The 72,089-nt window shown below is 31.8% G+C and overlaps 3 protein-coding genes and 1 pseudogene across 3 annotated transcripts; 2 read left to right on the top strand and 2 right to left on the bottom strand.

Moving 5' to 3' along the window:
- Positions 1-15,433: 15,433 nt before the first annotated feature.
- LOC126841596 (uncharacterized) lies at positions 15,434-18,668 on the bottom strand (annotated as a pseudogene).
- A 12,054-nt stretch (positions 18,669-30,722) lies between these two features.
- Positions 30,723-31,941, top strand: LOC126841595 (transcription factor Adf-1-like). Its single transcript, XM_050578178.1, is given in 2 exon segments — positions 30,723-30,852; positions 31,814-31,941. Coding segments are annotated over 2 exon segments (258 nt in total).
- A 6,851-nt stretch (positions 31,942-38,792) lies between these two features.
- Positions 38,793-42,641, top strand: LOC126841594 (rootletin-like). Its single transcript, XM_050578177.1, has 2 exons — positions 38,793-38,945; positions 42,246-42,641. Exons 1-2 carry the CDS (start codon positions 38,793-38,795, stop codon positions 42,639-42,641), a joined length of 549 nt encoding a protein of 182 aa, XP_050434134.1.
- Positions 42,642-46,617: 3,976 nt separating this feature from the next.
- Positions 46,618-58,579, bottom strand: LOC126841592 (dynein regulatory complex subunit 7-like). The gene is made up of 16 exons (XM_050578176.1): positions 58,351-58,579; positions 56,819-56,948; positions 54,502-54,897; positions 53,222-53,369; positions 53,022-53,147; positions 52,740-52,931; positions 51,704-51,850; positions 50,904-51,134; positions 50,229-50,394; positions 49,040-49,303; positions 48,794-48,926; positions 48,644-48,731; positions 48,137-48,565; positions 47,442-47,630; positions 47,100-47,329; positions 46,618-46,633 (listed from the first exon to the last, which is right to left on the bottom strand). The coding sequence occupies exons 1-16, from the start codon at positions 58,577-58,579 to the stop codon at positions 46,618-46,620; spliced, it is 3,114 nt and encodes a 1,037-aa protein (XP_050434133.1).
- Positions 58,580-72,089: the final 13,510 nt, after the last annotated feature.

Raw genomic sequence — 72,089 nt, 5'->3', positions numbered from 1 at the left:
GTTTTAAACTAATAATATTAAGTAATAAAAGTTTTAACAACTAAAATCTAAAAAATTAGTTTTAATTTTATATTTTTGTTTTTCTTAATTATTTAACAAATTATTATAACTAGATAATATTATCTTTGTATTACCGTTATTTGAAAAGTTCTTCAGAAATCGCTGTAGGTTCAGCAATAGTTTTTTAGCCGGCGTCCGTTTCAATGGAAGCCATAAAACTTTTATTGTCTTAACTTAGATTTTCATCCTTTCCCCAGTTGGACGTTTTAGATACCACGTTTTCAATTTTAAGCGTTAACTAGTGTTTTGTGTTATAGTTGACTGCCTAAAATAATAAATACAACGTCAAATAACTTGTAGCCATTTCATTTGCTTTGGCATACATAGTGAAGACGTCGAGTAAAAAATAATATAATATAGGTTTGCTCAGAATCATTGTAAGTAAAAACAAAAACATATCTTACTCAAGTGACTTGGCAGCAGTCCTGCTGCCTGGATGGTTTAAAACTAATAATATTAAGTAATAAAAGTTTTAACAACTAAAATCTAAAAAATTAGTTTTAATTTTATATTTTTGTTTTTCTTAATTATTTAACAAATTATTATAACTAGATAATATTACCTCTATTTTATCAATATTTTAAATTTAAAAAAATACTTAACATTTTATTTTTAAAAATAAGACGTAGCAAATTTTAATAATTTATAATTATTAAAAGTTAAAATAATTTTGTGTGCGGTGTCTAGCCGTGGTCTTAGCCGCTTACTTATAGCCTTCTCTTCTCCCCGCTGGGATGTTCAGCTGACTACCTGTCCCTGCGGGGTTGTTCGCTAGTGATGAGTGAGTGGGAATGAGGGATGATGGGGAGATAGACAAGCCTACTCGTTCCCATCTTCCTTGAAGGAGGGCGGGTTTTCTGGAGCGTTGGGCGTCTCTGCGGGCCCAGTTTCGGGGGTTTGTTGGTCGGGTGTTTCGGGCGTTTGAGATGTCGTCGGGTTGGGTGAGGATGGCGCCGTGTGGAACATATCGTCGACCACCTCCGGGAGGCTTGTCGGTGGTGTCGTCAACACCTCATCCACATCCATCGGTGACGCCTCCCCTTCCTTCTTCTCCAGCCTCCACTGCTGACTGGTCTTTGCCTTCGCCTCCTTCTTCCTTTTCGAGAAGGCCTTCCATTTCAGCTTGTCCTTTTTGTGAAGGACGTTTCCGTTTTTGGGGTGTGCCCGATTGTCCGGACGTCCCAGCCGCTCCTCCGTCCTGCCGGTCTGAGTACCAAGACCTCCATGAGAGGGCGAGGTCCGGTGGTGGCGGGTGTCGTGTTGCGAACCGGTGTTATGGTGGTAGTTTGGCTGCGATGTGGTGCTGTCGCGGTTAGTTGGTTGCGGCTCAGGGTTTTGGTGGAGTTTGTTGTCTGGTTGCGGATTAGGGGAGTTGGATGGGCTCTGGGGTATGATCTCCCGGTTTCAGGACGCGCTCCTCTCGACGTTGGTTGTCGTTGAGGGGGTGGGGGGTTTACGCGATTCGCGACTGGGGCCATTTCCCTTCTACCCGCTCTGAGTCCCCGCTGGTAGGCAGCCCACAGCATGTTGTCTACCCTGAGAGCATCCAATTCTGCCATGTCTACCTCCCAGGGTTCGATCATGATCCCCAACGCCACCGGTACACTCCCAAACGACGCTCAAGCAAGCGTACCCGTTGCCCGAGTTCCGCCAGTTGAGCGTGCTGGGGGTTGGGTGGCGGACTTACGCGGGACGATGAGTGGCGCTAATCTGGACGTCGGGCGCTTGAGTGTATGGACCCCGGTTTATTGCTGTTGGCGTCTCAATGACGGACCGCGGCAGATGATCGGATACCAAAATGTGTACTCACTCGAATGTGATTGTCTCACTACAGTCACAATGTCAACGTGCTGTTGATTGAATTGAATCTCTGAGTAACTGTAATCGTTGGCTACTTGCAGAAGGAGATGAGTTTGAATTAACATTTGTTACGTAACACGACTTTTGTTCAGTCCATATGTCGAACGAAAGTTGATCCGGAGTGAGACTTCGAAGTGTAATAGAATTTTCGGGTGTGTTAATTACTGGAATTAGAATTTCATGATTTTTCACAATTGAAATTAGAGACTCAGAGCGCGGAGATATTTCACATGTTCTCTCTACATGTAAAACTATCTCATTCGTTTTGAAAATTGACAGACAACTGATTGGATTGCAAAAATGGCCTACCTAATATACCTTCAAACTTAATAGGGAAATTAGGATGTCGACATGGAATTCGGCGTTGATTGAGAACAGAGTACTTTCACCTGACCATCGTTTAGCTGGGCGGTGCATGTGTAGATTCTCCTAATTGGACGATGGCGGCTTGCAGCTGTCCGACCGGGCGTGCGCTTTGACCAGGTCGTTTCGTGTTTTCCGAATTTTTCCGATTATTTTTTGAATTTGCATACCTCCTCTTAATACAATCTTCAATTACGTGCCCCTCATTTTTACAGTACCTACAAACTGGAGCTGTAGAATTTGGATTTGGAATTGAGGTCTTCTGTGGTTTCCCTTTACCGGTTGATATAGAAGGATTTTGTGGGCAAAATTTAGAAAAATTACCTTTTTGTCCACATGAATGGCATGATTGGCTAGAGTTAGAAGGCACTGATGTAGAAGGTTTTAAAAATTGCCTAGCGCCTAGGTTCGAATTTCTTATTCGCTCCTCTTCTCGAGCGGCTTGGATTGCTTTTTCTAGCGATTTAGGATTTCGCGCCTTTATAAAATCTTTCAGACTACCCAATCCTTCCATAAAAACTTGAATGACTTGGTTTTGGATCGTTCGCTCTATCGCTTATGCAACCTCCACCGGTTGATCACAAGTTTCCTGCTCTACTATCTGATTTTGTAACTTTTCGACTTTCATTGAATAGGTCAAAATATCCTCTCCCGGTAGTTGCTTCGTCGCATAAAGTTCTAAATATAAGTGTGGAGTTATGCGCTGTGTTTCCAAATTAGTTTTCAGTGCATCTGTAAGGTCTTTCCAACTTTCAAAAGTTTAAAATTTTTTTATTTGACTGGCCTTTCCGGTAAGTTAAGTTTGGATGGCCTGCAGCAATCGTGATACCGCTGCTGGGACCACGCATTCCACCGCAAACTCGCATTTTTCTAAGAAGATTTCCAATTGCTCAACGTCTCTTCCGTCAAAAGAGTATGGGAGTAATCTAATTGCGTCTTGCAAACCAATTTGAGTACTCGGTGGCGGTGGATGATTTAGAATATTTGATGCATTTGGTTGTCGCTGAAAATATTGTTCAATATATTGCTCGACTAAACCTTGCAAATTTTCCATTGTCTCGTCTCTGTTTCGTCTATTATGGTCGTAGTTAGAATTTATATTGTCGTTACTGGGTGTCCTTTCGTTTTCGTTCATCAACAACTGGAAGTCCCTATGGTCGAACCAACTTGGATGTGGATAGACGTTCGCGACAATATGTTGTGGACCCCACTCAGAAGCAGGTATAGTTTCGTCCTGATATCGGGCTACTACTTTTTGAGTCTTTACAAGTGGTTTGCGATTAGCTGCTGAACTAGAAGACGTAGTGGGAATAGTATAGATTTTATGGGAGTTAATGGACGATGTAGAATAAGTAGAACTGGTACCAGTAGATATTGTAATACTAGAATAAGAAATAGTACCTGTAGTTTGGACAGTAGAAATAGTATAGGAGGTAGTAGACGTTTTTTGAATAGAATGGGAACTAGTAGATGAACTTGCAGTAGGAGAAATAGTATTAGCGGTTGTAGATGTTATAGCTGTAATAGAAACGGTAGTGGAAAACATAGCAGTAGTAGATATGGGATTTGCACTTTGTGAAGATGTGCTCATTAGTTCATTCAACAAGGAGTTAGTGTGATCAATTAGATTATTCGTACTACCTAATGTACGAAACGAAATGGTCGATGAATATGCACTATGTGATCGAGTTATGTGTTGTTCCACTTTCCATTTCGTGTTAAAAGACTTCTTACATATATCACAGAAAAATTGCTGTATTTTTTTTTAATTTCCTTAAGTGATTTTTTTTATTGGGCCTAATCATTTATTCTGAGCTATATGTGAGTACACTGTATAAAGCAATTTTACATAAATGCAATTCGGTTAAATTCGAAAGGTGCAAGGCATTGCTTTCCCCAATTATCGTTTAAAATAGTGCATATACCCATGGATTTGTTTACTAATTTAATCTACCACTAATAAATCATCTATATTGAATTATTTTATTTGTTTTATTATGTTTAAATTAAAATGTCTATTTACCGTGAGGAAGGAGGGGGGGGGGTCTGGCCGATTTTCCTGCTGCTGTGGTTGCGGCGTTGGAACAACGTCGGCCGATTGGTTACTTACGCCCTGGAAAACATTTTTAAGCAAATATTTAAATATAATATATAGGTGTGCTTTAATGGCCGTATATACTATGTACTACGTAATGTTAGGTACTTACTGGTACACACACGAGCCACGTGCCCTATTTGGCGGCAAACCCAACACCCTTAAAAAAAAATTCGAATATTTTTTTTTAGTCAACATTCAGTGTTTTTTTTTTTTTTTTTTTTTTTTTAAAGTCTATTTCTTTCTGTTTATTATTACAAATAAGTTAAAAAGTTAATAAGTTTTATAGTAACTCTAAATGGTAATTAGAATAAGTAATAACCAACCCACACCTTTCGTATTCTTTTTAAAGGTGGCCGGTAACGTTAAGTTTTAAAATTTTTTTTTTCTTATTTCTTACTTATTTTTTTTTTAACTTATTGTCTGAACTTAGATTTTCATCCTTTCCCGAGCTGTACGTTTTAGATACCACGTTTTCTATTTTAAGCGCCAACTAGTGTTTTGTGTTATAGTTGGCTGCCTAAAATAATAAATACAACGTCGAGTAAAAAATAATATAAAATAGGTTTGCTTAGAATCATTGTAATAACAATTCATAAATTTCGTAAAACACAAATGAGATTGTCTTATAAAGTTAACCCTTCGTGGACAAGGTGGGGTGAATACGACCCCAGAAATTGATGGGGTCGCAGGGTTAAAAAATACTTTTTTTCTGAATGCCAAAATACATAATTTACTTTTAAGTAAAAACAAAAACATATCTTACTCAAGTGACTTGGCAGCAGTCCTTGTATTATTAATTAGTATTCAAAACTAGAATTTAAATTCTGTTAAAAAAAAAAACACAATATATGGTTTAAAACTAATAATATTAAGTAATAAAAGTTTTAACAACTAAAATCTAAAAAATTAGTTTTAATTTTATATTTTTGTTTTTCTTAATTATTTAACAAATTATTATAACTAGATAATATTATCTTTATATTATCGTTATTTTAAATTTAAAAAAATTCTTACCATTTTATTTTTAAGAATAAGACGTAGCAAATTTTAATTATTTATAATTTTTAAAAGTGAAAATATTTTCGTGTGCGGTGTGCAACCAGTGTTGTCAATGCTTAATTATCAATTTTCCCACAAGGTGTTGTGAAATTTCCCTTTTGTTATCAAAATCTCCTGGAGGTAGTATACCCGTCAATAATAATACAGAGTTTTCTTTTATTTACAACAATTTCTCATTTCTGATGTTATATGGTCAATTATATTACCACAGGCTTTATTTGTTTGAAGTACACGACCCATATGTAGTACATTTATTTGATGTAGATCTACAAGCTTAGGCATATGAGTGAAAGGTCTCTGATTTTTAGCTATGAAATATGCAGTTCTAAAAATGTTTGGTATTGTCTACGTCAATAAAATTAGACGGTTTCAAAATTTGGTTTGACATTACTTTTAATTTACTATCGTCTATTATGCGTTCTATTTTTAAGTGTATTTGTGAATCCTTATGTTTTGCTATTTTATTTCTTAGACTGATTTGTTGTTTACTAATATTATTGTCAACTGTAGCTACTTTTCCTTTACACCATTTCTTTGAAACGGGAAAACTTTGTTCTTTGATTAAATTTAAATTATATTTTTACAAATTCTACACGCTAACATTTTCTGTTGAATAAGGGTCAAGGATACCTCTTCGGTAAAATATCTGACCTGCTTTATATCCCTTTATAATTAATCAGGAGGTTCATTTGGCGGTTTTGATGGAGGTTCGTGTTGAGTTGAATCAGGTTCTTTTAGTCGAATGCAGTTCTCCATATTCTAAAAACTATAAAAATTTAAAGTTACAAAAATTTGTATAGGTACATTACAGTCGTGCTTCCCAAAATTTGTAAAATTAATGGTTGAAACACTATTATATCAATAAAACAATTCAAGAAATTTAATATTTTATATGTACTATCATTAAACATTTTCAATAAGCAAAAACATCTTTCGTTGAATATCTTAATCCAAACTTGACGCGACACTTGGGAGGGTCGGCTTCTCGCGAGAAGGTGGAAGAAGGTAGAAAAAAAAATAAATACACAAGTGGGTGCGAGTTCGAAATAAGGGGGCAGGGCCCGTTTATTTTGACACTAAAAAAAAAAACAAGTTATATTTTTAAAAAGGAAAAATAACAAAAAAACAGTAAACGTGTGACGCTCGGGTCGTGCAAAATAGGCGGTGGCAGCTAGGTGCGTTCGCGTTGACGACGGGAAGCGGAGAGAACGAACGACGGGGAAGCTTAGTAGCGGCCGGCCGCGGCCGTTTTCCCCGGTGTGGACTTTGCACTCTCCAACTGAACGGTGAGAGAGTAAGTTGACAACCGAGTGTCGCACAATGTGTCGACGGGTGACAGAAGAGGTACAGCGCGGGCCCAACCTGTGTGATAGGTTGAGGGGGCCGCGTCATACTCCCCCGCCAAGCCGTCGACACACCCTGTGCGACTGAGCCGTGGTCTAGCCGCTTACTTATAGCCTTCTCTTCTCCCCGCTGGGATGTTCAGGTGACTACCTGTCCCTGCGTGGTTGTTCGCTAGTGATGAGTGAGTGGGAATGAGGGATGATGGAGAGATAGATAGGCAAGCCTACTCGGTCCCATCTTCCTTGAAGGGGGCGGGTTTCCTGGAGGGTTGGGCGTCTCTGCGGGCCCAGGTGCGGGGGTTTGTTGGTCGGGTGTTTCGGGCGTTTGAGATGTCGGGTTGGGTGAGGATGGCGCCGTGTGGAACATATCGTCGTCCACCTCCGGGAGGCTTGTCGGTGGTGTGTGTGCTTCCCTTTTTAACTTCTAATTTATGTTGAGACTGCGAACTATTGGACGAAACCTCTTCATTTAATTTTTGGGGTTGAGGGTGGGTGGTGTGGGGCGTACGAGTGAGCATAGTGTGCTTTGTACCTATCTCGGGTGGTGTGACGTGCGTGCTCAGACTTGTGTTTGAGGCACATGTTCCCCCCTCCCAAGGTTAGGACGGTTGCATAGACATGACTAGTTCGGCCGGAGGGTTGGCCTAAGCGCCCCCGGCTCCTCCGCCGTTTCCCGAAACTGTAGATTTGTGAGGGCATTGGCTATGCCAATGGTACCTCCCACACATCGTAAATGGGAACGGGGGCTTTCGGTCGCTGTTATTACCCCTAGACGCGTTCTGATTGATGTAGGGTGGTGCTTGGGGGGCAGTTCGCCGTGTGTTTTGTGTTGGGGGAAGTATAGAGGGTGGGTCGAGATCTCTGGCTATTCTGCGTAGATCGGAGAAGGTAGACGGATATTGTAATCGTATAATGCCTTGATACTCCTAGTGCATTAACCCGATTATTCGGCGAACTAATTGTTGCTCTGAGAGCCCCGAGCGTACCCTACGCGATAGATAATGTTTCTGTAAAACAATGTCGGTCAGTGACTGTCTAGGGGACTGGTTAACGGATAATATTTCCCACTCCAAATGGGTTTGAATATCAGGGTTGTCGAAATGTTCGAGTAGTTCATCCCTAAATTCGCCCCATGACACGTTGAGCAGACGGATGGTGTCCCACCAACTCTTGGCTTCGCTTTTTAATTGGGGTGCTCTCGCCTTAACCCACCCCGATTGGTGTATGCCCGACTGCTGAAGAAGATCTTCAGCCTCAGCTAGGAAACTATTTGGGTCCTCCTCTCTCCCCCCCCCCCGTATTCCGAAAGGGATGCACGAACGGTCCGTAGATCGTCGAATAGTATTAAAACAGAGCGAGAGAGGGGTGGTGGAGATAAGTCCAACAGCGATCTGTTTTGATCGCCCCTATTATTAAAGTGGACTGAGCGTTGTTGGCGGTGGGGGTGGTTGGTGTTGTTGTCCCTATCGCTACCTGGGGGTCGGTTGTCCGCTATCCGACCGGTGCTAGACAGTAGCGGAGGGGGTTGTTGTTGACTAGCCCACAGATTATGGCGTTCATTTGTTTCTATGACGCTTAATCTATGGTGTAAATCATGTTGACTTAGGGGCGCGGCCTTTGGGGGTTGTGCCCCGTTGACCAAACTCGACTCCCCGTATTGACTAGGGGAGGATGAGTTACGGGGGTGTTAACTGGCGGGTTCTGGTTGTTACATAGGTCCAGTGGGTCTTCGCTGTTAAGTGAATTGTACGAGTGTGACAGAATAGAGTGGGGTACGGGGGGGTGTATGTGTGTGCTCCCCCCCCTCCCCCCTATGGGTAGTATGATTTGAGACGTGTGTAAGGTCCGTTCGTTATTGCTGGGGGGCATGAGGTTCTGGGCGATTTGATCCGACGGGTTACCGACTCCGTCCCCCTCCCCCGCGTTTCCGACCGGTATATTTGGGGTCGCTTCCGTTGTTTCGGATTGCAGGGGTGGTCGCGTCGGTAACTGGGCCGTCCACGGATTTACGCCCTCGCAGGGCTTAAAGTGGAAAAAAATTCCAGGGGGGACTAATGTCTCCATATAGTTTTAAGCGTTCCATATATCATTTTATGTATAATATCTAAAGCATAAAGTATATGTAATGCATAAACATGAATTCATAAAAATAAAAAATGTAACATACATAAAAAATATATTTTATAATTATATTATTATTATCTTAGTACTTAGTAACACTTATACTTATGAATTTTAAAGTAAAATAAGTTATAACTATTAATATATGATAAGTTAATGTAGGAACATAAATTTAATTTTCTTTTGCACTTGTTTGCTTCAGCATTAAATAACAAAAATAAAAATTTAACTAACATAATAATAACAAAGTTAGTTTGTCAATTAAACATTTAAACAATTCCATATTGAATTATAAGAATTAGATTCATTTTCATCTTTTTTGGTTCTTTTTAAACAATTTGTTTCTGTAGCAGAACGTTTTCCTCTCATAATCCATGACTACACAAATGATTTAGGATCGAATTTTTCAAGTGGTGGCCCAACACAATGAATGAAAATTAGTGAAGACAAATGACTAGATGTTAATGTACTCCTTATAAGACTTACAATTATATTCATTGAGCTAAAGGTACGTTCACACTCCGAAGAAGATATTGCAATAGAGTTAATTACAGTCATTAAAGGTTTAATATCAATGTTAACTTTTTTATTTTCTTTGTACTCACGAAAACCTCGAACAGATAAAACTTGATCAATTTGAAACACCTGTGATAAACGTCGAATCTTTCATCACCATACTGAATACCCATATTATCGGGCCAATTTTCTGGGGAAAGCACTTCTAAATCTTCAATTAAATTTTTGAAAATAACTTTATATTCATTATTAACTTTCCTTGATGACACATTACTAGCTTGTGTAGTCATAAGTCTTTGTTTCATATTATTACTTAGACTTGTAAAAAATTGTCTCATTTGTACTTTTATAACTGATGTTTTATAATAGATTTTAATGTTTTTTAATTCTTTGTTTTCACAAGCAGAAATTACTTCTTGGCTTTTTGGACCTGGTATACTAGCCATGGACTCTAAAACTCGAATCGTACGTTGAACAGATTTATGGGCAGCAGGTAATGTCATAACTTTTTTTTGTAGTTGTATTGATAAGTCTGATAGTTCCACTAATGCATTATATAACATACCAAGATTATGTACAAAATTAATTGAAGTGAGAATATTTTTTAACCCTGTTATGTTTTGCTCTTTCCCTTGAGTCTTTACATGTGTCAGTAAATGCATAAGAAAAATGTTTGAATAAAGATTCATAATTATTCCAAACAGCTTTCACCGTACGCTGACTTGAAGCAACCCATCGGATAATGAAAATCTTACCGATTGTAAATAGCTGTTTCTTCAATGAAGCAGCGCATTCTCGTAATTCACTTGTATTCTTTGGAGACATATGATTGATATGTTGCATAAAGTTTTTCAATAAAACTCTGAAAATGATTTAATCCACTTACTTCTTTTAAAGTATCGTTAACTGCCAACTCTGGGCGGTGGTTACAACAGTGCCAAGTTATTATATTTGGAAAATCATTTCAATAGAGTACCGACACCAAATTTGCATCCCGACATATTTGATGCTCCGTCACTAACAAAAGCAATCAAATTTCTTTTTAAAAAGTCAAAATGAATGCCATACTTTTCAAGTACTTGCAATATTGATCCTTTTACAGACAGAGCTGAAGTATTATTTAGTTTAACAATATCAATAAAGAATATATTTATTTCATCCAATTCACCAATAGCACAGCGCAAACAAACAACCAACATTGACTTCTTACTCAAAGTTGTCGATTCATCAACTAAAATACACAATTTTCTTCTGTTTTCTGTAATGCATTAAGCTAAATTTTTCTCATCTAAAAAGGTAATATGGTTGATTATTTTTGTACATGATACATTGGAGAATTCTCCCGAGATCAACTCCATTAATAACTTGTACCTAGGTCGACTAATTTTGGCATATCAGTATATGGACGTTGATTTTTAGAAATCAAATAGGCCGTTCTAAATATTTTTTGTGTTTGGTCTGATTCAGATAATTTTTCATCCATTATTTTTTTTTTACAATCGTTAACAATCTTTTGAGCATTTAAATGAGAAATCGAAAGCTTGTGTTTTGAAATTTTTTTTCTTAAGCTTGTTTATTTTTTAAATTTAAACCAGTTAGAGAGACTTCTGCATTTGACCATTCAGTTGCTATATGTGAACTTATTTGTTTAAGTTTAGACTTACATCTCTACAAAATCTACAACCAATTTTTTTTTTTCATTCAAATACATCCAAGGATAAGTTTCAGTAAAATAAAGAATTTGTTTGGAGTCCCAGCAATCAGGATAAGAATTATTATCTATATAATCAGTAGATTTGGTAACAGGAACTGTGGATGGCGTTGACAAGTCAATATTTGATTTAATTGTACTGGTAAGTTCTTTATGTGTAAGTAAATCATTCTTTGAATTTTTGGTAAATTTATGCTTCAAAAGACTCATAATGTCTAACCAAAATAATATATGGAAATTAAAAAATGAAAATTCATTAAAGATAATTTTACATAAATATGATTTAATTTACTTGTTGGCCGTAACTTCTTTTAAACAAATTATTTAAATAATTAAATAGTTAAGATTAAAAAAAAAAAATTACATTTGTAACATTTTTTTGTCGTTTTGAAAAGTGATACCAGTTGGCAATTAGGTAGAGTTGGGGGTAGTTCTTCGAAAAAATGATAACGCGTGATAAAAAATAAATGTTACATAACCTATAAAATGTGTAATGCTACAGATAGTACCAACATCGTTTTACCAAAAACCCGCCAAGAGAAATTTCGTATTTTAATATCAAAAACATAGCCTTTAGTCAGGTTCTTATCTTTATTGCAAATTGTAGTTAGATAATTATCAATTCTCTAATTAATCGTATTCGCTATACACGTAAAATTATATAATGTAAAATTCATAAAAAATTACATTATATAAGTGTATATACATAACTTATAAGTATATGTTATAATTTAATATTATTTGGTATTAAATAATAATAATTTTATTGAAATTTCCCACAAATTGTTTATATTACCAATAATAATTGTTGATATTTAAATAAAACATTATTTTACTTTTTACCTAAATTAGTTGACGATTTCAAAATTTGGCTGTCAAGTATAAATTAGTTTTACCACATCTTACATATGTATTCTGTAGTTAAAGAATACAGGTAGGAGCTTTTATGCGCTTTGTCTTCAATCTTGTCTTTTAGAAGATATATTATTAACAAAATTTGGTACCTAAAGGATAAATTAAAGCAATGAAAACGGAACATATGACACTTGTAGTTTAAATACCTCACATAAATAACTAGAATAAAACATATTTAATTTTCAAGTTTCTACACAAATCAATATATACATTATAAACTTATAGTCCAAAGTGAACCTATTGCCGGATAAAGACTTGTGATGAGAAAAAAAATTGATGTACGGCCCTTTTGCATGGGATAATAGGTAGATAATAAAAATATTGCATAATATAAAATTATTGTACACTAGATTAAACAATTCTGTTATAATAATAAAAATGATCAAACTAGGGTCATAATCGTATAAACGTCATACTTAATAAATATATAATGTAATTTAATGTAATCTTGCTTTTATGTTGGTGATATTATCAAATTAGACTGATTGTCTTAATTGTCTTAATTTAATAGTTTTAACATTCTTAATATATATTTATACATTATAAAACAATAAATGAAAAACCCCATTCTGTAGCAAAATCACAAATTTAAAATAGCCTGGTGGGAACTGTAAAATGACCTAATACAATTAAAAGTTTACCTTAATTATTGGAAAATCATATCTAATAAATTAAAAAAAAACTAATTTTATATTAAAACAAATTTTGAACTTTTTACATTTAAAATGTTGTAATAATATTTTTTTTTTATAAAACAGTTTTATTAAGATATTATCTTTAATTTATAAATAGGAACTTATGAGTGGTGAAATGTCAAAGAAGACAATAAGACAATGTAAACCCACTTTTATTTAATATAAATAACAAATCTTTGGGAAAAAATATTAGTAAAATATTGTTAGTTGTCTCCCCCGGTTAAGACTCTGGCCTTGCTACTAATACTTATGCATTGTTGGATGAGTAAATAGTGATGCTACAGTGCACTGGTGTTTTAAGTGTATTTTTTATAATTTTACGTGAACTGCTTTATAGTATTGTATCGTATGTGTTTAATTTACTTCACAATGGCTTCTAGCTGCAAAATTGTAATTTTTGAATTCGATATTTGTACACAACACGTAGAAGCTATTAGGTAGGTATCTATTGTCGTACATAATTCAATTTCTCCAAAAACTTCACTCAACATACCTGTGCACTATGCTATCGCTACTGTCTTTTTATTTTTATTCATAATGAAGCTGTGCGATACAAAAGAAATTATAATTTTTCTCAAAGGAAATGTTGAAAAATGTATGTGTGTGTGTATAATATGTTGAAGATTTGTTGTTGTCGATGTCTCTCTTTAGATATAATTTATTTATTCGTATGGCTTAATAGTACTCGTATGGCATTATTGAACGGGAAAGAGGCACTATAGCTAACTTGGTCCTCTCCGGTCGCCGCGTGCTGTGGTTTGCCGCTAAAAACCCGGGGTGTCATTATTTAGATATAATGACATTAATTATTATTATTTTGTTCCAGATTGATGTACCAGTGCCTGATTATGAAAGTCTTGATGAATGCATTAATTACCCGAAATTCTTAGATTTTGGCTGGGAAGTTTTGTATAAAAAGTATTCATACAATTTTTTAAGACTGCTTGAAGACTATCCCGATATATGTCGAATATTTTTGATTATCAAATTGGACTTATTTCAAAACAATTTGAATAATGTAAAAGCTGAATTGATTAAATTTTAACTCAATCAATCCGACACCGCTACTCAATTAACAAAGAATTTAGTAGGTATTATCCCGGACGCTGATCCTTTTTTTTGGATATTGTCGGAGAAATTTATGAATTTAATCATGAACATTTATATGAATACATCGAAGAAATAACATCCAAGAAAAAATGTTATCCAAAGTTAAAAGAGCATACTGGTCGCGTAAAAAATATGAAGATAATTAAAAGTTCAAAATTTGTTTTAATATAAAATTAGTTTTTTTTTAATTTATGAGATATGATTTTCCAATAATTAAGGGAAACTTTTAATTGTATTAGGTCATTTTACAGTTCCCACCAGACTATTTTAAATTTGTGATTTTGCTACAGAATGGGGTTTTTCATTTATTGTTTTATAATGTATAAATATATATTAAGAATGTTAAAACTATTAAAGTATTTCCTCTTTATCTATTTATATCTGCTACATCTACAGCTTAGGAATAATATATTATATTTGTAACGATATGACAAGTATGACGTAAAACAATTTATAAAACAAGACAACAATATACTTGAAATAAATTTTAAAAAAAACCTTAAACACTACTTAAATTTTGCTTTTTAATATTAAGTAGAATTATTTGTATATAATCGGAGAGTATTTTATTGTGAAAGGTCAAAGACAAGAAAAGATAACATCAAATCGAATTGACACAACATAAATACTATTAATTTCGTAATAATTATTTTTTACATACTAACAATATCGTTAAATGATTGTAATTGTTTTAACTAATTATTATACTCACGATGTCAGAGCTTTCGATTTCCATCTTAAGGGGGGTTTACACGTAACGACTTATTGTACCTCTTATCGGATATGTAAAAACGAACAATAAAACGTACATTTGATTGAGTGTCTACACGTTCCGTTTGTCAGTTTTCCATTTCAATTTCAGCTATATTTTACTTCAGTTCAGTTCCGTTTAGTTTAAATGTAGTTCAGTTTTTTTTGTAGTTTAGAGTTTTCAAAAGTATGGAAGAAGAACTATTGTTGATTTCTACTATAGTTTCTCTAGTGCGGGTGCATCACCTTTTAAGGAAAAAAAGGTGAACAAAAGAAAGTGGTCAAGGAAATGACTTTTAAAAAGAGGTCAGTACTCTCACATCAATTTACTGAAAGAATTAAGTACTGAATCTAATGACTGGCGCAATTATTTGCGTATGGACGCTACGACTTACAATCGATTGTTGGCACTTGTATCGCCATACATAAAGAAAGATGACACTTGTATGAGAAAAGCTATCTCACCGCATGAAAGGCTTTCAGCAACTTTAAGATTCCTTGCTACAGGGAGAAGCTATAAAGATTTGGAGTTCACAACCATTGTATCCAAACCAGCTTTGAGTAGAATAATTCCTGAAACATGTAACGCAATCTACCAGGTTTTAAAAAAGGATTACTTAAAGGTTAGTGAATACTAAATATTATATATTTTTAAAAGTATTAACTTTAATTTTTATAAAACAAACTGAAGACATACAAAATTAAGTACAAATATATTACTTTTTTGAACGAAATGTTACATTTTTTATCAACAAAATACAAATATTTAGATAATCGTACAATGGTAAGATAAACATTTTTTGATATTATCATAAGTAAAAAATGAAGACCCTTAGGCATTTTCACTTGAATACGTGTTAAGATATTCTACTAAGCTTGAAGCTACATCACGTGACATTAGTGGTGTTTCAGCTGATCCTGTTTCGACTTGGTTTGTAATTTGTTGAGATGTTCCAGTACAACTCCGAGGTACATTATACTGTGAAAACTGATATTGTTGTTCAAATCGAGGTGGATAAGTGCGTTTTACAGATGAATGGTGGTGATCTTCTTTCTCTCCCATATTAACTATTTTGCAGTTTCTGGTTAGGGATTCCATTTCACCTTCAAATAGAACGTCACCTATTAATTTTTGAACAAATTTGATTTGATTCGGACTGATCTGCCTAAGTCGATCTGCAATGTGTTTGCCATATCGGTCAAATGAATCATCGGCAGTGATAGATTCTAATCGTTTCTCAGCCTTTGTCAACACATCCTCCACTCTTTCAGTAGTCATTCGTGCTTGCCTCTTACGTGATGGTCCCCGTGAATGACATGCAATAGACGACGAAGTGCTCCAATTTGCTGGACTTTCTACTTGAGTAGACGGATTGTCAATATGTTCTTGATTCTCAATGTCATCACTCTAGGAAAATAAAAAAACACTATTCTGAGACACATTTTAGTTACTCATACTCAGATTCCAATTAAAACCTAATATGTTTCTCATAAGCTATTAAGCTCCCCCATAGTTTGCTATAAAGCGTCAAATCATTACGTACATAAATATTTTTGTTTTAAATGTTGATAAGAAACGTATGTTTCAAAATTTTAAATATGTTTTAAATAAAATGTGCACTGTGCACTGTGCATTTACTGTTTTGCTATGCATTTTTAATGTTAGAATATTTAATTAAAACACCATTAAGGTAATATTAAATGCCCATATCGTTTTATTATTTTTTTTAGTTTCCAAAAAATTCTAAGGATTGGCTGGATATCGCAGGCGATTTTGAAAATAAGTGACAGTTTCCTCATTGCCTAGGTGCGATTGACGGGAAACTTGTTCAGATTATTCCCCCCAAGGACAGTGGTTTTTACTATTTCAACTATAAAAAAACTCACAGTATAGTTCTGATGGCTATAGCAAATGCAAACTGTGAATTTATTTACTGCAGTGTAGGTACTAATGGCCGTGTTTCTGATGGTGGTGTACAAAATCATACAACATTTTATGAAAAACTCATCAACAACGACTTAAAAATACCAGAACCAACACAACTTCCACAATCAAATCGGGTACTTGAGTACGTTTTTGTAAGTGATGAAGCTTTTGCGATGCGATCTGATCTTATCAAACCTTATAACCGAGACTCTCTAAATAAGGAAAGAAGAATTTTCAACTACCGTTTGTCTAGGGCACGACGTGTAGTTGAGAACACTTTCGGGATTTTAGCTTCTAGATTTCGTATCTTCCACACATCAATTAATTTAAAGATAGAAAACATAGAAACAGCCGTTCTAGCATGTTGTGTATTACACAATTTCTTGCGTAAAATATCACCCCAAAGTTATACCCCTCCTGGAAGTATTGATAGTGAAAATATTATCGAACATTGTGTGGAATTAGGAGAAAGATGTGATCCTGAAAGGATGCATAACCTACAACGTAACATAAGAGGTCAGCAATTAGAAAGTGCCAAGATTGTTAGAGAGAACTTTGCCAAGTATTTTAATCAAGAAGGATCCGTATCATGGTAGGACAAAAGTATTTCTATTCAGTATCCATCTACAAATATTCATGGCATATGATAATGATTACTTCTATTTTTATTTTTATTGCTTACTTTTTGTCTAAGTTTTGTCAAAACTAAAAGAAAACATTAAAGAAAAATGTACAAAATTAAAAAACTAGATAATTTAAAAATGTGTATTTTTTTAGCATTGTTTTATGAATATTATATTTTTTCAAGGCATACAAATAGTAGCTTCTATTTTTTTTATTATCAACTATATTTAAAAATTCCTGAATAAAATACAATTTACATTTTACACATCTATTAGACATAAAAAAAATACTTTAGTAAAATATATTATAATTATTTATTTATTTATTCGTATGGCTTAAAAATCAACATTACAGCAAATCTAAATATTTATAATGAAAAAAAAAAAAAAATTAATTAATTAATTATATTAACTTGAAAAGGTTATAAGGATATAATATAACATATGTAAATATATAATATAGTATAACGTAGCGTGAATAGTTTACAGTTGTACGTCCAGCTCCCTTTATCCACTTTACTGCTTCCGGTGTTATTGCGTGGATTCCTTCGATATCCTGGTTGAATTTTCTTAATTGGCATTCCGTTATAATGTGGTTTATGGTTCGCCTGTCGTTGCCGCAGTCGCATGCTGGGCTGATTTGGAGTCGCCATTTAAACATCATATCAGCGCAACGGCCATGGCCTGTTCGAAGGCGATTTAGTACAGACCACTCATGTCTAGGCAGTTCCATACCCATAACTCCATGATTGGGATCAGGCACTAAGTTTTTGTTTTTGATTATTATAATTATAGTTCCTTAACAATTTGTTTTAGTTTAGTTTCCTTTGTTTCTAGGCGTTACAAAGAAAAAGGTATTTTTAGTTGGTTTAAGTTGACTATTGATACTATTAATATACCCTATAACAAAAACGACAAGTCACCGATTTTTCGAAAATGACTTTGTCAATAAATTTGTATTTTAAAAATGTATACCATTTTGTGCAATAATATTAATGACATTTCTGTGTTTAATTATTTTATATTTGACCTAATTTTTATATAATATATGTTTTGGGTATCACCTAAGTTTTGTCAATACATTGCTTATTCACTTAAATACTAATTCGTTCACTTACCTCTTGATCTATTCCAACAGACACAGCATCTTCGTCATCAAATGTTTCACGAGGTGTTCTTGGAATATCTTGATAATTTAAAAAATTAAATAGATCAAAATACCACAAGGCCGGTTTGTATATGTCATCCTCTCCAGTCCCAGAGGTAGCTGATTTTTTTACTTTAGCAAGTTCCTTCTTATAAACTGTTCTCATGGAATTAATCTTCTTACAAGCTGTCTCTTTATTTGCCAAAGGGTCAAGTTCCTGAAATTTCTTGACAAGTTCTTCATAAGCTAAATTTTTTTTGTGTTTATTACTATAAACCGTGCTTTAAATTAGCCATAAACAAGGAAAACTTTTGTAAAGTTCGATAAACTCCTCGAGAAATTCTCGTGAACATTGCCGTAGGTCGGACATGTTTTTAAATTAAGTATTATAGAATCATACAATTAAACAACATAAATTATTAACTTGAATTTTTAGACGATTTAAAAAAAACTAAATACTATCGTCTATACCTCAATGGAGATAACCGTATCAAAAACGGACGAAAATATGTACAATCATCCAACCTGTGTTCACACGTTACGACTTGTCGTACATTTTCACGGAAATTGAATCAGTGTCCATCAGTCTTTCGATCCAATCTTGGACTTCATTTCGATTCGATAAGACGTACGATTTGCAGTATACACGCTCCGTTTTACTTGATACGATTTGTCGTATCCAATAAAACGTACAATAAGTTGTTACGTGTAAACCCACCTGTTAGCCGTAGCCATAGCACTTTCTGTCAGTTCTGTATTGTTAGTTAAAAGTGTACGCGGGTATGTACCTCACTAGAACGGTTTTGGTGACATCACGACAGCGATATTATTTAATTATAAAATGATCGTAAGCATATTAAAATACTGTAAGGAAACACGGAAAGTTTTAAGTTAATAATAATAGCAATTGAATTGTCATGGATGATGATTTGATATGATATAGCCCACGTGTTCAGCTTCTGCTTATCATCATAACATATGATATCTGTGGAGGGGATCGGCAGCCAAGGTTATTAGATTACCTAACCTTGAATCGGCAGTAGCTGTCGTTGGTGGGTTCTTATGATAGTAATTTATATTATCAATTATTCATTAAAGGTTGAAATTAAAAGACCATTACATATAATGTATGGTATCAATAAGGATTTCTTTTTGTCATGACTCATGTTATGCAAGTCCTATGGAGTGAAGAGACAAAAGTGATTGTCACATAAAAGAAAAATAGAGAAAAACAATTATTTATTTAAAGATGCTACCAAGGTCCACCTTGGGTGCTACACAAAAAAATTGGGGAGTACATGTATGATGTCATACAATTGTAAAAAATAATAAATACCTGTTAACAAATTTATTTTTTTGAAAAACTGACTTCTTAAGATTTTTAGGTAGGTACTAGGAATTTATTTTCAAATGTATATTATTTGCTACGATATCGTGTCTCCACTAGATTTCATATTATCAGTAATTGTATAGTATATTATTAATAATTAATATTAATTGTTTTGTATTTATTTATGAATATAATATACCAGTACGCTTTTTCTATATAAAATAAATACTTAACAACTATCATCGAAATCGGAAAGTCTCATTTCAGAACTCAAACAAAACCGAAAACCCAAATCTGTAAAGAAATAGGCTGATGTCTGATAGTAGAGACTAGAGGGTCCGAGGGTCGATATCGTTAAAAAGAGATAAAGAGATGTGTTAGGTATCCCATGGAAAAAAAAGGAATATGATAAGACCCGATAAAGATTTTTTTATTTTCAAAATGTTTGATTACTTTTATTTAAATATCTTATTTTAATCGTTTTTCATAATAGTATAATAAAGCATAATTCGTTCTTGCAAAATAAAAATATGCAAAAATATTATATAGGCGACTCTGAAAAGGTCTAACGACTATTAACTGTTGTGGATGTGTTTGGGGCAGTTCTTCCAAAAAATGATAAGAGATAAGAGTTCTTCCAAAAGATAACACAATTTTTATTTTATCAGCGTGACCAACCCAGAAACACCAAAATATAAAATTCACATGCTATCAGTCTGCCAATTCTATCAGAATAAAAGTAACTAAAATATAACTAACGTTTATCAGAGTTAACTGTTATCTCTAGAACTAAACGGCAATAATTCAAATGATAAAAAAAATAACCGTGTTAAAATATATTATATTTTCTTAAATAGTACACATTTTTACGATACATTTATAATGACAAAAAACCAACTAGTTCATATGACGACAACGATAATTATTGGTAAATAAAATTTACTTTCGTTTCTTATTAATATTAAATGAATATTTTTATTAGAATTCTTTTTTAATTCATAATTCAAAACTCTTATTTTCACATAATATAAACTTGCAATATTTAATATGAATAACATAATATATTTATCAATTATAGTACCTAGCGACAAAGTTCATACATACACTATATTGTACTAATTTGTGTGACAATATTATTACATCCTATTTAAATAAAACTGTTAATACAAGTAAATTATGTTTTACAGTATGATGGTAGTTGTCTGAAGTCATAAAAAGCTTATCGGTATGCTTATTCATTAGAGCGGTTCGATTCCTGAAACTATCTCTAGTCTGATTAAGTGTGGTAACAGGTATGGAGTTATTTTTTGTAAAATTGTTTTAATTGATTTAATCTCTATTATTTTAATAATTAACATTTCAACTTTTAACTTATTTATATCTATCAGTTTTAAGTCAAAGATGATGGTTGAACAGTTCTCCATTGACACTAACTGGAAGAAATAATTGTTTTATCATTTGTCTAAATAGACAAGGTAAGGAAAACATTCTAGATTTGTAGTATTAATACAAATATTGATACAAAATTAGTTTAATATCAATCTAAAACACCCTAATATAGGGCATTTAAAAAAAAAGAAATCAAATGTAACTTATCTTTCTTTTTAATAATTTAATTTACTATTTTCTAACATTGTTAGTTTTTGAACAAGAAAAATTGCATTTACTTGTAGATCTTACACTTCATTGGTATGCGATAACAAACTAGGTCCACTTGATGTATACCGGTCACAAATATTGTCGATTCATGAAATCACTCTTCTAAGTGTTACTGATAGATAATTTAAGTTAAATGGTATAAAAAAATGTCATTATCAATTTTCATTATATTTAATTTTAACTTCACAATTAACAAACGATAACATTAGTAAATCATTTAAAATTGGTTTTATATTATAATTATTATTATTATTATTTAACCATTTGTTGTTTTTTCAGCTAGAATGTGACCAGAGGAAGATTAAATGGACATATCATATATTTCTCCATGGACACTGTAGTAATCCATAGACTGACTTTTGACACTATATTTGAATATTTGTTGTTGACGTTAATTGGATTTTGTGCAAAACCCCTGGAAGAATATTCTGTATCAGACTAACAGTATAAACGCCACCCAGTAATTCTGTTTACCTGCTGTTAGACATCGTAGTACCATCTCCAATCTCTTTATATATTGTTTAATTGTATTTAAAAAAGTCTTATTATAATTTATTATTAATCAAGTGTAATTCAGTTGATTATTTATTGAATAACTTATTATCCTGTCTTCAATGTCCATATAAACTGTACTGTATTTATGACCACTACACTGATATCTCATTTGGCTAAATATTTTTAATTTTCAACTACATTAAAACAAAATTAAGATTGTTTAATTTTTTTTTTTGAATACTTGTATTATGGTTTGAATATTTTTACACTTTGAGTGTCAATACAAGTATCTTATAATATTCTAGATTTAAAACTGTATTAGTTTAAAGATACTAACAGTATATTACTATTACAATTTTGACAAACATAATTATTAGCCTACCAAACTAATTATAAATGTAGTTTCTGTATTTACTTATTTATTAATATTTACTTACCTTAATAACATTCAAATATTAATTTATTGTAAAAATATCTTGACCTAGCTGAAAGATTGAAAATTTGTAAACTGTTGTGAAATTATGTCGATGTTGTTAGGAAAAAAATGTGGTCAAAATGTTGAATACCTAGATTAAAAAAAACGGTACAATTTTTTTTTGCTAAAACAAGTAATTATACATTTGTAAATTTTGATGTTTAGTTTATAAAATATACTTTTTTTAATTAAAAAATATCTTTACTTAAGTATCATAAAAAATTGTTTTATTTTAATCAATGTCAATTCACTGATTAATATATTATGTATTAAACAATTGAATATTTCTACATATTTTATACTATTTACCAGTTTATTTTATGTGTCTTAAACTATTACATTTATTATTTCTATTGTTACTATTTATTATTTATTTAAAATGACTTATCAAACTCTAAAAAATAAAACTTAGGAGATGTCTGGTTGTTGAACTGTAAAATTATTTACATTATTATAATTGATAATAATGTAATAAAACTGTATAAATTGTTCCTATTACATTGTTAATTTAATTATATATTTATAATATTTTTATGTACTAAAGTAATAAGAATTATTCTCAATAAATACCTAAGTCAATAAAAAAAACTTAATGTCAATATACTTTTATATAATATTATTCAACTTTATAATAATAATACATTTTTAAATAAAAATACACTTCTTTTTATAAATATTAAAATAAACATACTTGACCAAATCTTACCGTTGCATTTAGAGAATATTGAGGAATCTGAGACCAAACCAAACTCACATGCTTCCATTGTACCTATATTAATACAGATACTCTCAACATTTCTAGGCCCAAAAGAACGATTAAAATGCCTCTTAGATATGCTTAATTGTTATAACTACAAACTGTATCATGTACACATATTGTTGCAGACCATATTATTATTTTTTTATGTTACTAGCTGTTTTAGTACTAGTTTTATTACATTGTAAATATTTTGTTATTATGTTAATATTTTTTTTTTTACTAAGGGGAAGTTATGATATTACGATATGTTATTGTTAAATATGTTTATGTTGTCCACACTGAAGATGTATGTGTGTGATATCATTTTATCTTATTTTTTTTTTTTATATATACATTGTTCTCAGTAAGATATGTGTGTGTATTGTACGTTATGCAAAGTAAAAACCTTTTTAACTTACTTAGTATTAATAAATGTGTTTGTATGATCAAAGTATAAATCATCTTGTTATTATTCATGTATAACCCTAAAGATCCAGGTTATAACAAAGTCTATTTATTTGTAATTAATACTATGTATATTGTATATATATATATACTTAGGACAAGATGCCTATGGATATATATGTTGGAATCATATTGTATACACAACTAGAACTCCATCAAAAGCTTAAACTAAAAGGAGTAGTATGTTTTAATTCTATACATGTATTATATTGTAGCATTGCATATTTATAAAGTATATCCTCGAATAAAAAAAATAAAAAATTGTGTTAAATGTTTTGAACGTGACTATAAAAAAAACAACAATAATTATGTATTCATATTATTCAATTTTTGTCGATTTACTGTCAACGAAGTTTAACATCGTATACGGCGTATCCTTAAACTCGATATTATATTACAGTTGAAATCGACATTATATATTTTTTTTTGTCAGCCGTTCAAAATGCGCGCGCGATTCGTCCGTTGAGGTTAACCGTGTGGTCACAGAATTCGAGTGTTGTGGTAACGGTGTGGTCACATAACCAGACTGTGCGATGCGTCGTTCTTTATCGATTATCACCACTCCGTGGCAGATTTTATACCTAATACCTAGTACCGTCTCTTTTCTTTTTAGAGCTGCTATTAAGACGTGTCGAGCCTTTACAGTCATTTCTCTGGCCGTCGCCCGTCGGAGTAGCCGCGTTTGATTTTCGTTGCATATTCATTTTTTTTTTTGCATTGTCGTTTGCGTCTTACCGAATCGGTTTTTCCGGTTCGGCCGTTTACCGTTTGTTCGGATTTAATCGAATGTGTAGTTTAGATTATTGTTAATCGCAGCAACATTGCATTGTCGCTGTTATGAATATTTTATGTCGATGGCGGTAGCGCCTTCCGTTAATGTGGCTTGATAACCTACTTGAGCCGTTTGGTTTATAACTTAAATCGCCGTTGTACACAATTACTATTGTGCGGCTAATGGTTTATTGTAAAGCGCCGATTAACTGACTGTCACTGTCCAATTTGTTTATAGGTAGTACATTATAAATCGGCGTAACCTGCTTGTACACTCGACTAGATTTTTGGTAATTCAAGTTGTCGACCACGAACCAAGTCTGCAACGAGTATATTGTTACTTTTGTAATTGTACACAATTATTGTTGTGCGACAATTGGTATATTATAAAGTGCCGATTGACGGACCAATTTGCTTATATAATGTTATATAATGCTTATTATGAACCTACTTGTTAAACTCGACTATAATAAAATATTTGAATTTCTTGGTCTGTGTGATTGACGAGTATATTGTAAATACCTAATATAAATTATGTGTTATTTTAATAAACACGGAATTTTTTTTTTAACAAGGAAAAATGGTTTAATTGAAGATAATATCTTAATAAAACTGTTTAATAAAAAAAAAATATTATTACAACATTCTAAATGTAAAAAAGTTCAAAATTTGTTTTAATATAAAATTAGTTTTTTTTTAAATTTATGAGATATGATTTTCCAATAATTAAGGGAAACTTTTAATTGTATTAGGTCATTTAATAGTTCCCACCAGGCTATTTTAAATTTATGATTTTGCTACAAATTGGGGTTCTTCATTTATTGTTTTATAATGTATAAATATACAGGGTGATCCAACTAACGTAAGACACTCATTTTCTGGGAAAATATGAATATTTTGAAAAAACATTTTTTCCTATTCTTTTAGGTATAAGTTTTACTATATTTTTAAATGCTTAGAAAATTTTTATTTTCATCCCTTATACGATAAAAAGGGTCTAAGTTCACGTTTTCAAATGGCAACATATGTTTTTAATTCCATAAATTTGTAGGCAAAAATTTTTAAAATATGTTATCGTTTGAATTATTAATTTTTATCCATCTAGTCGTTAGCTATGACTTTGTAAAGATATTACATTTTCTCTTAAATATTGTTATATTTCTTTGGTATTCCAAAGACCGGGAGCCAATAAAATACTTATTTATGATCGCATTGTCCGATAGATGAGTACACAGATAACCAAACACAATACAATGTTTTGTGATATTTTGTTTGACCAGCGTTTCATATTTATAGATTACCGACTTTTCTAACACACCGTCATGACAGGTAGGTTGACAGACCTATATTGACAGCAGCTAACGAATGGCTATTTAACCACAACAATCAAAAACCGTGGTACAAGTAGGTTGATAACTGCTGCTATGATGATAATACAAAATATTATTATCATTAGTTATCATATTTTTCTACTATCTATGTTCTACATTCAACAAGTAACAGCACAGTACAACAGATCATTATTATGCTATTTGAAAATTATAATTTTTAGTTTTTACAGGTAGTAAACAATAGCTTTAAAATTTGGCTTACAATCTCATAAGTGCATACATTGATTGGACAAGCGTCGCGAAGCGTTACTATTATTTGTTTAGTTATGTTCAATTTATTCAATATATGTTCTGTGCTCAAATAATTGTTTTAAACAATTAACACTAAATAAGGAATTTTGGATTTAATTTGCTTACTATTTTAATTCTACAGTAAATATTTAAAATGTTGCTTATTTTACATTTATAACTAACTTTTTTTTATTATATAAACAACTTTATTAATAAAAAATAATACAATAAAGTGGACTGTGTTTAAATGATTAAGATGTCTAAAGACTAGATGTTTGTAAACAGTGTTTTAGGAACCTACAACAAAATCACAGTTAAGTTTGAAATTGTATTAATTATCAACTTAATTTAAGCCGGTAGTTCCAAACTGTGATTCAAAGTACTTTTACTTTTTTTTCCGTTTTCCCCATCCTGTTGGCAAAAAAGATTTGATTTTTCTGTAACGGTAAATTTTTCAACATCATTGATATTTCATTTTTTTTTAAGTCAAGTTTTTTCTTATTAAGATCCGTTAATAAAAATATGGATCAATAGTTTGTGACTCAATTACACAAAATCACACAGTGATACTCAAACTTCAGAAATAAAGTTAGGGTTTGTGTCACTCAAACATTAAATTATCAGAACTTGTTCTTTTTATTTTATTAATAACTATAACATTAAATAGTTTATATGTTTCTAATCTTTTTATTAGTACTTACTAATTATTATTATAACTTATAAGGTGTATAATGTTATAATAATAGTGATTCTAAAGCCTTTATAATAAAATATGTCTGTTTCAAAAATTTCAAATTGAAAAGTTAATTCTTTTACAGTTGAATCTGCTTATTTTGATTTTATGTATAATCAGTATTTTCTTATTTTTATTATTTTCTTCACTATTTAATATCTAGAAAATTAAAAGCTTAATAGATTTTAGTTGTTTAAAAAGAAAACCATTATTTGATATTTCCTTGTGTACTATACAAATAAAAGTATTGACATTATTAAACTATTATAACGGGTACGTTTTACTAAGATTATGTAAAAGTGGCAATATTAAATCAAAAATAGCCTTAGCTAAATTGTAGTATCTAAATTTAACAATTATTCTGTAATAAAACACATTTGTACGCGACAAGTTTGTCTGATTTTATACACATACATACATGTATACTATATTTATGTATAAATACAAATAATTATAAAATCAATTATACTAACTTATAATGCATAGTTGTTAAAAATAAAATTTGTTTACCTTTAATGATGCAAATAATGGTTAAAAGAATATTTGCTGTAATGCGTATGCGACAATTTTCCTACTTTAAAGAGTTAAAAAACAATTTTTAATTATTTTTACTGTGTACTTTACAAAATTTGAACATTGATAACACATAGTCAAACAATTGTGTTGATAAATTTCAACGACAAATATATAGTATAGTATAACATTTAAAGAACAATAATAATCTTTTGTCTGATAATATAAGTATTTAACTTATAAAATATTCATAAACTAATTATTAATACAACAATAAATTTAAAAATTACAAATGTTACTATTTTGAAAATATTCAATCAAAAATATTAAACAAAAACAATATCTATACATTTGAAATTGTTCAACTTCTATAATACTGATTTAAATTTTTTTCTTTTAACAATCGTTGGTAATTAAACAAATCTAACAAAATCAAAGTTCAATAAATAAAATTAACTATAAGAATTATCTTAGGCAAGTTCAAAAAAATAATTTACCTGATTTACTGAATTCATTAAATACATATTAATAGAATTACTACTTTTTTAAAGAGAGAATTATTGTACATTAATAAATTTGAATATAAAATTTAACATTGATAGCCAAATACCTGTGTCAGTTATAGCTAAAACTTTATGATAAAAAATCCGTAATGTATGTCAGACACACAATATATGGGTTATATCATTGTAAGAAATAACTAAACTGAAAGCAGACATTTGAACTACCTTAGATAAGTTTAATCAAATAAAAATAATATACTTACATATTATTATAAATATTGGTATAATCAAGAAGTGATTCCTTGTATGTAGTAGTATGAAATTCATACATTAATTACTGATATTTTTAAAAATAAATGAAACGGGTCTATGAGTATTATCAACCCACATACACAAATACATGCATAAATAATTATTTTAAGTTAACACAACACACTTTTCATTCAAATTGCTTAGTGTTGATATTATACATTCACATGAAAAAATGTCACATTAGAAATAAATGTTTTATACTTATAATTTACACCTTGATATATAATTGTAAGGTCTTGGATCCGATTGGAAAGACATTTCCATAGCAATTGATATGTCATACTCAAAACCAATTTTACATGATAACATTGGTTTTTAAAAAATGAAATATTTTCAGTAAAAAAGCATTCAACCTAAATTAAAAAAGCTAATTGAAATCGTACTGTATTAAATTACCCATTAAACTCTAATAAACTTACCTATTAAATTAATGCTTTATATTTATAATTTACACCTTGATATAAAATTGCAAGGTCTTCAGTTTTGGGTCCAATTGAAAAGACATTTCCATAGTAATTGGTATAGCCTATTCTCAACGCCATAGATATTTCTGTCATGATAACATTGATTTTTAAATGATAAAAGATTTTCGGAAAAAAGCATTCAACCTAAAATAAAAAAGCTAATTGAATTCGTATTGTATTAAATTATCTATTAAACTTTAATACACTTACCTATTAAATTAATGGTGTGTCCAAGAATGTAACGTCAAAAAAAAGTCGAGAGCAAATATTATCAATTGATATATTTAAAAAATTATAAAATAACGAGTTATGACATAACTACAATAAGCATGCTATCATATTTACTATAAAGTATAATGTAAATTTACTAACATTTTTTAATTAAGTTTGCAATTTCTCATTTCACTAATGGAAAACGTGTGAACTTCGAAGTCGAAATTTGTTAGCGATGAGGTTATGTACAAATAATAAATATAATGCGATTTTGTACAAATAATAAAATATATTATGGGTACTGGTCACTCGATTATTCCGTGGTAACTGATGCATAGTTTAGATACTAGATTGTTATCCGAGATAACCAGCTAATGACTAGCTCCAGCTAGATTAGGTTAAAGTGTAAAGTCCGTTATCCGTAACAGTCTACCTTTCGTCTAATAATGTATGGTTATTTATTATATCTGATTATGATACGGAATGCGTTAACATCAAATTATTATTATATTTGATGTGATGACCGTCGTAATAAAACTACTTGTCTTTGTCGAATCGAATAAAATTATTAAGAAATATAGACAAAAATTCAAATCTTTACAAAGTCACAATCAGCGAACAAATGGATGAAAATTAAAAATTCAAACGCTAACATTTTTTTAGATTTTTTGTCTTTATATTTATGGAATTTAAAACATATGATCCCATTTGAAAAAACGAGGTTCGTACTTATTTAACGTATAAGGGTTGAAGATAAAATTTTTCTAAATATTGAAAAATGTAGCTAAATATGTACCTAAAATTTTAGGAAAAAAAAAATTCGCAAAATATTCATACTTTCAGAGAAAATGAGTGTCTTACGTTAGTTGGATCACCCTGTATATTAAGAATGTTAAAACTATTAAATTAAGACAATCAGTCTGATTTGATAATCTCACCAACATAAAAGCAAGATTACATTAAATTACATTATATATTTATTAAGTATGACGTTTATACGATTATGACCCTAGTTTGATCATTTTTATTATTACAACAGAATTGTTTAATTCTGTTTAATCCTACCTGTATTCTTTAACTACAGAATACATATGTAAGATGTGGTAAAACTAATTTATACTTGACAGCCAAATTTTGAAATCGTCAACTAATTTAGGTAAAAAGTAAAAATAATGTTTAAATATCAACAATTATTATTGGTAATATAAACAATTTGTGGGAAATTTCAATAAAATTATTATTATTTTATACCAAATAATATTAAATTATAACATATACTTATAAGTTATGTTTATACACTTATATAATGTAATTTTTTATGAATTTTACATTATATTATTTTACGTGTATAGCGAATACGATTAATTAGAGAATTGATAATTATCTAACTACAATTTGCAATAAAGATAAGAACCTGACTAAAGGCTATGTTTTTGATATTAAAATACGAAATTTCTCTTGGCGGGTTTTTGGTAAAACGATGTTGGTACTATCTGTAGCATTACACATTTTATAGGTTATGTAACATTTATTTTTTATCACGCGTTATCATTTTTTCGAAGAACTACCCCAACTCTACCTAATTGCCAACTGGTATCACTTTTCAAAACGACAAAAAATTTAGAAGTGCTTTCCCCAGAAAATTGGCCCGATAATATGGATATTCAGTATGGTGATGAAAGATTCGACGTTTATCACAGGTGTTTCAAATTGATCAAGTTTTATCTGTTCGAGGTTTTCGTGAGTACAAATAAAATAAAAAAGTTAACATTGATATTAAACCTTTAATGACTTTAGCTCAATGAATATAATTGTAAGTCTTATAAGGAGTACATTAACATCTAGTCATCAACCTAACTAAAGGCAATGTTTTTGATATTAAAATACGAAATTTCTCTTGGCAGGTTTTTGGTAAAATCGATGTTGGTACTATCTGTAGTATTACACATTTTATAGGTTATGTAACATTTATTTCTTATCACGCGTTATCATTTTTTGGAAGAACTACCCCCAACTCGTCCGGGGGCCGGGGCTTGATTTGTGATTAGATACACACAATATTACGTTAATTTTTTTAACGTTATCGCGTTATTATTTTTATTTTTTTATCGGCCGCTGATCACTAATAAAATGCCGGAAATGTTGATCAACGCTGTTCAAAAACGTCCTGCATTGTGGGACAAAAGATGTAAAAACTACCATAGCCGCTTGATATCGAACCGTGAATGGGAGGAAGTTGGCAAAATAATTGGTACTACAAGTAAGTACAAAAAACATATTATTGTATTCAAACAATTGTAATTTACATTCTTTGTACATGATGTTCAAAATACAATTTAAATTTTTCCCTCACTTGCACGGCTGCTCGTGATGAAGCATTAAATGTCATTTGTAAATCGCCTCGTAGTGTTCTTGGTATATTTCGGTATGGTTCACGGAATAATACAACTTCAGTCTCACTTATTGATTCAAGATCACGTATGATTTTATGTATTAAAGTTATAGCTTTCACAATATGTACTGCGCTTTCTACACTGGTGGTTTCAATAGGTTTCTGCAGAATTCTGAATTTAGAGTTTATAGAACCAAAAGAACATTCTACCACCAGTTTTTTGCCCGAGATGACTGGTTGTTATAATTATCTTTTGCGTCTCCTTTAGTCTTGCTATTTCCGGAAAGGTCTCTTTACCATAAAACTCCACATACACCATTTCAAACTTATAATTTGCATCGGTTACAGCTAATAATCCGACGAAAAAAAAAAAATTTTTAGCAATAATAAATGAAACCAGGTTTACTGGGCTTTTTTATACGAACGTGTTTCCTGTCAATACTTTCCTAAGCAGTTAAGAAATCTATCCCAAAAACTTTGCGCTATTTTTAGTAAGTCATCTCCTGTAGGCTCGGGCATGTGCTTTGTTAATAATGTGTCCATATAACTTTGCACACTTCTGGAACGATTGGGGAAATAGCCTTTTATTAAATTCTGAAAGAGAAAGCCAGTTGCCGAAAACTATACCTGTGGCTAAGTATCGGAAATAAATTATTAAAATAAAATATAAAGTAATTATGTCAATGAAATGTTAGGTTAAATTTTGTTGAAATTTCGCAAAAACACGAAAAATGGTTAATTATTTTATTATTAAAAGTTCATACGACCCCTGGATATATCATTCACCAACTGTATCAGCATTTTTCTTATTTCAGCTGACGCAACCAAGAAAAATGGAAAAATTTAAGGGACACATACGCAAAAGAATGAAAACAAATTTCAAAGCCTCGTTCGGGAGTTGACGACGACAATAAACCGGTGTATACAGGCACCTGGTCATATTTTGAGTCCATGTAATTTTTAAAAGTTATTTTGAAACCCCGAAAACCAGAAGAAAACATTAAACTAAAACACTCCGCAGAAAGCTATTCCATGGGTTTTTTGGAGTCTCCATGTGCTAGTCGAGTAGACGATATGGACACAAATTTATAAAGGGGACTTTGGGTTTTACTAAAGTGTAGAAACGGGGTAGCTTCCCGTTCTCAAGCCGAGATCCACTTATTCGATCGCATCGGCGACCGTTCGGTCTAGAATTAGCCCCTAGGCGAGCAGGCTCGTTACAGTGCCAAGTCATATTACACATTTTTTTTTTTTTAGGAACATAGCTCACAATTGTACACTTCTCTTGGGAACCAAATAAGCTTGAATATATTGATCTCCCTTTGAAATTGGATACATTTATAGGAAGTTCTCTTTTGTTTTTTCTCTATGTTCCCTAAAACAGTTAATTTATAATCTTCAACATTGAGGTTGCCAATTTGTAACTACCAAACCAATTATCAATGGTAATATTTCTATTAGAATTGTAAATAGGTACACATAAACGTTTAACAACATCTTCAGGTTTGTTGCTGAGTTTATATGGTCCATCAGGCTGTTTACCTGCATAAATTTCTAAATTAGAAATATGTGCTGTCCTTAAATCACATAAATTGAAAACTACAACGCCCTCCAAATGCAATTAACATTTCATCTATAGTGACATATTCACCTAACGAATAATGAGTTTTACAGTTTAAATTTAATGAATCAAATATACTGCGAATTGGTACCAGTTTATCAAACTTTTGCCTGTCATTTCTGGTTCTTTTATCATCAAATCAGATACACTGAACAAGATATCTAAACCTATTTAATGACATTGTATTCCAAAATATATCTAATCCTGTACCGTCTCTTTGGCAAAATTAATCCAAATTTGTCCTTCCTGCTTTATAAATACCAGCTAAATAGAATAATTTTTTTCAGGGTATCCTCCCTTAGGCGATCGTCTTACCAGACTAACGGGCTCGCCTACCCAGAGTGCCTCTTGGTCTGATCCCTCTGCTTTGGTCTACTGACGTTGGGTGACCCGTTGCCAGCAGCCCTCCGGGTCGTCAGGATACACAAGTCCTTTTACCACGACAAGGTGGACACTCACGGAAGGGAATTCGCCAAACGTCACCATTTAGTTTAGACCGGAACACTAACGCGGTTACTACTGTGGGTCTAGTGGACCGAAAATTATTTTCAAGTATGGTTTATCAACAAACAACTACACATGATTACCGGTAAATGATAAAATCCTTATCTATATCCTAAACAACGAAGGCACTGAGAACGATAACATTTTACAGTGAAGCCAACATAAGAAAATTTTAAAACCGTATTTACATTTCGGTCTGTTAGACCCAAGGTAGCAACGCAGGGTTAAGAGGGTTTTCTAGTTTGCATTTTATTAGGTCTATAAATCCCTCCCTCTTCCTCAGTAATGGTATAAAATAATAAGTTATTTCATTTTGTACAGCAATAAATTACCATAGACGTATGGGAGTATGTGTGTTACCCTTAAGAATAAAACGGTATTGGCAGCACAATATACACCATCGCCATGACACTTTATGTTATCGAAATATTGCTGGCTCGTTTATGGCAAACTTCATACACGTTCAGTGTTAAACCATGGTTTTTAAGCTTTTGTTATGATTTGTAATCATTGATCATAGATCGATATTTTTTTAAATTGGTAGAAGTTTCAAAAGTAACTTTTGCTGAAAGAGGAACACTCAAGAGTTATGAGTTCTGAATTGATTAGGAATATTTTGTCATACCACAAATGATTCGCATAAATAATAAAAGAAACCAATTATTCGCCAGGTGTTGCTATTCACTTCAATTTGCGATTGGCATGTGGACAACCGTCTGGCTAGCATCTTGAAATCCGGTATATTGAAGAAAATGTTTCTGTCCGGCGTGACCACCGACAGCTTTGGCTTGCTGATTTTGTCTCCGTGGCTTTAAGTACGACTACGAGTACACCGACAAATGGGTCTGTCGCAATTGCAATCAGACTTTCGACTATATCAGAGAGCTGTGCAACCATACCACTAAACGTTTTAGATTAGATATCGATTTGACGGCTCTGCAGAAATTCAAAAGAATCAGAACTCTAAAATGCGTGTCTTTGATCTTCATTTAAATGCGTGTCTTTGACCCAACTTCGAGTAACTTGCATATTACCAGGCCACAATCATATTATTGTTTGTCTGTTGTTTATGCTTGATAAAACCAATGTTGTCAACGCATTTGTTAAGAAACTACAAACCTGCGCACTATTCACGTGCACCTGTAACTACAATATCTATTCGAATTTCCTATAATATTATATACTTGTTTTGAACGTCATGTACCACATTTCATTAAAACAAAATGCCATACTTAAATTTTCCAAATGAAATCTTATATATTTTTTTTTAGTTTGATACGCTGTAAACTCATTCCTTGTAAAAACGATTACAAATACAGATATACTTTTGAAAACTTTCACACGTAATAGTGTTTTTATCATGAATAAATCAATACTTGTGACCGAAGGTATTTTGCTATTTGTTTGCACTAAGCCATTTGATTCTTTGGTTAAAGCATTTACTGCATGTTTGCGCTTAGCAACGGTTATGGTTTTATATTTTTTTGTATGTTTATCACAATAACGATTAATACACTAGTTTTTCACTTTTTTTAATTTTTTTATGTCATTCATACGAAAATTAAATCATTTTTTTCTATACAATATTTTTAGAAGTACACTTTTGTATTATATTAAAATTAAATAAATCATTATGGACTATGATTTAGGACGTATTTATATGAAAGTTTGTTCTAAAAACGATAAACCAGTTAATGAGTTTATTTTGTCATGTATGTCTAACGCAAGGTAATTTTAGAGCAACATAAGTAACACCCGGTGTAGTTTATGGTTTGCATGTAAAAATAGGTATTTAAGAAGTACAATTTATGTGGGTTATTTACTGACAGTAATAGTTATTATTTATCCGAATTTGTTTGTACGACTTTTCTTTAATCATATGTTTATTTATTTTGTTTTCCAGTATATACGGCGAATTCAATTTAAGGTCTGCTACAGTTAGTGAAACCTCGTGTCTGTTAATAGCTCAAACGCTGAAACAGGCACCTGCTGTAGTTACTGCTTTAGATTTATCTGAATGTTTGCTACCTTCAGATGGATTAGAAGTTCTTATTAATATAATTAATTGTTTGGAAAATACGACGCGTTTGAATTTAAAAGGAAATCAAATTGGACGAAAAATAACTAGATGCATTTCTAAAATGATGATAAGCAACACTACACTAACTGAGTATGTTTATTTTACATGTAACGCGGTTGCGGGATATAACTACAATGACAGGCTTCATAAAAGTGTAAAAATAATAAGACGAATCTCCTTTGGACTGTCGCGGCACTATCGTTGTGCTTTAAGTTTGCGTCTAAAAATTACAATTTTATCATAAAATGTTTGTATTATTTTATTTTGAATGTCTAAAATAAATTTGAATTTGTTTTACTATGATTTTATTAAATCTGTAGGAATAAATGTTACATAATATAATTATAAAATGTTTATTAATAAGGTTTTATTATAAAAAAACACACAAACGATTTAAAAATTAAAAATACCTAGTTATTGCGATCAATATTGGGATAAGGTGCTACTACATGAATTCCTTTTTAAATAGTCTTGTTGAAACGATAAATACAATAGAGTTAATGATTCTCATAATTATATATATATATATATATATATTGCTAATAGCTAGTAATATTATTTATAAGAATAAAAGAAAATATGATGTTTGTTTTATGTAAGATTTTAAATAGCATTATTTGTTCTCCATCCCTTCTAAACAAAATGTAATTGGTACTTTTCTAAAACGAAGTCCGTTTTGAAACTCTGCTAGCTAATTTATTATATTGATTCTAACACAAACGGTCAAATGATTGCGGTAAAAACAATACTTTTTTTACGATTCATCCCTACTAAAATTACTAATTAATAGTTAACATTTAAGATTGCAATTGGAATGGAACAACATTGGCGATTCCGAAGATGCGTTTTCTGAATTATGCAACAGTTTAATGTGCAATACAGTTTTGATAACATTGAACTTGGCTTCGAATAATTTAGACTATTGTTGTGTTTTGCACTTGGCTAATATACTTTCTATTAACAAATCTTTGAGACATATTGGTGAACATAAATTACTTTTGTTAATTAAAAAAATGTCAATTTAGTTCATTGGAACAACATATACTTATTATGTATATTGATTTTAGATTTAAGTTGGAATTGTATATGCGAAGAGGGTGCTTTATGTTTATTAAAATCGTTGGAAAAAAACCAAACCCTAATATCTTTAAACATTCAAGGAAATGCTGTCACTGCGGAAACCTCTCACAAGATTGGTAAACTTAGCGCCGGAATTTATTTTATTTATACGATATTTAATTAATATAACATTTATGTTTAATACACTCTGTTTTTGAGAGAAGTCATTTTAATGACTTTAATCAAAAATGATAATATATAAATAACCCCTAATGTAAATTTAAATAATAAATAATGTAAGTAAAAAGGGTGCAACACTAATTATGAAATTTACGTTTAAAACATAAACATTTTCACCTTTTCGAGGAAAACATTTAACCCCATATTTTTGGCATTAAAAATGTCTGTACAAAATTAAGCATGCAGACTTTCAATCAAAATTTTGTCACGGAAATTTTTTAAAGAAAATTACCGATTGTAATTTAACCCTTCACTTGGCAAGTCTACATTATTAGTGTGAAAATTATAAAGTTTGGTTTTTCTTTATATTTTGAGGTCTCTGAATAAAAAAAAAAAAAATTTAGGACAAACTTTTTTAATTATAAGATGTATCCTGTGGGATACATTGCCGTGATCTCATAATATGTAATATGTATCTAGTGGAATACATTACCATAAACTCATATTATAAGAGTTGTATCTAGTGAGATACATTACCAAGAACTTGTAAATAATTTAAGTTGTGTCTAGTGCCACAAAAAAATACCAAAAAAGTAATTTATAATACTATATTTAATTACATTAAAAACAAAACAACAACTTTAACAAATTTAAATGTACTATTTTACAATAAAAAATAAGTTCATAGGATCTTCCTTTAACGTTATTATTTTATTTAATAAAGACATAGTTTAATAATTAATTAACTTAAATTGAAACGAAACAAGATTTAACATATTATGTAGGTACTTTTACATTAAAATTATAAAATTATCTAGTGTAATGAAAGTTTTGAAAGCAATTTCTCCCTTCCACAAAACAAAGACGGCTTTTACACTAAGCAGATGACTGATGTTTGGCCTGATTTGCAATATCTACATCTGCCCTTTGTGGTAAATGCTGGGCAATGGTCTATTTTATCTTGTATAACTTCTTGTGGAGCCCTCGGAATGACTGGTGCTTGAATTTGTTTTAATTGTTTTTCTTTAGCTATTGATGTAGAAGGACGACCAACTCTTGGCTTATTTTTGCAAGCCAGCGCAACGGCAATATCTTTTCTGAATTCTTTAAGTCGTGTAATGTGTTTTTCTCATTTTTACAATCCCTTCTATATAATAACCAGGCATTATTTACTGACAGATCTAACATCTGTAAAAATAATGCCATATACCATTTATGCGTCTTCATATTTGTGCGGTAAAGCGCTATAAACATGTCTGCTAAGTCAACGCCACCCATATGGGTATTATATTCTTGTAAATACGTATTTATACAATATTTTATAATAAAATAATATAAAATGTCTGTATAATATTGATTGAGACTTATAATATAGAATTTATATTAATGAATCTACTAAGATACATATATGTCATGGAGGCATTGTGGCAATGTGTCTCCTAAGATACATGTATAACCTAATAGGCGTCACGGCAATGTATCTTATAGGGTACATAAGATTCAAATGACATTTAAAACTATTTATACGATATTTTGATTTAATAATATTATGTAATCATTAGATAAATACTAATTTTAATTATTTTCACCCTTGTTTCGTGCACTTTTATACAAAATAACGGTTTTTTGAGGATTTCAAATATACGGTTTTTTGTATTTTTGATAACAGGGTAATACTCGATTTTCATTACTGAACAGAAAAAAATTGATAACATTTACGCGGGAAATACAAATATAATAGAAATCAAACAGTGTGGCACTATTCAAAACGTTAAAATATATATAATAAACTTCAATGACTATATTATTTAAAAATAATTTAAGTGTGTGTATCTCCTAGGATACATTACGAAGTTAAGGGTTAAGTTCATTTTGAATAACTTCATATTCTGAATCTTAAATTTTGTATTGATGTACTTTTACACTAAAGCTTCTCTGAAATAAGTAAATCTTAAGATATGCTGTTGCACAAAAATAACTAAATAAGACCGTTAAAATATCAATATGGACTTTTGCGTTAATACAAGAACCAAGTATCTCGTTATTTTTGTATGATGTTTTTTTTTTTGGGGCTTTTTTTTATATTTAAAATGTAAATTTGTAGTTAAATTTTAAAATATTCTATAACAAACACAATATTATTGTATCGTTAATTTTCTAAAAATTTATATTCATAATATTATTATTGTATTGTAGTAAATCAGCTAAACCAAAATAAGTCTATCGGGTTAAACAAGAAGAGTATTGAAATGAGAAATCTATGTTTAATAGAACATGTTGCGTCAGTGGATAAAAATCATCAATTACAGCTGAAACAATATCAAATTCGTATCGAGTAATATGTTAATTATTATCGCTTTTAAAATGTTCAACGACAATCTTAACTTGAACATTAGTGATTTAGAGACAAAACTAAATGTACTGCAAAAGGAACGTCAGGATCAACTAAACGAGATAGAAGATTTAAAAAAGAAAAACGTAAAAGAAAAAGAAATTATCTATGAAAAGGAAAATGAGGTACAAAAGATGAAATTCAAATTGTCAGACGATAAGCAAAATTTAAACTTAATTATTAAAAAAAACAGCACTGAATTATCGGACACTGACCTCGAACGGATAAACACATTTGAGGTCTGAAAGTTGTTATGCCATTTTATAGTTATTGCACATTAAACTCGGTAAATATAAATATAATAACAATTCTTAGGATATGGAAAAAATAAACTATATCATAAAAAAGATTAAAAAGAAATTGTTAAAAGAATCTAAATTGAGACATGACATATTGGAGGCCTTGCCTAAGTTTGTCGACGAATTAAATTCGATCAAAACAGAAATTAACGCAATAAAGATAACTATGAAAAACGAAGTGAATAAATTTGATGGTAAATTGTGATTGTATTAAATAAGTCATTAGTTGTATTATAATACATAAAAACTATAAATGTTGGTTTTAGATAAATTATCAGCAACTAGAAATATAAATCTAACTAATTTAACTCATCTTAGAGAGCTAGAACAAATGAACAAAGAACTGCATTCAAAATACATAATGGAACAACAAAATGAATTGAAAATTTCAGGAGATCAGGTTATTTAGTATAGGAATATTAATTACAAGAGCTAAATTGGGTTTTTGGTGTCTTCAAAAATGGTTTGATTTAAGAATTTGTTTGGCAATGAATATTTTAGTTGGTAATTTTAACTTTAACTCAACATAACAGTTTATTGATTCTGACTCGGCTTTATCAAACTAAGCATAATAATACCCTAAAAAATATTAATGCAAATGCCATGCATAAAAATAAACAGTGCAGTTGAGTCGGGGGCATTGTGGTAACGGAGCATTTTAGGGCGGGTGTGGTCACAGGTCACAACTATTTTTTTCCCTTCAAATCACATGAAAATATCATCCTTGTCTTCCGCATTTTGGAAATTGACATAATATTATTGTAAACAGGAACATTGCGTTTCATTTTTTTAGTCTCATCATTTTTGTACCGACTTTTGCAAACTCCACATTTCCAATCGTCATCTTCTTTTGCTTTGCTATTAATAGTTTAATTAACCTTCCCATTTTCTTTTACGTTGTTGTTAGTAGTTTTATTAGATTTCATATCTTCTTTTGACATTGTTTTTAGTAGTTTTAGTTGAATGTATTATTTTTGAGCATGATGGCACAGGTTCATTTAGAGATATTTCGCACTGGAATCACATTTGTGTTGTGTTGAAACTTTAGGTGTGTTAACTGGAATCATTAGTATGTCGGTAATATTTGTAGGAGTTGATGGTTGTTTATTGTTAAGCACAGGAAGATCTACTTATTTGTTTGTTAATTGAGATGGTTTGAGGCATTTGTTAGACAATCATGTTTTTAATTATAACTTTAACGTACTCTTTAAGTATTATTAAAAGTGAAATCCACGATCTATTAGCGCACACGCATCCTAAAAGAGTATGAAATTTACCTCTATCCGCAATTTGTTCTTTTGTAAACATTAATTTCGCCTAAAGCTGTGACTACTTTGTTTGGTTTTATGACATATGTAGTCCAGTTTTGTTACAGTTCCGCAATCAATTACGTAAGAAAACATGGAAATTCGTCAATAGGGAATTCAATGTCTTCGTTTTCACTACAGGCAACTTTCAATTTCTGAGATTTTTTCATCGCCTAACAAGTCTAAAATGTCTTCGTCGCGAAACATATTAAATATATTATAAAAATTAAAATATATATTAATTTAATTATATACTAATTATAGTACTGTTTATAAAAAAATCGGTGAAATATAACATTCGCGCCAAATAAACGCCGCACCGGTTAATAACAATACAACAGGTGTTCAAACAGCGCGCAACCCACGATGACTTGACGTACACTATAGTGTACCTTTATTCAAATATCTCCCAAAAGACAAGTCATGGTAACAAACAGCCGGCAACGGTTTTATATATAATGTTATCAAGTCTAAAAACAGGAAAAAATGTATAAAATCTTTTTTAGAACGCTATTGCATGGAGAAAATGTGAACTAAAAACTCAGCATGTTATCACACTTTTCGTTGGTTTTTTTAAGGAAAATTTATAAAAACCGTGTTAAAATCTTATCGTAACTGTTTTATAAATTCCTCGTGTACTTTTTATGTACAATGCGTTATTATCATATGTTTAATTTTAACCGCCAATCGATAACAATGACTCTAACTACCAATTTTTTTTTTGTCACATCTATAGCACTTGGTAAAAGGTCATTAGTGTATATTGGGAACTTATCTTTTAACCTTCTGGACATTAAAATTTATATTTGTGATAACCTTATACCTAATACTTTCGACTGAGGTATTTCTATAATTCAACTAGGACATATATGGCGTAGGCCCATCATGATCACACTTTTGAGGTATTTTTTACACAATCTTATATATTTATCTGCTAATTCACTAGATAGTTGGGGCTTGTTGTCACTACTTCAAGTCCATTTCACGGTAAACTCGATAAATTCATAACTATTAAAGGGTATGTGTTGTCTCCAACTAGTATATCAGGTGCTCCAAACCTAGATAATACCGGCTGTAAATTTTCTATTACCCACTTAGGACCGTTATTATTTAAATATTAAAAATACAAAAACCCACGGACTTCAGGTCCCTTTCTGTTAGCAGGTGTTCTCTCAAGGCAATATCAGTTAACCCTAGTTAATCTGTTCCGAAAAATATTACCTGCTTCCCAAAATTTGCACGCTGACAAGTATTTTTATCTCTTGTTATACATTTTTAAATATTTTGTTCGAGTTTTTCTTTAGTGTTGTAAAATGTGTACCTTTCATAGATAATGTTTTTTTCTTGGGTTGCAGAAGGTTTTTTAAATGCTTCCAATACCACGTATGTAATGATTTGCGTTAAGTTCAACTACATAACATTTTATATTTACATTAGCACTTTATTACGATGGCAAGTAAACCCTGCGCTTTACACAAACAAATAGTTTAAGCGCTAACCGTTTCTGATTCTTTCAAGTTCTGCGGGCATACATTAGGATAAAATATTTACCGTACATCGTTTTATGTTACACAAAAACTGCTTTTATTCAATAAGTATGCTAAAATTAACAAAATAACAATAAATTACATATTTTTATTTTTGAAAAAAAACTTCCGTAGTATCGTTATAAAAGCGTATTAGGTTGCCATCATTAAAATTAGCACAACTATTCTCGTATTAAAAAAACTGTTATTGATTTTCTTAAAATGATTTGTTCATAATTCAGCTAAATACTTAACTATCATTGATAATAATGTTGTTAACTTTTATGTAACAGACAAAAATGCTCGTTTCTCTAAGCAAAGAATTGGAAACATTAAACAATGAGAAAATGGCCTGTGAATTAAAGCTTGCCGAATCAAAACAACAAACTGCAGTGTCCGAACAAACTTTACGTAGTCTTGAAAACAGTTTAATACTGGCCAAAGATGCGTTAAAGAAATCCAACGAAATGCAGTTGTCGAGTTTGTCAGAAAATTCAATTACAAAGCAACAGGTTAGTTCGCTAACCGAAGAAGTAAACGTTTTAAAATCCCACCTGTTGGCGAAAGACCATCAATTAAACCTATATGAAGAAGATAAAAAAATGTACGTGTCTACTTATGAGGCCAAAACACTTGACCTACAAAAACAGCTACAAACAAGTAAACAACATTACGAAGAAAAAAAGTAAATATTGAAATTTTCGTTTCATCAGTATTTATTGGTTGAACATTTTGGTTGCACCACTCATATCTATTTTTATTTATGTTAAGGAAAGAAGATCTTAAAGAACTCAAAGAATTGTATACATCATTTTCAGAATTTTATCAAAAAATGAATGGAAGTAATTTACAATATTAGTAGAGAATGTTGGCACAGCCAACAATAATTTCAATTGGTACAATAATGTAGACATTTTAGCTCTTAAGTCTTAACTACATAATAATATTTCATTCTTTTTTGTTCTTTATTATCGTTGTTTTATGTTGAATATATATTATTAAAATATACAATATTAATATATTACACAGTGAATTCGTTGCAAATTTAAAAATATCGAACCAGGACATTTCGGAAATCCCGGTTCGCCGCCAATCCAAGCGACTTAATTATATACGGAGTGGGTCGGTTTAAAAAAATAAAGCCAAACCATATAATGTAATATTGTACTTAGTAGATAGAAATAATATGCAGGGAGTGGATGCTTCGATGCCTCCTCTCTTATAAAATACATACGCCCTCCAATGCTTGTTTTTTGGGGAAGGGGGGGGGGCTCATTATCTCAACTAATTTTATGGATATTCTAGCGTATCCCAATTATTTTTTAAAGGGGAACTCATGGGACAGGTTGTTATTTAAGCTTACCTATTTTTAAATCAAAATGGTTACATATTTTTTTTTTATCGAAATTAAAATTTATTGATATTTGATACGTGATATCCACCAGTGCCCTTAGGTGTAAAAAATATAGAACAATCATATATTTCCTAGTGACATGTTAATCTATAGACCTCCCTTAACCAGAGAATATATATATATATATATATATATATATATGTAAAAAATAAATATTTTAATAATACGTAATATTTATTACAAATAAATACAAATTTATAATATTAAATATGTATATATATATTTATATATGTAGTATATAAATATAAATTTAATACAAATTTGTAAATTTTTATAAAATCCGGAAAAAAAAATTCATAATATTAATCTAGAAAAAACTGTTAAACAAACTTATGGTTAAATATATATAATGATATTTCACTTTTTCTTTGGAATAAATAAGGCGTAATTGTGTTTCTCTATAAAGACAACAGTCTTATTAATAATATGTTACATTATTTGTACTTTAAGAAAGGAATGTGCACTGTGCGAACGAATCGCAAGACAAGCGCACAAGGAAAGAGAATAGACTACTAGGTGTAAATGAACGAACTCTCGAACTTAAACCTTGTAGACGGACAGCGACAACCGATTACTCTTGACTGATGACATATAGCTCTGGTAAAGTCGACTGACGAATTATTCTTGAATCTGATTGACTTTTATATAGTTTTACAATTTGCAATTCAGCGTTATTGTTAATTTAATCGTTTGGTCATCAGTCTCAAGTCGCCGGAAGCACTGCCCGCATTTATTTAAAAAACATGTAACCTATATTGATGACGTGGTCATCATAGAACATCCGACGATGTCTTTTTGACATTTTCATGTCTTAGCTCTGACACATAACCGAAAAAAGCGTTACCAAAAGAGCGTTGCCAAAAGATCGTAACGAAAAAAGGTGGGTATGGGAACGGGGTGGAATTAGCTATGGCAAATAACCGAAAAAAAGCGTTACCAAAAGAGTGTTACCACACGAAGATGGGTTGGAGGTGGAAATAGGGGTAGGAGATAAGGGGTTGAGGACAGGTGATAGGGGTGGGATATAGGGGATATAGGGATATGGGATATAGGGGATAGGGGTAAGATATAGGAGATAAGAGGTATGATGTACGTTCAACGTTCAAATTAGAACTAAATAATAAATTCAAAACAGTTTAATTCTCTATATATTAAACTATGTTAAGTTACTTTTGGCCAGATAATAAACACTACAATTTTAGCCAGAAACATGATTGTACATAATTTTTTAATCTCCTTGGCTTATGCTGTAACTGGAAGCTCCATGTAATTTTTTTTTTTTTAATTATAATTCCACAACTAATTATATTTATTCGGTACTTCAACGGGACATGAAAATGCTCTTTCGTGGTTGCAGACTCGGCTGAAAAACTTTTTGATGCCACGTCCTCATGGGATACATTTTTATGGGGTTATGAAATTATTTTTTACAATTATTAAAGGAGGGGAGAGAGAAATAAAAAAATAAAAAAAATACATGTTATTTATTGTTATTATTATTTAAAGAAAATACATATGAGAAAAATGAATGTAAGGTATGATATCTATTATGTATTTCCAAAAAAAAATTCTTACTCTAAGTGGTTTATTTATTTTTGTTTCTTGAATTTCGGTCTTCTGCACTTGGTTCTTTTGGTTTGAGGAGTTCGGGTCAGGATTTCCGCTTTGAGTTCATCCGATATCCGCCGTCTTATGGATTGGCACATTGCTTCCTTGAAGTTCAGAGGAAGGCCCTCAGCAAGTCGCCTCGCATTTTCGCAGACGAAAACACCGCAATCGTACCCGTTGTGTTGCTTCGGACTGACTCCTAGTAGTGTCGTCCATGGTTCTGGTATGGGGATGCCTTTTTTGTCCAAAAACTCATTTTCGATGTATCTATTCATTAAAGATAACACAGGCCTCATCATGCATATTGTAACTGTCCAACAAGGTGATCGTTTTGATTTTTGGTTGTAGTTGGATCAACTTCCAGTGATTCACTTGGTGTATAGGAATAAGTATCATTTCCTTGGTGAATATGTCGGTCTTCTTCGTCCACCTTCTTACACTTTGGTATCCTTTAGTGGAGAAAACCTCAAAGAAGAAGGTGTTGAAGGTGGCTACATGTTTGTGGTGTTTCTTTTGAATAAGCCTGAAGTAGTTGTTTATTTGTTCGTCCCCATACCATGATGTATCTAACTTTACCGGGTTCTGGAATAGGTACGGTGTTGAGCTTCTGAGGTCTTTCTCATACCGCTGCCAGTCAACTTCGCCGTTCACCAATATGTGGTCCAGCGCTGGAATGTGGACTGGTGTGTCTGTAAGCGGCTGAATAGGTGACTTTAGCAGGTCCTGGACCCACTCCTCAATTGATTGATATGTGGGATGTTGGCTCATGGTGTATGATATTGTTGTCCGAACGTCGAATTGTGACTGATGGTCCGTTTTTTATTATTCCCCATTACGTTCGATGTTATTATAGGGTTATAATTTTTTTTTTTTAATTTTTTTATAAGGTTTCATTTTACACTTTATAATGGGAATATTTTATGCTGTAATTGTGCGTCTCTTTCTATATACTGACCATCTCGTGGCGGGTTTAGGGAGGGGATTGTTTATTTTGCGTTTTTTGTAGCGAATCATTAAAATTACTACTACCATGATGATTGTGACAAGGGAAATGCTTATTACTAAAATTATTTGTTTATTATTATTATAATTATTTTCGATATTGATGTGTTCTAAAATGCTGTCTAGCCCTATTTTGTCATCTGAAAGTTCTTCAATAAACTCACTGATAGGAGAAAGACCATAGAGTATATTTTTAAAACTATAATATTATCATAACAAAAACACAAATCCGGACATTTCAGTCATTCAATTTTCTAAATTTATTATGTACTATAAAAATAATTGTAGTAAAGTATGTCTTTTCTAAGTCACTTGAATACTGATTTTAATTCTTTCCAAAATAACTGATTTAATTTTGATAAGATAATATGAGTTTTATTTTCTATTACACTCACCGAATACGTTCGAGTAAGTAATAGAATAACTTATGATGTTCGTGGCTGACACATAATTAAATATTTAAAATCATTAATTCAAATGTTAATTACTAGTTTAGTAAGAGTTCCGTTTGTCAATGAAGTTATTAACTTCTCTCATACGTATATATTACTATACATTTTTCATTACTAACGTTATTGAATTTCTCTAGGGAATTGGAGACGGCCATTGTTCGTCGACTCGAGAAACGCATTTTCATAGATTTACCAGACGAGCAAGCTAGGAACGATATGTTCGTTTACAATCTGTTAGAAATATTAAAGAATAACAAGTACATCCGCTGTAAAATCGACAGCGACATTCTGGCACAAGTGAGTGTTTAGAGCGCATAAACTAACCTAACCTGACTGTATTTTAAAAATAACAAATTAATTGTAGCGGACCAACGGCTACTCCGGTTCGGACATAAAACTCGTGTGTAAAGAAACAGCCATGCAAACGATGCGTTCGATATTTAAAGGGTTGGGACACAAACGGAGAACGTTGGCCAATTAAATATAACCACAGAAGATGTCTGCACTGCTATTGCGAAAACCAACCATTCGACGGCTAAATCCGACAACGTCAAGTATCGATCGTGGCAAACTCAATACGAATCCGCGTAGAGCCATTGTAAAGCACCATAATATATTGTAATATATATTATATTAGCTACGTCTAGTTTTCAAAAATGTCCCTAACATACAATTTTAACGGTGGTAACTTTTTGAATTCCGGTATATTGTTCAAGTACAGCGCCAAGTTGTTGTATCTTTCAATGCGTTTTTCTTTAAACCTTTCCATTTTCAGCAACAACATGTCCAGTTGGTTTTTAATAGACGAACACAGTAAAACCATTTTCTGTTTCTGCTCGACTTCTTTCAATACCGTCTCGTTTACTAACGAATCCATTATGGATGTTAGTGTGAATTGTTTCTACAAAACGTAACATCATATTATTATTATACAATATGCATCATAGCCGATTATATACAGTATTTTATACTTTTTACATTACACATACCTATCTACATAATATTAATCTCACCTTCATTAAAACATTCCTGGCTTTGATGAATTGATATTTGGTGTGATGTCTAAAATCTGACACGATCTTACTGCGTATCGATTTAGCCGTATCTAGCGTGAACGGCCTTGTCGCCGCTTCCAAGTACGGCAAAGCGTAATCCACCTGTTTGGCTTTTTCTCTTTTTTTAAATGCTTGTTTTTTGTCTTTCTGCAATGGATATAGTAAAATTGTTAATACCTACTAATCTAAAGGTATATAAAATTGACCAGACACACACCTGTTTCCACAAGTAGCGCAGATTAGCTGTTGCACGACTGGAGAGAGCTAAATTTAGCCTCTGATCTTTTCGCACTCTTAAGCTAATAACGATTAGAACCGGAACTAAGTATGGTACCAAATTACCATAATAAGCCAAATTGAAATTTTTAAAAAAATGCTCATTTTCTTTGCTCAAACGACTATTATAACAAAATCAAACCTGCTTCAATTTCAAAAATATCTTCTCGTTCCCCTCGTTTCAACGCTTTCTCCACCATCTCCTCCCTTCACTACTTCATTCTCTCTTCACCCTTCTCCCTCCTTTTCCTCAACGATTCTAACTGCCCTTCCGTCTTAATCCCCTTCCCTATTTTCACTTTCACTGTACAGGAAGGGATAGAGTGCCTTACTATTACCGGTTTAAAATGTGGTCAGCTTCAACGGTAGGTACTCACTTCGCCTTGAAGAATGCGCCTGCTTTTGGCGTTTCTATCCCAGTCCAGAGAATCCACAATCAGCCGGAAGTTGGATCGTTCCCGACAGCGCGTTTCCAAGATGGACAGCACGTTACCTTCGAACCGGTAGACGTCACGACGTGCCTCATACTCGGCTGCTATCATGTCTTTCAACATTAAGTACGCCTCGTACTGTTTCATCTTGTTTTCGTACGGGTAAACCTCGTTTTCGACCATCATTTCCTCGTCGAACTTAAGGTCATCGCCGCAAACGGCAGGCTTGTTGAACATCCGACTGGGCCGAGTGATCTGACCCTCTCCGTAATGGTGTTCGACGAGGATCGAGTTGTTTGCAAGATTAAACCCTCTGAACGCAATGTCCCTGTCGTTGGGTTTCGACTCGTCCCTCAGATACTTTTCCAAGATGACCTGGAAGAAAATTATTGGCGTTTTGACCTGGTAGAAACGCGCTTTCTACACCTCTCTCAAAGCACAAACACGACTTACTCTCAATTTCCTTTTGGCAGTAGTGGAAATGTCCGATTCTTTCGCAACTTCGTGAAACTCGTATAAACGCCAAAACAACAAATCCGACCTGAAGACCACCAATCAATCAGATAGCCTACAAGAACGGGAACCGATTTGCTCAATACTGACCTGCCCTTAAACCTCGCTATAACCAACCGCGGGTCCATGTGAATCTCGATCAACGAATCTAACCTTGTCGTGTCATAAAAGCTAATGACACGTTTATCTTCAACATTGATTGTGTTGGAGTAGAATCTGTGTGCTGCAAAAACACAAATATCTTTTCAAAATCATATCTACTATTTAGTCAATGCGCAAACACCCAATTTGATTTCTGATTTACAGGGTGAAATCATTACCCCTTGTACTACACACTTTTCAAGCAATCCTCTCGGCCGCTACTGAAGTACTCCACGGTCTCGGTTTCTTCGGTGGTATACGTTATGTCGATTCGCACCAGCCGGTCTATTCTGTGTTTGTACACTTCTTTGACAAACGTTTTATTTGCACGATCTTGTTTTTCGTAGTACGTCGTCCTTTTTACCAGTCCATCTGGCATCACATAGTCAGCGTAACATTCTTTTATGGCGTTTGAGTACATGACAACTTTCTTACCAGCCGGGTACTTCATTAGGTATCCTAAACAACAACATTATATTACCAAGTACAATAGACCCTTATAAAGTTCCAAACCTTCCTTCAAATTTTCCAATATACCCTTTGTTTATGTCATTACTCATTTTACAATATTCAAATTTTTTACTTTTATAAATATTCTTCAGAGCTTTATCAACTTCTTAAACATGTGTCTTTAGTTGAATTCTCAAAATGAGAATAATTTACTGGACAATTTTATTAATGGTCGATACCAGTTTTGAGTAATTTTTTTTACAGTACAAAATTTAAGACGGGAGGTGGAGTGCGGTTGAGAAATTCGCACGGATAAAAATAACTCAAAATTCCATCCTTCCTCTCGTCTTAATTTTTATACTTTAATGACTAACACTATTTGAAGAGTGAAAGTGTCAAACGTGTTCCAAGTGCCAAAGTATAAAAATTGAACTTTATAATTTGATTTGTATTTTATTCATTACCGGAAACACTTTAACATATTTTTAAGTTTTAAATATGATTGTTTTTTTTATAAATAACTATTCTTTACTTGAAAAATTTAAAAAATTGTTTCCAGTAATGAATAAAATACAAATCAAATTATAAAGTACAATTTTTATACTTTGGCACTTGGAACGTTTGACACTTTCACTCTTCATTTATTGAAAACTGGTTATTATTCTCAAATTAAAAAACCCGATTAAATATGTACGTTATCATTTAAGTTTCAAAAGTTGATAAGGCTCTAGAAAATACTAAAAAAGGTAACATTTTGAACATTGTTTAATTTTGTAATATAGCATAAGCAGACGTTTTTTCAAAAAGAAAAACTGTTTCAATCATGAGAAAACTGGTGTAAGGAATTAAGAGAATCACCCGGTATATGTAGATGAAAATATACTTACATAGTTATAACATAACTTATATTAAATACATGAAATCGAACGCTTACTGTGTCTTGGGACTTGTAAAATGTTTACCCACGAGCTAGGCATGAACAAATGCGTGTAAACGTCATTTGTGTTGTCTTGCTTAAGCGGTAGCCGTCGTAGATGCGTGGGCTCGTCCACTAAAAAATGTTCCCAACATTTGGTGTTCATTAACGTATAGTTGTATTGCTGTAAATAAAAAAAATAAAAATCACATTTGTGCGATGCTCGATTTTTGGTTTCGTTTAAATAATTAACTAAAAATTACTAGTAATTGCTAAACTAACTAAACTAACTAAACTACTAACGATTAACAAAACAAAAAAGAAACAAGAATAACTGTTTTGAACTTCTGGTCTTTACACCGTATTAGTAATTACAACACATTACATACACTCCGTTTGCATTTTTTTAATACCTACTCTTATAGCCCAAATCACAGACGGTTCATAGATTTGTGTTTAACAAAGTTTATGTCACATTAAAAAAGTATTTTAATCTCTTAAGAGATCGCATCCGAGAACTATTATTTTCATAATTAACAAATAATTAATGTGTTGGAACTTGGAGTAATTGATTGCAAATGTTAATTTAATTAGATTGCAAAAATCTTAACAGCTTATCATATCTTAACAGCTCACTGATGAAAAACAGGTACCTGCTTAAGCATATTTTGATAATAATTATTGTAAGCATACCATGCAACCTCCGTCCAAAGGTTGTAAGTTAACCCAATAATTTTGATGGTTCCACATTGCTTCTATTCCAATATATTTTCTATTCGAAATGTTACAGCGTTCTCCCGTGCTGGGTTCGATGAAGAAAGTGTCTCTGCTAACATAATGGTCTTTGATTTTCAACGGCAAAATCATTACCCAACAGTGTACTCGTCGCCCATATAAGGGATCGTAAACGTGCCTTTCATTTTCCTGAGATTAATCATTGTCACAAAAAAATATTAGTCACACAGATACTGGAAAAAGCTTATTATTTAGTTAGCCAACGGCCGTTCAATAAGAATACAGGTAAATTACTTCTCTCCAGCCGCGGCTGTACTTTTAGTACACTGGTTTACTAAATAGTAGTAAATAATTTAAACTATGTAACCATTCTTTTTATTTCGATCTGAATACAATTGGGGGAATTGCATGCGGTCTGTTTTTAAAGAGAATTCTACAGGCAATATTTAAGGAAAAAAAGGGTTTTTAATACATTTTGACCATGTTAATTAATTTTTCGGTTAATTTGTATAAGCTTTAAGGTATTATTTTTAAATTATATGATTATTTTCTATGAGTAAAAGTAATTTTGGCTTATTTTTGACCAAAAAGCTAGATGAAATTTCGACTACCTAGGATGGTCCAATTTCAATACTGCAAAGAGATTCGAGTTCTTTGGCTACTTTACTATAATATGTAGGAAGCCGATTTTTATGTTATGTTAAACGCGGACGCCCTTGTTTGGTTATAAAAAAAATGCGTATATAGTTAAGGAAAACCTCTTTTGTTTCTTGAACGACGTTATAGGCTTTTCTCTCTTCTTCTATCAATGTTGTCACGTATTCGCTGCAAAGATCGATTGGAGGGTCTACTGAGTATTCCTCGTCGACATCTTCAAGTTGTGCAATATTAGCTTCGTGGAGATCCTGATAAATGAATACATTAGTGAGAACAAATACGCTTGCCAAGTCGAGGTCGGCAAGTAGACTTTCTTGATTTTTAATTTTTGGAGAACTATTTCAATTATATATATTATTATTAAACAATTAATTAAAAAAATGTGGACATTTATGCCCCCCCCCTACCATAAGGTGAGGAAATGTGTTTTTATGATGTACAACTTTAAAGCCCTGTAGTGAATGAACTATATCAGACAAAGTTTTGAAACTCTACATTTGCTAAAGAAAATTGTAGTAAAAATTGATAATTTTTTTAATCATAAAAAACTAAAAAAGTGTATTTTTAATTTTTTTAATTCGTGTTTTGTATCATCTTGACGAACTCTTTCTAATAAGCTCAGAGTCGACTTTATAGCTTTTATAATTTTGGATAAAATTGAAATTAAGCGTTTATAAGATGCAACAACCAGACTTTTTTCAAATTAAAATCATTATACCACATGGATATGAAATCCTGTTTACCTGGTGTATTACCTATATTATCTTACATTAAAGTTAAGACAATTTCTGTACAGTCTTTTCTTAATAAACTAATAAATTCAAAATTTACTAAAAAATAAATACTTGTTTATATTAACTTTCTACTTAGTAATTAATGGTACGAAATTTTTCTTGGAGATTTAGCGAGGGCGGGGGACTGTTACAGGGGTGGGGGCCTGTATTACGCTTTTAAAACGTCCTCGAAGACAAATATCTAAGTATCTATCTTCTCACTATTAGTGTGTAGCATTTTTATTTTTCCTATTCGCAACAAACTCTTGAAGTTATCAACATGAATTTTTTTTTTCAATTTCAATAACCATTCTTGATATTTTAAAAATCAAAAAAGTAATAACAAATTTCTAAATCGATATACGTTTCGTTCGTCTGGAAAATCTAGCACGACGTTTGTGAGGTTGTTGGTACAGACTTCTTGTTCGGCATAACCTTGCACGACAAAAGCGTTGTACCCGCGGCCTATCAAGAACGAAGCCAACAGCGTGGCCATTTCGAAGCAGTTGCCCGTTTGTATTTCCAACACCATGGCCGGCGATATCATTTGTTTTGGCTGGAAAATAAACGATGCAACGAGTTACACCCGGACGAGTAGTTCAATTTTTTCAGTCATAGACCAGACGCATAGTAAGTAATCGTTTACCACCACGACGGGATTGTCTAACGGCTTGTATGTTATGTGCTGGGCGACGAACATGCTGTAACTGTCAAGATCGTCCAAGTCGCTGTAGACCAATCTGGACGGTTTGATGGTAGTGCATATGCATTTCTGAAATGATCACCAGCAATCAATAAAATGTACATCTTATGCGAGCAACTAATTGTTTGTCGAGCCTAACCGACCTGGTAACCGCATTCGTTTTCGTGGACCAACAACAGTTGCCGTCTATGAGAGTGCTTGGCATCGAATTGCTTAATGAAATTATCCGCGTACAAAAGAATAATTTTCTCCATATTTGTGTTCTTCACATACGAATCCGGAATGTTTTCCCTATAACAATACAACAACAATCGAGAATAGCTAGTGAAGAAACAGCCACGCCAGACAATAAGGGTGTAATGAGATCGGTAAAATGTGCGGTTTGGATTTCCATCTTAACCTAACCTAACTTAACTTATTTTATGGTGTTATATCAGATTATACAATAATTTTACTCGTCCGGATAGCGAATATATGTAATCGCTACATTAAAACAATATTTCACACAACATTGTACAATAAGATTAAAAAAAAAATGTTCGAATACTATAGTAAAAACTGTCATGGAAAAGGAGATTTTGATGTTTTGAAAAAGTGCAAAACATCTCAAGTATGTCCTAACTTTTATAAAATGCTCCAACTAGCATTAACACTTCCCATTAGTTTTGCTACATATAAGAGGAGCTTCTCAGCTATGCGGAAAATTAAATCCTGGTTAAGGACATCAGCTATGGAACAGAATAGATTCAATAAACTTTCTAAACTATTTATTAAAAATTAAATTACTCAAGCACTTAATTGTGAAACGATCTTCAATACATTTTCTAAAGAATGCAATAGAATAATCAATTTATAATATGTAACGACTGTTTAGTTTAATTCAACAAATTGGTATGTTGTGTTAAAATGTGTCTGTTTGCTACACCTAAAATTAAAAATTTAAGCCCTTCCAATATTAGATAGGATCTCAGCTTATAATCGCATGATGACAGTTTTGAGCATTCAATGGCCCGTTAAGCTACACGATGATGATATAATTAATTTAGAGAAAGGGATTCTAATTAAAAATAACATAATGTAACATTTTATTTTTTTTAAATCATGTGCAAAACTGGAAGGGAGTGCCTTCTTAAACTAAAGACCGTCCAATGTACCAATCACGTGCAATCTCAATTCGATGAGGTGCTATTTAACGTACCTAATGAACCAAAAAAAAAAACAAATTCCTACTTTCTTAGTTCCATATAAAATTTAAAAAACTATACATTTTTTAACTTCGCCTACAAGTCATAATACATTCTTAAGACGAAAATAATAAAATATAATGAATTAGATAGGGACCTAGGGTATTTTTAACGGATATTTAAGTGCACTACGTTTGTCCATTTGGATTATTAGGTAAAACTAAATCGCGATGACTTACTGGTTTAACAAACATTTTTGTAAGACTTCCGGCCATACGAGTTCGACTTCGGCAATTTTGTACTTAGCTTCTTCTAAGGCATCGACGTACCGCTTTTCAGCCGACCTGTCACCAAAGTCTTCATTCAAGTCGCTCAGTAGTAACAACCGTGAAGTCGCATCGTCTTCTTCGTGGTACTCCTCGTTGGCTACATGTACGCCCACTTGTGCTTGCAGGTTTTCACCAAACACTGTAATAACCTCGTAGCTGGCACACGAATCAGATTGAGCATCTTCGTCGTTTTTGTAATCGTAGTCAATGTCATTGTCCTCTAGTTGTTCATCGTTAAACGCAGATGGATACTGGGACTCCACGTCTTCCAGAATCCAATCTAAAGACTCTACATCCATTTTAATGCTACAATAACGTTATTTCATAATGTACACTGTTAAACATAGTATACTAGCAGATAGCACATACAACGATGATTGTTGCTAGGCTTTTTAAATTTGCGTTGTTTGATCCATATGGGTGGATTTTGGTTAATTACATTCAGTCAGCATAGAATAAGATATCACGATTACAATGACATAACTAGACACTTGGGGGACCTTGAACTTGTTTTTCTCAAAAAAAGAAACATTGCGTACACCGCACCGTACAATACTACAATGTAGCTCAATGAATTTTAATCCAATTGATTACTTAATTAATAATAAATACTGTTTTTTAGACATAAATTAGTCATTTTCGTTAAAAATCGCAAAATCGAAAGACCAAATTCAAGCAGCTGTATCGCCGCCATTTTTTCTATATGATTTTTTTTTTTTGTAAAATTCTTTAAATTGTCAATTTAATAATGTACTTTATTTTTTATTTTAATAAATCGTACCATTTAAAAAAAAAAAAATTCTTGAAAAATGTATTAATTGTATTATTATGAAATTGAATCGTTTATTTTTAATCTATCATGGTATACAATTAATTTAAATAGTGTTTTCATATCAGAAAAAAACGAATCAACGGTTTGTATTTAGTTATTATTTATACCACCGAAAAATCTTTAAAGAACATACTGGGTAGGTACACCATATTAGACATGTATAAAGAATATTTACAAAATATTTGATTTACATCTCCTGCGAGAAGACCCCTGTCCTGGACTAAGAAAATTTGACCAAGTCATACGACTTAGTTGCCTTGTCTTGTCGGCAAAAACTGTACAACTTTTCGTTATTGTAGGCAAAAATCACATACAAAACGTGTACCTATGTATATTCAAATATGTAACAAAGATATTTCAGCATAGGAATGAAATGTAAATAATAAATTGTAAAGTTTGGTAAATTTATTTTTAAATCGCCTCCAAAAATGAAAACCACATACAAAACGAAAATAGGAATTAACTTTTGTGTGTTAAAGAACGACGAAATATATTTGTAATCAACAAGTTTTTACGTATTTATATAGGACTAAAAAATACATTTACCAAGTTTCAGAAGTAAATTTTAAATTCTGGCTTGTTAGTTACACAATACAAAAAATAAAATCCTTCTACAAGTATACCGGGAAGTAACACAGTCAATATAAACCAACTATTTGAACTAGAAATGATTACCTTTATTTCACCTTAAATTACAAAAAAAAAGTATTTTAATCGTTGTAGATAAACTCTGAATTATTAAAAACATTAAGCTTTTAACTTTTTTTTCAAAATACATTAAAACAAAATGTTAAACAACACAACCACACCGTTGGTTCTCGATCGACTTGTAGAGGGATTTTAAGTTATCAGCTTTAAAGCGATTTGGCTTAGAACTTGAGTCGGTAACGTGGAATGGTAACCAGTTGGGATTTTTTTATTAAAAATAAGGCTTTAATTATAAAGATTATTAGCCTATTGAGGAGGAGGGTTACATATTATGGTGTAATTTTTACAATGCTAATGTTGATTTAATGAGATACATCATGGTTTAAAATTTACAATTTTTTATCTAAATCTATGTGTTTGAAGAATTTAAAAATGTTGGGAGTGTTGCTTTGATTGAGAGCTTCTTCTGTCGATAATGGATTATTGAGAAGGTGGCGTGCTGAGGAATATTTGGGACAGTCGATGGTGATGTGTGTGATTGTAATTGGAACTTTGCATAAGTCACACAAAGATTTGGGTTCCTTGGTGATTAGGTATGAGTGTGTAAGATGAGAATGGCCTATTCTGGTTCTGTTAATGACTATTTGTTCTCTTCTGCCTGAGTTGTCTGGGTGTGGCCATTTGAAAATTGTTTTTTTAATGTTTCTTAATTTATTGTTGTCAGGTGAGGAGTCCCATTGGTTTTGCCATGTTTTTATAATTTGTTTTTGAGCTTCATTTAGTAAATCGACTGTTGGTAATTTGCTTACTTTGTAAGTGATGTTAGTTATAGAGCCTGAAGCTGCTCCATTCGCCATTTCATCTGCTTTTTCGTTTCCTAGAATTTCAACATGTGATGGGACCCACATAAATTTTATTTGATTTCTAGAAGAGAAGATGATTTCTTGTATGTGTTGTACCAGTTCACTTTTAGTGTGTTGGGCATGAAGTGAGGTTAGGGCACTGAGAGAGTCGCTAATTTTTAGTGTAGGTATATTGTTAGGTGGGGCTGAGTATTGTGCTGCCATATATATTGCATACGTTTCCGCTGTGTATAGATGCTGGTAAAAGGAGGGAGTTGATAAGTTTTGACTATAAGTTCCACTACTAATGCAAAACCTGTTCCATTTGTGCTTTTGGATGCATCCGTGGAAATCAGTGTGTGGTCTTTAAATTGCTGTTCTATTATCTCATATATAAGTATTATATAGTACAATCTTGTATGACAGTAATTATTCTTATTATTTTTTTTTTTTTAGGTTTCTACACCACGAGAAAAATTGTTTTTTACATGTCCCACAAGATATGTGAGCCGGATTAACATTAATTATATAATACATTAACGACCTGTGTAATACAACCCTACAAGATTGTACTCCTTCACATGAAATTGGAATATTATTAGGATTGTGATATTTAAGTACATCATGACATGACTCGCTACAAACAGACATATCATCTTCGTCATTTTCGTACTTAATATTTATTAAGTTAAATACTAGACTATTTTTTCTCCAAAAATATTGATTATATCAGGTTGTGTCGTAGTATTTTTTTTTAAAAATCTGTAGTTTTCTCTAATACAATTTAGTTTAGCATTATTAGTTGTAGAAATTAAATTAGTGGCTATACTGCTATCTACAATTTCATATTTGTGATCAAAATAATCCATTATTATTATTTGTTCAAATTTAGTGTGATAGAACGATGATAAATAATTAATGAGAATTTGCATTTCATTTACCCTTTGAATACACATTTTTTTAAATAAAATTAAAAAAAATTATAATAATGTACGTACGATATTTTTTTTATTTGTACAACTGGAACTGTAATTGAACGAACATGCAGTGTTTTTTCTCTTGAAACATAAAAAAAACAAATTCTATAGTATATCAATATTTATAATAAAAAATTAATTACATTTATTCTAGTTGTAATTCATTTTTAAAAAGTTGTCAGTCGATTTTTCGCTATATTTGAGAAGTTGAGTATTGACTTCTGGAGACCAATTCCAAGGGGCTTAAGATGGAAAGGAGATTATATTGATAGGGATAGTATTAAGACCAATACTTTCCTTTATCTTGATGTGATTTTCATAGACAGTCATGTGCGTCTTTGTTTGATTATGTTGGAAGTTGGGATGGAAGTTAGAGGCTGTTACGTGATTAGATAGATTCAAGGTTTTATTATGTATTTGGCGGTATTTATATTACGAATGATTTGTAATGGGGGCTCACCAGCGTTGCATAAGATGCTGTCTACTGGGCTGGTTCTGAAGGCGTCGGAAGCGAGCCTTATTCCTTGGTTGTGGATGGCATCTAGTGACTTAGGTATATCCTCTTTGGCGGTGCCATAAATGACGGATCCATAATTGATGAAGGCCAGTATAAGTGACTTGTAAATTACGATTAGACTGTTCTGATCTGATCCCCATGTGAGGTTGGATAATGATTTTATAATATTCATTCTGGTATTGCAGCTAGTCTTTAGTTTTTTTATGTGGGGTTTCCGCGTTAATTTGTGGTCGAATGTTAGACCTAAAATACGTATATTGTTTGAGAAGAGGAGAGGAGTGTTGTTTAGTGTAATCTGGGGGATGGTTTTTTTTTAGCGGAGAAAATGATTCCTTGAGTTTTGGATGGTGAAAAAATAAAACCTGTTTTTGAGGCCCATTGAGAAAGTATGGTCAGTGACTTTTGGAGGAGTTTGGCGGAGGTTGAGTAGTTTGTTCCACTGCAGTATATATTGCAATCATCAGCGAAGAGTTTGTATTTGACTGGGAAAGGGAGGTTGTTACCAATGTCGTTAATTGCTGCTAGGAAAAGGGTGACGCTGAGAGCAGATCCTTGGGGAAGACCGTTCTCAATGTCGTGTATGTTTGACGATGAGTTTTGGATTTTTACTCTGAAGGAGCGATTGATTAAAAAATTGTCCAGGAATTTTAACATGTGTCCGGTTATGTCCCATTTAGAGAGGATCACTAAAACTCGGTCTCTCCAAACCATGCCATACGCTTTTTGCAGATCAAGTGAGATTAGCATAAGGTGTTGTTTTCTATTAAGAGCTGTGCAGATATCGGTGTGTAGAGTAGACAGATTATCTATGGTGGAGTGGTTGCGTCTGAAACCACATTGTTGGACGGAGATGCATCTGGTTGATTCAAGGTACCGAATGAGTCTTTTATTAATGGTCTTTTCCAGGACCTTACTCATGGGGTTAATGAGAGAAATGGGTCTGTAGTTAAGAATTTCAAATTTATTTTTGCCAGGTTTGGGAATGGGAATTACTGTTACGTTGCACCATTGATTGGGGAAGATTCCTTGTGTCTATATGATGTTGAAAATCTCTAGGAGGATCGTAATGCCGTTTTCTGGGAGGTTTTGAATGAACGCATATGGAATATTGTCTGGTTCTGGCTTATTATTACTGTAGTGAAATCATTGACGATAAAGTCTATGAGTTCTTGAGAATTATTGGGTTTAAGGTTTATTGGATTTGATATTAGTTCGTGTTCGATTAGTTCTGCAAAGAGAGTCCAGTTTGGTTTTGCATGGTTCCATTTGGGGGGAATGTCATAGGAGTGGATGAGTGGGGAGTGTCATTGGAATGGATACAAATTTCTATGGGCCAGTGGTCACTTCCACTGTAAGGAGTTAGCACATGCCATTCCATTGAAGCTGCAAGGCTGGCTGTGGTTATAGTTAGATCAATGGCGGATAAGGAACCATTGCAACTGTTGTATCTGGTGGGTTCTCCGTTGTTTAGTAGTATGAGGGATTGGTCGTTTTCAATTAGTTGCTCAATTATTTTGCCACGGGTGTCAGAGGCGTTATATCCCCACGATATATTGCGACTATTGAAGTCGCCCAGTATTATATAAGGTTTTGAGAGTTGGTTTAATATGTTTTTTAGATCGGTGATCGTGAAGGGGTGCTGTCTGGAATATATATGTTATATATACAAATTTGTTTTTCAAGTTTGATAATAGTTACTACTGCTTCTAGATGGGTTTGAATAATGACTTCTTTGCTTTCAATATTATTTTTTATGAATGTTGCCACTCCTCCACTTGCTCTATTTGCCAATGTTCTGTTTTTAAAGTATCCTGTGAAGTGATTGAGATTTGGGTGATGGTGATTTTTAAAATTGGTTTCTTGAAAGCAGAGTATGAGAGGGTTGAGGTCATATAGGATTCGGTTTATGTCTACGGATCTCTTAAAGAATCCGTTTATGTTCCATTGAATAATGTTAGTCATGATAGCTTATATTTGATAGAGTTATGGAGGGTCTATTGATTAGGATTAAGTGGCAGAGCCTGAAATAGGAGATTTGCTAATTTGGTGAGACGGGTTTTGGTTGTGCGGTCAGAGATGGAAGGACGGATTTCTTCAGTTGTGTTGATTAAAGTAGAGATGTCTGTGTGTGCTTCTTCAATCAATGTGTGTATGTTTATAGATTTGTTGGAAAAATTTTCTAGTATGTGGACAAACTGGAAGTAATCAATTGGTCGAGGGTCCTTCCTCTGACCAAACGGAGGAATTGGATATGGTGCGTATTTTTGTTTTTTATTTTAGAGTTGATTCTGCTTCATGGAGGTTGTGTTAGTGTGAGGAGATGGTGTGGTAGGTGATTTCGAAGACGAGGTTTCAGATAATTAATAGGCGTTTTTGTGAGGTAGTGTGAATAATGTTGTTTTCTGGATTGGGAGAGTTAGGTGGTAGGGGGGGTGTAGAGGTCATTAATCTCTTTTGTATGTGTAGAATCACTGATTTCTACATTTTGATCAGGTTCTATGATGATGGATTCTTTAGACTGAGAGCGAGAGAGGGGTGTTATTTTCAAAAGAAGTATCGCTTGACATTATTAGATGGTCTGTTGAGGTGTTTGGTTGCAACTTTAGGTAATCATTTTGTTCGTTTGTAATAACTGGGTTTGTCTGTGGTAAATTACTACAATGAGCTGAGGTGTGGCCCGTCTGTTTGCAGAGATAACATGTCATTGTATCATTTGTTAGAAAAATTCTGAAGTTTGTATTGTCGAAATGAATTAGAAGTGATCCTGGTAATTTATTTATATCCTCGTTTTTAATGTGGGTTTGTCTTCTAAAACTGATAATATGTTACAAGTCGTCGGTTGCAAATCCAGCTTTGAGGAACGTGATCGGAGATATGGTGTTAATGCCTAGTTTGTTGAGTGCATCGGTGATATTAGAATGCGGAATAGTGGGGGAGACATTTGAGATAATAATCCGTTTTGATGGGTTTACAAGTTTGCGTATGACAATATTGTGATTATTTACACTGATTGAGGGATATTGATTAATTATATCACCAGCTATATTTTTATTAGAGAAGTATACGCAAAAACGGTTGTTCGATACTCTAGAAGCAAATTTAATATTCGACGGGTTAGTTAGTATGCTTAATGCTTTTATGTACTCAATTTGAGGAATTCCGTCTATTGTGTTAAAGATAATTGCTTGATCTTTTTTCGGGAGGAGAAGTTTGCAGTGGTTTCGGCGAACGATTTGTGTGTGTGGTTTTCTATTTGTAGGTCTAGAGGTGGAGAGTTTAAAGATGTAGGTTGGTTATTTTTATTTTGTATGATTTTTGGAGAGTTTGAATTAGATCGGGGTCGATTGGAGGACGTGTTTGAATTTAACACTTGATTTTTCGTTAACGATCTATTACCGGTGGTATTTGTTGACCGTTTTAGGAACGGTTTCAGTTGGGGTATAACGGGCTTATCGCCCATTATAGCTCAGTTGGGATTTATTAGAAAAAATTCCACATTTTATACGTTTTAAGGGTTATTATGTTATAAAACATATATTTCAGCCCGTTCTGTATACGGTGTTGAAAAATCAATGTAACTTGGTCTCTAAAAGCTCTACATACATTTATCTACGTCTCTTTTATCTTTAAAATATTGAACGATAGCATTGATAGTCCGGACTATTGGAAAAACTTTTATTCATTATTTTAAAAACAATGATTTTATAAAAAGAACAATGACTTACTAGGGCAAGTTCTTGTATAAAAAACAAAACATAAATGACATAAATAGCCGAGCAACTGCATTGGCGGTTATCTTAGAAAATAATGGTGTATCAGTTTTAAAACCATAAAACACCCACCCACCCTAACAAAAAATTTTAATTAGCAATTTAATTTTTGTATACTAGTTATAAATACAAATAAAAAGATATATATATATATATAGGTAATTATATATAGGTAATTTAAATGATTTTTTTTACTGCCGTGTACCAAAAAATTAAATTTTCAGACATCTATTGTTAATTATTACAAAGTAAATTTAAAAATATACATATAAATAACATATTAAATACTACTAAACATAAACATTCTAAAACACATAATATGAACGGTATAACAAATATAAAAATTATGTATATGAAATATAAGAAAAATAATGGAATACAGGTACAATAGGTAACATTATATACATAATAAAGTAATAACAATCATAAATATTAATACACTTATTCACACCAAAATTTTCATTAATGCCGAACTTTCTTCGGTAAAACTTTTCAGTATATTGTTATGGTCAATAACTTCTGAAATATCTCATTCACAACTTATGATCAGTAGATCTTCTAATCTACTCTCTGTCATCGTTGTCCTTAATCTCGACTTGACAATTTTGAGTTTTGAAAAACTCTCTCAGTTGATGCGCTAGAAACTGGAAGGGTAAGTGCAATTTTCAGGGCTGTACTTAACTCTGGAAATAATGTTGCCAAATTGTTGTCCAGGACTACCTTGTACATTGTACACATTTCTCATATTGTATGCGTTTATTTGTTTTATTGGAATGCGCAATGGTAGGACTATTTCTTCTTTGCTATTGTCTGAATCAACATCATCATGACTCTGCATTTCTCGGTGAAACGATGGAGGTAATTTCGTGGTTTCTTCAAACATTTTATATATTTGACAAAATTTTAAATATTGTAATTTAAAGTCATCTATGTGTATAAATTTACTAAACATTGTAACGAGCCTGCTCGCCTAGGGGCTAATCCTAGACTAAACAGTCGCCGATGGGATCGAGTAAGTGGATCTCGGCTTGAGAACGGAAAGCTACCCCGTGTCTACACTTAAGTAAAACATAAAGTCCCCTTTATATATTTATATGCACCGCACGAGGGGCTAAACGGGCGGTCGTGCCTTTGAATGACGTAACTCTGAAGTATGCAACTATAACTATTTATTTATAAGGTAAAACTAACTATACAATATATATATACAGGGTGATCCAACTAACGTAAGACACTCATTTTCTCTGAAAGTATGAATATTTTGCGAATTTTTTTTTTTCTAAAATTTTAGGTACATATTTAACTACATTTTTCAATATTTCGAAAAATTTTATCTTCAACCTTTATACGTTAAAGAAGTACGAACCTCGTTTTTTCAAATGGGAACATATGTTTTAAATTACATAAATATAAAGACAAAATATCTAAAAAAATGTTAGCGATTGAATTTTTCATTTTCAACTATCTGTTCGTTTTCTGTGACTTAGTAAAGATTTGAAATTAAAATTAATATTTGTTCGGTTTTTGAGCAGTAGCACTTTTATTTGCCAGTAAATAATGATAATATTGGACCCCATCAATAATACTGTCACCGATAATGAGACATAAATAACTCTGGCTCCAATTTGTTTTATTATTATATGGACAATCGATTCTTAATCTACCTGTTTGGAAACAAATATACCTTACATAACCGTCATCCGTTCACATGTATTATCAGTAGACTGCGATGTGGACGATTTTGCCTTAAACCACTTTTTCGGTATGATTATAATATAGCGTTAATATTATTATCGCAGTATCATTGTAATACGATAAGAGTAAAACTTAAGTTGTCAAACGACAAACAACGTGACTCGTGATTTGTGAACAGTTTATTTTATATACAAAGTAGAAACTAGTATTGTGTTTTAAAATGTCTTATTGTGGTTAGTGACATACATTTTACAATTTATTTTGAAACTATAATGAATATAATGATTTTATAAATATAATTTAGTTCTCATTAGTAATAGTGAAGTTTGTATTGAAGACTTGGAAAACTCAACATAACAACCAAGTTATACAATATACCTACTGATTTATTTAATACTATACGTAATATAATATTATTAGGTATATGGCCAATTAACAGTTGTTCATTATAGTTTAACTGGAATAAATGTTGATGACTAGCCGCAGAAAAGCTGTAAGTACAATATATTAAATATTAAAATTTTTATTTGTATTTTTTAGCAGAATATTTTTTAAGTAGATTACTGGAAAGATAATGATGTGTTGAAACCTTAATGTACAATTTGTCACTGATTACAATAGTCAGTATTGGTTTATCAAGCTACATATCAATATGTTGTAACGGACTCACCCTTATCAGGGCTAATAGATACATATATATATTTATTACATTGTACAACTTATCAGGACTAACATATACATATATCTATATATTATATTATATAACTTCTCATTATTAAATATTGCTAAATATGAATGTACCACACGTGCCGATTTCACATCAGACCCAAAAGGTCATTACAGCATCTTGCGAAAGCAGACAACTTGCAATTTTGTTCACAGTTGACCTCAAACACGAGGCCAACCACTAAGAGAAACTTAACGTTTTTGGCAACTACCGTGCGAATCTCACATCGAAGCTAGCCAATTTCGACCATGCGAAGGCTGCACTCTCATGCCTCTACCCTTCCTCCACCGTTGACATAAGCGGATGCCATGGACGAGCGAGGTCATCCATACGCGGACTTTCGATAATTGCGAGGATTCCCACGGCCATTCAGCGAGCGGACCAACATATAAGGGAGAACTTCAGTCATAGCAGAGCAGATGTACTGGGACCACCATACACTACACTTGAAGTTTCTACCTATCATCTTCTTTTGAAGTCTTAAGCGGCTTATAATTGTCTTAATCATCATATTTTTGAAGCATACTGAACTTATGCTATTAACTGTTTGTCGTTGTACATGTTTTATAAGTATATTAAATTAAATGTTTGTGATTTACTCTGAAGTTATTCTATTAAATATCTAAAAACCTATCACCACGATTGTAACAACACTCAAACAGCCTGCAATACATACATACAGGGCTACAGGGTTGCTACAATGTCATTCATGATTATTCAGTTACTAGTTAGGTATGTTTCAAATATCAATATGCACTAGAGCCTAGATGTGCAATATTTTAGTACTGAAAAACTGTATATTGTGAATAATAGATATTACACTATTACTATTAGTAAATTGTTATTTTTTACATTTTTAGTTGTGTCAACGTCTTCATTTTGAAGTCATCTTTTGTAGATATAACTGAAAAATGTACAAAATAAAAATAATATTGTTTTAGATTAGGCATTTTATAGGAATTAGGAGATATAAGTTAATAATTATTAAATTATTTTTTTTAGATGAAGAAAATATTGCTTTCTACTTGGAATCTTCGAAGAATAAAATATTAGTATTTGACACAGCCATACTCAACCAGCGGCCCCCGGGCTGCATGCAGCCCACCAATTATTTTTATGTGGCCCAAAAAGAACTCATATTATAAATATTTAAAGGCTATAAAAAAAAATATATATTAATATAAAATATAACAAAACAATTATATTTTCAAGATGTGTAACGTACGCGATTGCAATAAGGATGTTAAATGTTAACATTATAATTATTTGTCTCGAATAATAACTTGTATAAGTATTTTTATTAGTACCATTTAATGTTAAAAATATTAGTTTCTTTTAGTCAAGTCACTCTATAATTATAGTTGACTATTCATTTTTTTAAGTGGGTTAATAAATGAAAAAAGTTTGAATTTATGTTATGTGGTAGCTTTTGTTTTCTAGTTTCTTATATGAATGAAATCATCAAAAAAAAAATGTAGCAATATTTTTTTTTATCAATGAAGCAAATGTATTCATATTTGGTTAATATTTTTATTTATGGTAGATCAAATGTCAGATTTTACTTGATTTAAAATTTTGTAATCTAACCCATATTTTGCATTTCTAATGCATAACGGATATTTGATTATGGAATATAAAATTAATTAAACTTGGTGTTTGACTATCATCTATACATTTTATACCAAATATTTTCTACAAAATATTAATGATACACAAATAAATGCATATAGGTTATAGCAGGTTAACAATAAATCAAACTTTTTCATTTGTCATTTAATCAAGTCAGTCAATGTATATATATAAAATAAAGTAGTTGTATTGATTTAAAAATTCAATTGTTGTTCACTTGTGCTCTTTTAATTATTATTATACTAATGTAAACATTTTTTTATCAATATTCATTTTTCTGTAGAATATACTTTTAGTAATAATTACAATTTTAAATGGAATGTTTTAATATATACAGGTGTCCTACAAAGACATGACAAATGAAATATATTTTGTTTTAGTGAATATTTTTAAGATTTTTGTTTTAAATTAATGTATACTAGTTTTCGCTATATGCACCATGTTTTTATTGTACTTAACTATTTTACCTTTTTAAATTATTTATTGTTTTTTTTTCAAGATAGTCACTTCATTCGGAATAATTTTCAAAAAAGAATTGTTGAAACAAATTTGTATTTTTATTCATCCCTTGAAAAGTTATAAATGTATTTGAAAGATAAAAAACGCTATAGTGTAATCAGTGTACGATACTAATAAGACTACTTCCCGTAGAATATTATCATTTATCAATTAAGTGTTTACAGTTTAACATCCATATTTTCATCAATTTTCGAAAATTATTGAACATTAATTTAGTTATGATTTACCCATCTTAAATCCTAATTTTGTATTTGAGTAAGAAAGGAGTGAAACATTAGTAAGTACATATTAAACTTGTTAAATGTTTTTAATTATATTTATTATTTTTTTTGTTTTTAAAGAAATCAATTTGTGCTGCCATTAACTAAATCTGGCCAGCAAGATGGTTTGGAATAGCATTTAACATTACCACTCTTGCGGTCCTCTATGCAGCATCTCATCTAGAAAAAAAAATTTAGCAAATTCTATGTGGAATTATTAGTTTTCTCTTTACCTCTAATCCACTGGACCAATAGCGAAAACGACTTTTCGCTAGTTTAATTGTTCTAGCATCGGACTCAGTTAACTGTTTAAAATCGATATCTTGTAATACCTCGCTGAAGTTCGAGTGCTTGGGGCACCACCATTCATCACACTAATTATAATATTGTTTAATAAAAATGTAATTATAAATTAATACGACCTAACCTAACCTAACCTACTTTAATATGACTTACGTTTGTTGTAATATTCACGTTTTTTTTTTGCTCATTGCCTACTTTTAAGAAACTTAATTGTTCAATAATACAGTCCAATTTGTTGTTAATTGTGAGACCCAATGAATCACTTAAAACTTCATTAGGGCTCAAAACAGGGTTTTCCTTAAAAAAAATTGTAATATTTTTTTTGTAACTATTAATAATTATTTACAAAAAAATGACATACTACTTGTAAGTTTGATACTTTTTGAGTAAGTTCCTTATTTTGTTCTTTAAGTGATGTCTATTTGTATGAATAAAAAATATGTAAATAGTTAATTTGTATTGTATAATTTAGCTTAAATTTGTCTTACGATGTCTTTATCTTTTTGCTTATTTTGTTCTGTTAACTCTCTGAGCTCATCATTTTGATCACTTAGGTCCAAATTTAAAATTTTAATTTTGTTTGCTAGCATGTGATTTTCCTAAGTAAATAATTTATTTTTAAAAAAGTATTTCTTGATTTATAAGCCATTTAATATGTATAAGATATTCTTTCCTTAAAGTGTTCATTCTTAGTAGTGTTTATAAAAATATATTATAATATTAACTATATTTTATACATTATTAAAATGAATAGTTATAAAAATTGTTTTATAAAAAAAATTTCTTATAATTTGTGCTTTTCTTGTATTATACTCAGTCAAAGCTTTTATTTCATCATTTTTTTCAATAATTTACAAATTTAATAATTTGTTTTTGTTTTTAAGCGTGTAATTTTCCTAAATTAAAAATTTGTGCAAAAACAACCTGTACATAATTAACAACTTATTTTGTTTTCTAATTGAATATTTATAACAAACTTGTTTTAATTTCTCCAAATCAGTAAAGAGACTTTCATAAAATTCTCTTTCCGGCAATGGTGTTGGAGTTTTGGCACTTAAAAGATAATTTTCGTAGGGAGACATTTTAAAACCAGCAAAAAAAGACAACAGTAAGTCAACACTCAACTACTAAGTAGTTACTAGTTAATACCTAATATACCAAAATAGATTTTTGGTGATCCCAGATTACAGAGATACAATGAATTGTAGGTGGAGAAATTGGCTTCGATAAAAAAAATAATAATAACATAGTTTAGTTAAAAAATTTTAATAAATAATTTTAAAGTATACATAAGTTGTACCGCTGTACATAAGTTCACACTCTATTAAAATTTTTAGTACAATTCTATCAGTTTTGTATTTTTTATAACAAATAAAATTATTAGTTTAACAATCAATTAAAAATGTCTTACAGTGATGAAGAGAAGGTAGACATGGTCGCATGTTTTACCGAAAGTGAGAATAACTCTAGAGCAGCAGAAAGGTTAAATTAAATACGTAATAAAATTATAAGTATTAACAATAATTCATTACTTATATTAATTTAAAGGTTGTATAAACAGCGATATGCAGATCGTCGTTGTCCACATCATTCTATGTTTGTTCGATTGTACAAAAACTTAAAGTTTAATGGTAGTTTTAAGATCCCTAAGGTCCGAAGTAAAATTGACATTAATCCGGCCAACACAACAGCAGTATTAACTTTACTTAGTGTAAACCCCAACATATCCCTAAGAGCTGTAGCAGGTACTTATAAAAAAAAAAAAAAATGAAATCTTAAATTACATGATAATCATTTAATTATAGAGGAATTAGCGTTATCATATGGAACAGTGCATCGTATAGTTAAAGCTAATAAATTTCATCCATATTTATCGACACGAGTCCATAAACTTGAATGTAGTGACTACGAGCGCCGTATGCAATTTGTCGCCCACATGATGGTGAAAATTGAAGATGATTCAGAGTTCCTCTCCAACATTTTGTGGACCGATGAAGCAAAGTTCTGCAACAATGGCCGTGTAAACCACCATAACCATCATTATTGGAGTGACACTAATCCCCACTGGATTTCGGAAACCAACAAACAAGTGCGGTGGAATATAAATGTATGGTGCGGACTTGTTGATAGTTTTCTTGTAGGGCCCTTTTTTTATAAAGAAAATCTTAATGGAAAAAATTATTTAGAATTTTTAAACAATAACTTACCCATATTACTGGAACATTTACCGCTGGAGAAACGTCTAAAACTGTTTTGGCAACAAGACGGTGCTCCGGCTCATAACGCATCTTCTGTTCTAAATTTTTTGCTGGGGGCTTTTAAAAATAATGTTATGGGGACATGGACTTCAGAAATCCAATGGCCTCCGCGTTCGCCTGACCTCACACCCTTAGACTTTTACTTTTGGGGTTACATTAAAAATTAAGTTTACAAAGAACTATTACAAAACATTGAAGAACTTAAAAATAAAATAACTCATGTTTGTCATAATATTTCAAAAGGTGTATTAAAAAAAGTAACCTCTAATGAGGTAAAAAAAAAGATTAGAGTTTTGTATGACATCAAATGGGCAACATTTTGAACATTTAATTAAATACAAAAACTAATTTACTTTTTTCTTTTTTTTGTACTTTGTTATATATTTCTGTTATCATATAAACGGTAACAAAGTAACATAATATTATTATCTCCGTTAAGTGTCTACCGCGGTTATAAAGGTGGTATCTACTAGTTTTTACTTTCCAAAGTTGAAATGTTGATTAGCAAATCTTGATGATGTAATGACGCGTTGGGACAAAAGTCAATACGCTTTAGTATGAATCGCGAGGTAAAATAAACTGGTTTTTATAAGCCCGAACGGCGACGAACAATGGTTATTTATTATATCTGATTATAATACGAAATGCGCTAACATCAAATTATTATTATATTTTATGTGATGACCGACGTAATAAAACTACTCGTCTTTGTTGAATCGAATGAAATTATTAAGAAATATAGACAAAAATTCAAATCTTTACAAAGTCATAAACAGCGAACAAATGGACGAAAATGAAAAATTCAATCGCTAACATTTTTTTAGATATTTTGTCTTTATATTTATGTAATTTAAAACATATGTTCCCATTTGAAAAAACGAGGTTCGTACTTCTTTAACGTATAAGGGTTGAAGATAAAATTTTTCGAAATATTGAAAAATGTAGTTAAATATGTACCTAAAATTTTAGAAGAAAAAAAATTCGCAAAATATTCATACTTTCAGAGAAAATGAGGTGTCTTACGTTAGTTGGATCACCCTGTATACAATACACTTCTACCTGGGTCCCTGAGATTGTCAGCTGGTCCTGTAGAAGTGGAGTCGAGCGAACACACACGATGCGGGATGGTAGTAGGCGGCGTTAAAGCGTGGTAAAAGTGCGTAAATCGGATGAGGGTTAAAATGGTTGTTAATCGCGGTTCGAGGACGGTCAAGTCTCAACTGGTTGTTGGGGTCAGCGCGAAGGCTCTTGCCCTGTGTGTTCGCTGTCTCTTCTACCTATTGTCTTATTAATAGATGTCCAGTAAGCGTATTTTAGGACGAGTGGTAACGGGGTGTCAAGTGTCCCCGTTACAGCTGCCCTTCCCCTATCGAGGTCTGACCTCAGACCTAAGTTAAATAAAAGTAAAAGTGATTGTTATGCGGGGAGTGGGGAGAAAAAGGAAACAAAAACAAAAAAAACATTACATGGTTTCCTGAAAATAAAGGTGCTCGTTATTGCTTATTGATGGCCACTCCTAAAAAACATCGACCTTTGGCTAATTTCGTCGACATCTATTTCCTAATTTCCCGGATTTTTGAATCCTTGAGGAAACATCCCTCTAAACAGTGATTATTCCTATCAGCGCCGTGACAGACTAAGGAATGATCAGCTCTGTCGTCGCTTTCTTGATCAAGCTCGGAGCTTTGAATTGGCCATCTGACTTCTCAAGGTCTCGGAATATGATAAGAGTGGCGGGCCTACTTATTGGCTGTTTAATATAATTTACTTGGCTATGCGTACGAATGAATTAGAAAATAGAGATAAAAGGTATTCTTATAGTATTGTAATGGATTACTGAATCCAGCCAAGTTTACGACATAACCGATTTCTCCTTGAATATTAATAATGTGCACGACCTAAATGAGTTATTCTATACTTTGTATGTAACCAAAAGGTAAACAACGTCATAAATTATAAAATCCAATTATAAATTGTAAAAACCAATTTATTTATGCAACTATAAGAAATCATATACTTTGTACAACTAAAGATTGTAAAAACACACAAACAAACACATTAAATATTGTATAAATCATCTATCCGACAATGTTCCGCAATTAACAGTGGACAGCTTAGCCATTCACCAACAACCCGGACTCGAGGATTAGCGATTGCACAACTGGGAAAAGGTCACCGATGCGGAGATGTGAAGGACTCCTACCACCCGACCCGGATGGCCATTTTGCGTAAATACCAGACGTTTCACCAGAGCGAGTCAGAAGTGTTCTGGCTGCGTATTATCTATGATATACCTGAAACAAAACACTCATTTTACTGTTTGTGTATTAAATTAATGCTTGTTATAATACATATCTTACTCTATTTTTGTGATTCAAAGTATTCATTTCATTTAAAAACTTCCAACTTCCTTCTTGAACTTTTGTGTACTAAGTCTCCAAAGGCCACAGACTTGAGAGAACTTTACAGTATAAACAAAATAAATGTTACGTTAACCTAATGTCATTGGGGAAAAAGTTGC

The sequence above is a fragment of the Adelges cooleyi genome, unplaced genomic scaffold (assembly GCF_023614345.1).
Source record: "Adelges cooleyi isolate 19-005CV unplaced genomic scaffold, UGA_ACOO_1.1 ACOO_flye_CR_arks_rails_tigmint_CR_PRNA_396, whole genome shotgun sequence".
NCBI lineage: Eukaryota > Metazoa > Arthropoda > Insecta > Hemiptera > Adelgidae > Adelges > Adelges cooleyi.
Note: the sequence above shows the minus strand (reverse complement) of the source record. Positions and strands in the feature narration are given on the sequence as shown.

Coding starts and splice junctions, on each gene's coding strand:
- LOC126841594 (XM_050578177.1), top strand. CDS start 38,793: ATGTTCAACGACAATCTTAACTTGAACATTAGTGATTTAGAGACAAAA. Junction 38,946..42,245: donor TCTATGAAAAGGAAAATGAG/GTACAAAAGATG, acceptor TTTATGTAACAG/ACAAAAATGCTCGTTTCTCT.
- LOC126841592 (XM_050578176.1), bottom strand. CDS start 58,579: ATGAATATTATAAAATCATTATCCAACCTCACATGGGGATCAGATCAG. Junction 54,898..56,818: donor AAACAAATTATAAAAACATG/GCAAAACCAATG, acceptor ACGTTATTGTAG/CATTAAAATGGATGTAGAGT. Junction 48,566..48,643: donor CTGCCAAAAGGAAATTGAGA/GTAAGTCGTGTT, acceptor ATTTTCTTCCAG/GTCATCTTGGAAAAGTATCT.